The sequence below is a fragment of the Netta rufina genome (genome assembly GCF_964035555.1).
Source record: "Netta rufina genome assembly, chromosome: 17".
Taxonomy (NCBI): Eukaryota; Metazoa; Chordata; class Aves; order Anseriformes; family Anatidae; genus Netta; species Netta rufina.
The window spans coordinates 5,863,944-5,936,032 of NC_140141.1; the positions used below are offsets into that span (position 1 = coordinate 5,863,944).

The 72,089-nt window shown below is 41.6% G+C and overlaps 2 protein-coding genes across 3 annotated transcripts; both read right to left on the bottom strand.

Moving 5' to 3' along the window:
- Positions 1-7,506: 7,506 nt before the first annotated feature.
- Positions 7,507-32,825, bottom strand: PPM1F (protein phosphatase, Mg2+/Mn2+ dependent 1F; the record flags this gene model as incomplete). The annotated part of the gene is made up of 7 exons (XM_084297567.1): positions 7,507-16,180; positions 17,481-17,574; positions 18,529-18,672; positions 19,535-19,723; positions 20,349-20,548; positions 24,187-24,317; positions 32,650-32,825. 7 exons carry the CDS (start codon positions 32,823-32,825, stop codon positions 15,807-15,809), a joined length of 1,308 nt encoding a protein of 435 aa, XP_084153693.1. The 3' UTR covers positions 7,507-15,806.
- A 5,779-nt stretch (positions 32,826-38,604) lies between these two features.
- Positions 38,605-53,076, bottom strand: TOP3B (DNA topoisomerase III beta). Of its 2 annotated transcripts, XM_084296966.1 has the most exons (18): positions 52,941-53,076; positions 52,700-52,860; positions 51,900-52,031; positions 50,769-50,875; positions 49,314-49,388; positions 48,150-48,346; positions 47,549-47,705; positions 46,331-46,444; positions 45,326-45,416; positions 44,873-45,027; positions 44,534-44,639; positions 43,557-43,703; positions 42,620-42,793; positions 41,719-41,847; positions 41,325-41,474; positions 40,748-40,848; positions 40,291-40,492; positions 38,605-39,098 (listed from the first exon to the last, which is right to left on the bottom strand). In XM_084296966.1, the coding sequence occupies exons 2-18, from the start codon at positions 52,767-52,769 to the stop codon at positions 38,617-38,619; spliced, it is 2,589 nt and encodes an 862-aa protein (XP_084153092.1). In that variant the 5' UTR covers positions 52,770-52,860; positions 52,941-53,076; the 3' UTR covers positions 38,605-38,616. The 2 variants fall into 2 exon arrangements, with proteins under 2 accessions (XP_084153092.1, XP_084153091.1); XM_084296965.1 differs by having other exon boundaries at positions 52,700-53,076.
- Positions 53,077-72,089: the final 19,013 nt, after the last annotated feature.

Consider the following 72,089-nt stretch of genomic DNA (forward strand, 5'->3'; position numbering starts at 1 on the left):
TAAAAATTACATTAAAAGAATATTGCAGTTATAATGTCAAACACGAAAATATATGTCTGAACTAAGAATACCTGTTCCACCTTCCAGCAGCTACTTTTATTCAAAATATCAGCTCAGGCTCCCACACCATACTGCTATCAGCCACAAGAAAGCGCATCCTTACGTTGCTGTACTGAGTAGAACTAACCTGCAGAATTGTACGTGACTTGGCCTCCATCAGTTCACGTTGTGTTAACCCAAAAATGGGCCACAGACAGGAACTCAGCTTCTTGCATACATCTGATGGCAGGCAGAGATTCTTCGCAGGATGATTTTTTAGAAGTGCCATATATCAGCAGAACTGTGCTTAGGAAGCGCAAAGTAGTGGAAAGGAAAGAATACAGAAAAGTATTTTCTGCTTAGCATGTCCTCATTCTGCAGGGCTTAAGAGGGAGATGAGAGAATCAACAGAACAGCATTTGTACTTTCAGCTACTCTACCAGGGAGGGGAGAAGGGTGACTAAAAACCCTTTGCAGATACTAACTTTAAAAATAAAATAAAATCAGTGCAACAAAAAGTTAACTCTTCAAGCAAAAACTACCAGCAGATGCACAGACAAGCACTGACTTCAGTGGAGCTGCAAGGCTGAATTTGGCTTGAATTCTGTGAAGTACTTTCAAAGCAGGAGCATACTGCATACAAATGAGCATTAAATAATTCGCATCATTAAGAGAGCTCAGAGCAGCTTATCTGGACTTTGAAAAAAGCTAAAGCAAATGTACATTGTTTGAATACCATTAGGGACAGTCATTAACTAGCATTAAGACATCTACTGTATCGACACTTAGCGCTGTAATGAGACCCATCCTCCATTCCAGGTTATTTTCCTTATTGATTTGTAGATTTCTTATACTCAAGCTTTTGAGTACCACAGAGGTCAGCAACTCATGTAGGGATATCCATTAAAGAACTATACAATTGCTTCTAATTTATACTGGATCTTTTAATTTAGGTTTCCAGAAACACAATCCTGTTTGCGTGGTGTAGATACGGTAGGCGATTTAAACACCAAAGTTTATCAAAGAAGCAAACATGCTGTTTTACTCCAGGGTTTGGATGCCCAGGTCCCTGGTCTAACCATTGCACTTGATTGGCTCTAAGCACAGCTGCTGTAGGCCAGGGATAAACTATGGCCATATTCCACATCTCAAATGCTTGAAAACACACATCAGTAGTAGCAGGGACAGTACAGAAGGGGTCAGGTGGAGAAAGCAAGTTGTGCAAAGAACCAAAGGTACAATCCAGTTTAATATGGATGAAGGTATTCAACTGCCAGAGCTGCACGGATGGATGAGTGATGGAATACTGAGAGCTAAATCCGTGCAGCAAAGTGCACAGGGGGAGGCAGGGGCAGGCAGCAGCCTACAGGCAGTTGAAGGGGAGCTGGAAGGAATCTCTAATGAAGGCAGAAATCGTTCTGGGTGACTCAGAATATTGGTATTCACAAAGAGAATTGAGAACAGGCAAAAAATAAATAAAGCTGCAAGCAAAAAGGCCAAATCCCTCTCAATAGCCAGAACACTGATATAATCTGAGCAACCAAACAACAGGTCCTTGTGAAAACCTCTCCCCGGCTACTTCCTGCACACCAGCCCCTCTCAGCAGCCAGCAATGACTGCAAGCAGCTCACACTGCACAAGCCAGAGAGCTTTGCAGGCTGCTGTCACACTGACACCATTTTTCTTGCAAAATGCAACCCCGGTGGTCATTGTTCGACACCCCCAGCCCTTGGCTTCCCTGTGACATCTCAACTAGCGTGTTCAAACTTCACAATCTTCCCTTGAGTACTGAGCAGCTCAGCTCTGATTTCATTAGCTGCCAGCTTTTCTACATGTCACAGGCATACATCGGTCACTGACAGATTCCAAATCCCAGTACTTTTATTTATGAGTGGATTTATGCTAGCTGATTTCCAGATCCCGCTGCCATCAGCCTGAAACGTATGCAGGCAGCATTTAACTAAAATCTGTAGAACAGTTAGTTCTACAAGTTTTATTACAGTGAAGACTGAAAACCAGATTAGTTTCCATTTTTGATATGAATATAAATGTGATGGCTTTTTGTCTTTATTAAGATTTCATTAAAGAGTAGTCAAAGAAGTTACAGTTCTATGCATTGGAACTGAGATCAGTAAGACTGAAGAAGAGGAAAGACATCCTGACAGTGAGATCTATTAGTCAATGGAGCAGTCTCCCAAAGGAGACAATGGGAGGACAAGAAGTGCTTTAGCAGAGCCAGGATTAAGTGCTCCAAGTGGTGCAGCCAACTCCTAGAGGATTGCTGTGAGCCGCAGTGCCTTCAGCAAGGCAGGATGCCTGCCATTAGCCTGCTAATGCACATCCTGGCTTGGCCTATTACTATTTGGGAACAGCTCATTGACTTAAAATTTCATTAACAAGAAAATATTAGAAGACAGTTTTCCGAGGGTAAGGGCAGGCCTTTTCAACGCATCTTCCCATTACAAAAGGTGATTATTAGTAGGGGGAAGAAATGAACGGTTTGCATTAGTATTTCGATTACAATTTATTAATTAGCTTTTTCTTAAACTACTTAAAAGATACTAAATTGCTTGGATACCCTCCCTTTTTTACCCTGCAGAAGCTAGCCATTTCCTAATTTCTTTCTAACACTATCAAATAAATGATTAAATAAGTAACAGCCAGCAGTTACAAAGGGGTTTAACATTAAGAATACAGATCCATAATTCTTTTACTTTAGACAGCAGACAAAACCAAAACAAATTGAGATGCCACAATTAAGGCAAAAAAAACACAGCCTTTTAAACATTGTTGTGAGAAAGAACATAATGGGAAAATAAATTTAGATGAAAATATTTTTCACAGGTTTTAATGTCAGCTGAAAAATAAGAATGTGAAACACTTTCTCCAAAATACCCTAATAAATATGCACTGCAGTGCATAGCAGGAAGGTTGTCTCAATGGTTCAGCGGGTAACTTCCAAGCACCCTGTATTTAGGCTTTAAATGTAACCTTAATAGTGGATGTCCACATTGGATGTTTACGCAGTATTCTCGTCAATTACCAATACAGGCACACAGCTGTAGTTCTGCAGTAAAAGAAAGGTCTTTCCATGTATGATGTGACATTCTCTATATCTTGGAGGTGAAAATCCATTGAAGGATGGGACAGAAAGATGGAGGCAAGGATTTCTTTTTATTATTAAAAGCCGACTTACCAATGCCACAGCAGTATCTGACTACACTGTTGAACTTGACCTTTGCCGCAACTGCATGTTTCTTCAGAAACACATGCGACTTCACGTGACTGATACAATAAAAAAGGGAGAGTTTGCAGAGCCATTTCAGCATCTAATTCATTCTCCCATTTTAAGTCCTTCGATATCGGGGACTTCAGAGGAGCATTGCTAAAGCAGCTTTGCTCCCAGATATCTTTGCAGAGCCAATACCAAGGACACAGTACCTTTAAAGACCAATGACATTTGGCCAGTTAAGTCTGCCAGGGAAAACTCTTGACAGGCATCCAGGCTTCACCTCATGCCAATCATTCCAGCTGCTGGAACAGTTGTGTGGAATTAGCTGCATCAACAGAAAGCAATTGGGTGAAATATCTGATGTCAGTGGCCCAACTCGCATTACCTGCGCCTGTCTGTAACCCAACAATTAGATCCATCGTTAGCAGCTTGGCTTAATTATAACTTAGAACTTCTTCAAGCAAAGACTGCGCACAAGATTTTTAAATGACTATAATTAATTATACAGAAAACCTGAAGTGTCTTCTGTTCCATTGTTGGTTTTGGTGGTGTTTTTTTTTTTGTTTTGTTTTTGTTTTTTCCCTCCTTTTCCCACACTGACACCAGAATTTAATTCTGCAAAGGAGCTGTGCTCTAGACTAAAAGTGAGGTCTCTTGGGTACACTAATAAACACACACAGAGAAATATATTTTACATCTTATGTGAAGAGAAACAAGACTTCACATTTTTATTATTATTCTAAGAGGTGCTAAAAGGAACGTTACTTCTAACCTGTAACATCTTAGTCCCACTCGTTATGAATTACCACTCGCCTGCCTCCTACGTAAAAGGCTTCTTGCACTCGCTCCAGTATCCTGCTGTTGGCCGTTATCAGAGCTCTGTTGTTGGACAAGCTGCATCCCATCCTGAACCAACTAGCTGAAATTTAGCCAGTAAGAAAACAAAACACACTATTAGTGCCAGAATCATTGCAACTTCTTAAAAGATATGGGGTAGGAAAGAAGGTATTACCATGCAAATAAATTTTTCTGACTCAGCTTTCCAGTGGTTAACTGCAAGATAAAAATATTACAGGAATGACAGCACACAGAGGGCTCTTAGGAACAGCTTGTGGTAAAGGCAACATCGGGTATCTTTTCCTATCGCCCTCGTTTTGCTTTGGCCAAAGGAAGGAGGGAGCCCTCTAGGGGCAGAAACAAAGAGACCTGAAAGCATTCAGGCACCAGCGGAGCAGCCGGCTTTTTCCATAGCGAGTTCCTCCTGCCTTACCTTGAGGTAGGAGCAATTCCCTGTCACTTGCAAGGACTGAGAGACGTAGATCTACACAGAAAAGTCAGGTCGAGTAGGAGAAGGTCACAAGCTGGCTCCTGGAATGCTTACTTTACAGCCTAGAACATGACGTGGGAAAGCAAGTCTTTCTCTACTGTTTGTGCAATCTTTTTCAGAGAAGACAGAACATCACCAAACTGCAGACTCAAGTACTGTACTATAGCTACTCTGGCCCACCACAGCATAGCTAGAATTTTTCTTTTAGGCTATGCAAAGGACTTGTTTTTGCCTTATAATATGCCTCAAGCATATGGTGAACTCTTGCATAAAGTGAGCAGGTTTACATTTGTCAAGGCATGTTCAAAATATTTCCTTCCAAGAGCTACTTATATCTCAAGGCTTGATAACAGCTGCACCACTTAAACATTTAAATATTTTCTCATTCTAATGAGAACTTAAGATTCTTTCCAAACAGCTCAACATAACAACATAAGAATGTGGCAAATCCAAACTTCAAAACACTATTTTTTTTTTTTTTTTTTTAACTGGCATAAAAAAGTATTGGCATCTAACAAAAACATCAGGAATTAGCTATAGTGCAAAAGATAATAGATTTTGTAAGATATCCAAAACAGAAAAGTTCAAGAACAGCCTAACACATTGAAAAAACAGATTATATAAGGGATGTCCACCATAAGACATTGGTTGTATATATATAAAACTGCACTATCACTATGTTGAAAGAAGTGGTTAATACCTTCTACAGTCTCTACACAATTTACAAGTGACTTTCCGCATGGCAAATTCAAGCTTACACTTGATTTCTTAGAAAAAAAAATGATTAACATGAAAGCCTGTAATTTGTATCAGTGCTAGTTGAATAATGATCTTGATCTAGATGTAGAAATTGCTATGTCTGTCCCTCGCCAGTGAGTATAGACCTCTGAAATCCCCTGCATTCCTACAAGAAAACCCGTATTTCTTAAAGTTCTTCCAGTCTCCGATGAAGCACTGCTGCTCGCTGTTTCCCAGGTGTGTGGAAATGCCTGTCCCACACCAATCTGACAGACTTGAAGAATTGATTAACAACCCTCAGTAAAGTTTCCTAGAGAACCTGGAGGAAAACAGCAAACACTAGCTAAGGCCAACTGAGCAGCAGCTCTATGAGAATTAAATAGTCTTCATTTGTGTTGCAACAATCACTAATTCAGGCTGAAGCAGAAACATCTACCTCATCACCACTGTTACTTCATTACTTTCTACAGCCTGGGAAATGAGCGGCATCAGATTTTACTGCACGTTGTCTGCAAAGAAACATACATTAAAAGGAGGCAGTTAAACGGGACATGAAGATTTGTTATTGCTTGTCAAACGATTGAGGCAGATAATGCTTCTGTCATTAACTGTATGTTTGGACACACTGAACCTTATCAACAGCATCCAACTCCAGCCTCATGTAGTTTTAAATCAAAGTTTTATATTTGCTTCCATGGGCTAATTAACTGCTTCTTGCTCAAATCCACCAGCTTCAGAGAACTATGGATGACTGACATCACAGAGCAGAAGGTTGGCTGAGCCCCATTTTGGGCACATGGTATTGGAGATTTGCTAGACGAGGAAGAAAATATAAGTAAGATTGCACAGCCAAAAAGATTCAGCAATGTCTGGCTTTCACCTTCTACTAATCAAAAGGAGACAGAAAAGCCGATGTTGGACACCAGCAAGGAGAAACAACAGTCATGTTCACTTTTTTTCTCTTCAAATACCACCTAACTGCAGTTGGAACAAGCCTCAGATCTACAGGAAGTACCAAGTATGCCTACAACACACTGGAGTGATTTAGTTCAGCTCTGTGTTATCAGTAAAGAATAGCTGTAGCTGCCTTTGGATTGTGGATCTACCCGGATGATCGATTCCCATAGTTGCTTTGCATACCCATGAAAGAACAGCAGCAGTTAACTGTTGCTTATGTTCCCTGGTAAGCTAAGAAAATCACCTGTTACGAAACTGCTTCTAAAGCTAGTCAGGCAAATCTCCAACTTACACTTTCCTGAGAATTTACTACTTCTTTAGAAATTATTACAAGTGAATTTTCACCCCGGCATTCTTATTTAAAAAGTTAAATTAAAATTTAAAAAGCAACAACATTTAGAACCATGAAAAGGAAGGTATTTTCAGGAGATCTGAGATCTGGTCTGATGTTCAAATATCCTGATCCTTATTTTTTGTATTTCAAGAAATACCTTACCTGCTTCCCTCTGACACAGCATCCTGGTTTTACTAGACTTTTTTTTTTTTTCTTCTTCCCTAGGATAAACGCAACAGCATTTAGACAAGCTGCCTATCTCAGATTCTCAAGTCTGTTAGCCCTTGTGTTTTGTTAACTGTTATCTCTGTCGTGCTGTTTTTACAGCTTCCTTTCTTGAGCAAATGAATACCAGCACTTCAGAAACCACCACAGATCAGCTTAGCTTCCAAGTCCATCATTATATTTTGGAAGTTACCATCCTTCTCAAAACTTTCTCTATGCTCTGTAGTAAATTAACCCTATGTGCTTCCAGACCCTTTCTTTAACAAATACGCAAGTAAACAAGTTTTCACCACCTCTTCTGAAACAGGGATTTTCTGATCATTACCCCATAACTTACCCTGCATTATTATTGTTGGTAGCTGGTAAGAAGGATGAAAGAAAACTTAGCTCAGATCAATGAATTCAAGATACACAGGCTTTCTAACATGGCTTTAGCAACACCACCTTTTCAAGTAAGCATGCTCTGTAATCCCAAGGATTGTTTCCTTCTAGTGTTTCCACTGGTCTCTCCTCACAGAAAGACCCTATGGAAGAAAGGAGGATTTAGTGACATTTGTGAGTATGACAGGGAACCCCCTCAAAGGTAATGCAATGGATCCAGGTACTTGAAGGATTAAAATGATAAATACATTGAAGAAAAGAAACAAACAACACTTCAAATCACTATGCTTTATTAATACTTCGGAAACATCAGATCCTACAGTGAAGAATTCTTATCCCCACTTGTTTCCAATCACTGCTTTGAAACAATTTCTTGCAATATGCAAATAGATACATGAGGCACCGTGTGAATACAAAAGTGACAATACAAAAAAAATTAAACCTCATGCAATACATACATACATATATATATAATATGGTAATGTAGGATAATACACTCAAGCACTATTAGAATAATCCATATAAATGAACATACAATATGCATAGCATGTAATGATCAATGACAACAGGTTTCTGAGCTGTGAGCAGAACCAGTCAGTTTAAATAAGACGTTTAAGATACTAGAAACTGGTTAAGCCACAGCTTATAAAACCTGCTGTGTTGCAGCTTTTCTGCTCAGAGTCACAAGTGCAGATTAACATACAAAATAAATAAAGACTACAGTTCTACAACACTTGGCTAACAGCTCCTACTTCAAAGTCACTGGCCATTCTTACTTTCATTCAAGGTTCATTAGCCAACACAGTGGCAAGAAATGTGCCTAAAGCAACAGTTCTGCTCTTAGACTACTTTAATACTGATAAGGACACGTTTTTATGTCAGCAGGAGTAGTTACAGAAGTCTAACTTACCACTAAACAAGCAAAGGACTGAGGTTGTTATATAGAGCAGACACTGAAGAGGTACACTGGCTGAGAGGCTGGTTAGCCACGCGGTATGCTGCAGCCTGTCTGTTCAGTCAACTAGCGCAGGAAAGAGAGAGAAACGAAGCACTGAAGAAACTTAGAAAGCTTTCCCGCTCCCACCAAACAGTGCAAATGTTTGAAAGCACAGACAGTCTGCAGGAACAAGAAAATAGAGACAAGAATACTTCTCGAGTCCTGTATCCATGGTGAGAGCTACTCTTACCTGAAAAAAGCTCAAGTACTCCTATGTAATAGCATGCAAGTAACAGGATTTTCTTCTTACCCATCCAATAGTGGGCTACGCCAATAACAGAACAGTTGCTCTAGTCTCTTATCTTCCTAGCTGACCTGGTACTTTCTATGCTCTTGGTGTTGCAGGCATGCAAAGATCAGACTACTTCACTATGAACACAGATGAAATTAAAATTATACAGAGGCAACTAAGCTGACTTAACAGCCAACAGGGTTTACTGGTTAAGCAGTATTTTTTTTTTATTTTTTTTTGGGGGGGGGGGGGGGGGGTCAGGGGTAGCAGAAGGAGGCTGACAGTGTTAAAAGGCCATAAAAGGTAGCAGAAAGAAAATTGGGAAGAGAATGAGGAGGAGAGAGAGCAGGACTGACTTTAAGAAGAGTAAGTAAGAAATGCTATACTGGCAAAAAAAAGGTGTGAAGTTTTAACCCTCAACAAAACTAACATCTGGCTATTATTAAACATGACATTCCTTCAAATACACTGAAGAAAAAAAAAAGGACAGTAGTATTAATCATCCAGTATTAAGCAGAATGCCTTTTAACAAAGTTAAAAAGGGCAGCATGAAAAAGAGAAGCCACAGTATCTAATTATCCTGAGAAGGTCCCTCTAAGATCTCCCTAGTTTCCTAGCTATTATCTCTTTAGCCTTAGATACCCAAAAGGTATAATCTTTCCTTAGATAAAAGGATAAGTACTTCCTTCAGGGAGTGATCATCCAACCTTCCAGGTCCATCTGCCGAGGTGACAAACCCTTCATGTGCCAAAGGTACTGCCACACAAATGATAACAAACCAAGAAGTGATCAACTAGATTAGGGAAGACTGATGTTCTTGTGCATGGGTATCCAGAACCACTTCGTCATTTGTAAGTTCAGTACTTGATATATGAGTATCTCCCAGGAATTAGTAATCAGGTTAATAGTTTAGAGTATGATTACAGAATTTTCTCTCAACTAGAGTAGTCACAAAACCCACATAAATGTAACTTTCTAAGGAGCTGAATGTATCTTCTCTCTTCAGACTAAAAAGCACATATCAACAAGACATGAAACCCTGACTGAGAGGAGTTTGTTAACAAAACAGAGCAAACATTACAAAGCAGCCAAATTTATTTGCTTAAAACAGTGGTTTTAAGCTGACAGCATGCTGCCAACTCTTCTATGTTGCATTTTTTTTATTCAATTGTTTGCATTCCAAGAAGTTTGAAAACATTTCTTTCCCTATTGATTTTGTCCTCTCCTATTTGACAAAAGCTGCATCTCGCTAAATTTCTGTGCTGCCAACACAGCTGTCTTTTGTTTATTTTTGTGTGCACCAGCAGCAGCAAGCACAGCTTGGAAAACACATTAACTGGCAGCACTGAACAGCTTGCGGGGAGGGCTCATGCCTGCTCGGGCTCTGGCGGGTCACACCAAAATTAAGGTTTAAGCGATTCTCTCTTGAAAGGTTTTGGCTTCCTGTTCTATTTGGAGAGATAAGGTTATGACAAGAGCCTATCGGCTTATTTTAGGGTTTTTTAAGAAGTGTCTATGACAGATACGTGTGCAGATTCGCTCCCTCCATTTGATTACTTTTCAGCTGACATGACTGAAATCAATCAAAATAGCTTTATGCAAAGTAAAATCCATTAAACATATTAAAACCAAACAAAATGTATGCAGAAAGTGACAGGCTTAGTTCTTCAAGCTGTCACCACTACAAAACAAATGCTCAGCAGGGCTGGCTGTTTTACTGGCGGGGTTCAGGAAAGCAGGGAGGACCAGCCTCATGGCTTTGGTGCTGTCAGTTGTAAAGGTTACGACGGGCTTGGCAGAAAATCAATCCCTTTCCAGCACAACTATGGCCATGCTATCCATGTCTTTAGAGAGTACATGCAGCTTTGGGTAGATTAGGAAGTCTTGCACTCATTTTAAAACTTTTTTCTTCAACTGCAACCTTTCCTGAAAGGCGTTCCAGCCATCAGGAGCCATTCGCTCCTTAAAAAAGGGGAACAGAAAGAACATTACCTCCCAGTAGGATTTTGTCTGACAGCACAGGCCCAATTGTAAGAGGGACAGTAACAGACCTAAGTAGGGAAATTTAATTCAGGCTTAACTAGAGATAAATTACATATGAATCATCTGCAATCTGCTCTGTTGTGGCTAACATTCCCCCCACCTTCTCCCTAAAGCGTTTGCTTGCTACTTCAGTACTCTAAGAACAGAAATATACCTCGCCTGGTGCTATGCATTGTCTGCGTCCACGAGAACCCAAGTAATCACACAAAGAGTGGAGCTGCAATCTTAATTTAGGCGTTAAACACCTCAATTAACTGATTCTCTCCTTTACATATTGAGGGTATTTGCTGGCTCCTTAAAGCTATGGCTTTTTGTGCAACACCATTTAGAAACACATATGTTCCGCAGCCACTTGCTCTGGAACCACATTTTTGCTTGTTTTTAAAGGACTGCTAAAAGGGAAATTTCAACCCCAAACAGCTGCTTTAAGCTATCAACTGAGAATGGGCTCTCCAATGCAGACAGCCAACTTATCTCCCGAATTCAGAAAGCAAGAGAAGCACTTTTCCCAACATCCAACAAAAAAATGGAAATTTTAGTGGTTTTTCGTGACAGAAAGCTAATAGCACTGGAAACGCTTTTAAAAAGAGCGATATCTCATCTGACTTTGAATTCAGATAAGTGTCTATTAAATGCTATTAAAGTCATCACTGTGATTAACACTATTCAACTGCCAGCTCTGATGTAACTACTCTGTGTCCAATTACTCATCTCGTGAGAGCTTACCAGCAGCACCAACTCATTAACACACTTCATGGCATTTACTCATGGCAGCAGTTGCATAGTGACCAGTGACTGCGTATACCGAATGCTCCCTCTTAGCACTCCTTTACACGTAAAGACGTTTTAAAAAAAATCCATTTAGTAGCATTAACATCCAAGACAGTGCCGAGGGGTCAGAGTAAGTCACCTAGGATGCTTTTATTGTGATTTCTTCCCTGGCTGTTTGAAGACAGAGTTACTGCATCTGAGCGTTGCCTTTTTAATGGGTGTGTTTCTAATTCTTCCAAGCACTGGTATTTCACTCTAAAGAACTGACATTTGTAGCTCTATTTTCCAGCCCACTTCCTTTTTAAAATAGGCATTAATAATACTTAAATGCACTCCTGTCTCTCTCTTTCACTCCTCCATCACTTAGAGGGTGGATTTTGCTTAATCTCCCTCTGTTCTAAAATTTTTCCTGCCTTTCTATCCTCTGTATTAGGAAAAAGGAAAAAAAAAAATACACAACAAAAAACAAAAGTGATTTGTAAAATTGTAATCTCATCTATGTCATACCCAGAAGATGTTACTGTCTTAGGCATATTTCTTTGCAGGAGAGGGTGGAGCAGGGAAGGAAAGAAAGGTAGAAGTATGAATTACCCAGAACTACAAGGACTACATTGTATACCCACTAAGCAGCATGACTAAAGCTGGTTTTCAATCAAGCACAATGTGAGAATTTAAGAATGCTGTGTTTCAAAGATGCAGGCTCCTTTGAAAGGCAATTTTTCTGGTGCTGGGTTCTAATATGCAGCAGCAGACATCCAATTGAAGTCTAGTAAAATATGAAAATAATTTTTCATTGAACATTTGTCTTGAATCCTTCAGCTAACTTCTGCAGCTTCATAGATTTTGACTAGACTCAAACGTTGGTTTTGATGAAGGCTCATACCCAGTAGAAAGACAACAAGGAGACAGGCAAATTAGCCAATTGAACACTGTTGGACAAGTCATAATATACTGTAGATGATGCTAGGAAGGCCTGGAGAGATGACATCATTCTCTCACCACAACTACGTACTGTTGAAACCCAAGGGAGAGAAGGAAAACAACAGAAGAAAAAAAAAACACCCAACACCTGAAATCCAGAAAATTTTAAGAGGAATGATAAGAAAAGCTAACATAGCAGATTAGTACTTCAAATTAATAAACTAAAATACTAAATATAGCACCGTTCCATATATTTTGGAATATTTAGTTCAACTTCATAATCTTCTTCTAGAGCTCTTACCCGTCTCCTCCCCACCCATACTGGTGAGGCTTCTTTTAACCGTATTATGCATTATAGCTGCTAGCTACTAAAAGTGATAGTAACGTCACAAGTGAAACAAATACTGGAGTTTGCATGCCAACCCAAGGATGGTAAGACCATCCATTGTGATTTTCAATAACATTTTGAAAGCTCTCTTCCAAAATCTATAGTTGTGTCCTTTCTCATACTTCCCTTACTGATTTACAAGTCAAAACTTTGAAGTATTTTTGAGTTATAAAAAAATTTCCATAGTTTTTAATCAGACTGTCAAGAACAGATAAGGCATCTCCAAAAGCAATTCTCCCTCCCCAAATAGTATATTAAATCAAATTTTACTGCAGATGACATGGTGAGACTTACTTATTCCACTGATAAGATACAGACTGCTATTTTCAACCTGTTTACATCTCCTACAGATCTGACCAGTCTTTTTAAAGCTAGTAAGAAGTTGCTGAAAATTGGAGAAATATTTTCTATCCCTTCTGAAATCTGTATTAATTTCAAAAGGTTATTCCTGCTCACAAGGATCAAATAAATAATGTAATTGGTTATTCAGAAGGAAAACAACTTTTATGCTTTAGAGGAGAAATTCTGCATTCTGAGCTTAAGAATTAAGTTTATGATTACCACAGACAGCTTTGTAAAGGTGTATTTTACTTTTCTCCCATTTAAAAAAAATAATTCCAAATTTGATAAGACATTCTCACATGGCTGTAAGTCCACACTGAAAGACTGTTTCTTCTGTATTGCAAATCTGCCCAAAGAGATTAAAATAAAAGACCTATTACAAAGAATTAGGCTTGTTCAGTTCCTTCAGGAAACTTGGCAAATTTCAGAAACTAAGCTATACTGTGAACTTACTGACATTTCATTCCTCCCTTCATGAATACAATAGCTTCCCCCTCTCCTGATAAACCTCGGATAGCTGTGAAATCAAACAATTCTCTATGAATCTTACCATACTAACAATTGAGAACTCTATTTCCAAGACACCAAGAGGCACTAGTGGTCATCAGAATTTAGCATGATTCTGAATATCTGGGTTAGAAATCATAGCAATGGGAGATTAATCACGATTACGCAGGACTGAAGGCTTCCTTATCTGAAGTAGGTTCACTACAAAAATTAATACCTACCCTACCAGGCTACCCTCATAGAAAGCCTTCACCACGTATTTTAGGACAGCAAAATCTAGGATGGAGAAGGGGTTACAGCCTTCTCAGTGGAAAAGCAACTGTTGTTCAGCAAAACAGCAAAGTCATTGTCTGGGTTGCTATGCAATGAGATGGTAGCTCATGGAAGAAAGGCTGCGTTAAACTGTAAGATCACCCACAATAATCTGGCAAAAGGCTCAAGTCACCCGGGTAACTGCACTGCCCACACCAGCTGACGGTTCAGAAACAGCATGGACATAAGCACACTGCTGTTCTTGCCTTTGTTTAGACATCTCAACTCTTCTACCTCCCTAAGCAACACTACATTTCAACACATTTTGATCAACAGGGCTGACATATTGCAATGCCATGTGCTTCTAAATTAGGCATACAATCTTGCTGCCAGATGTAAAACATTTCTTGTTTAGATGCAGAAATTACTAACACATTTGCCATTGAGCCTTCAGATCTTGTTGAGTTCTGCTAGCCAGGCTAGCAAAGCAGGATAAAACACAGCCAGAGGATCTAGCATGTAATGGATCTAACAGTTGCAAAACAAAATACACATTCATTAAGACTCTTTCATCCTTACCTTAGATTCACATCTCCTTAGAAAGTTTAGATCCTGAAAATTTACAAAATATGGTCAAATCAACCATATATTAATCAAAAACTATTACTAAAATGTTCCTAGTTTGTGTTATTAAATTTTCTTGTGAAGGTTGGAAGTGTATTTCTTTTTAAATAAAGTTGTGATAATCAGACTGTTACTTTATGATCAACTAGCTAGGGCTTCTTGCATGTGGCAGGGGCAAATCACAGTAAGCATTGTGAGGCTTTCATTATAAGCCACGAAACTTGGCAACAATGAATGAGATTTTTTTTTTGAAACCTAGTTCCCACTAAAATCATTCACAAAAGTGAAAGAGTTAAGTGCATTACGCATTAATATTAATGAAATAGAAAAGTCACATTTTAAAAACACTACAAGCTGGCTCACCAGAGTATGACAAGAAGCCAGCAATCCTTGGGTGAAATATTTAAGGCACTTGAGGGTAGTCAGTTTTTAAAACCAGGTAATAAAGATACAGTCGCTTTAAACTTCTACTTTAAATAAAAACCACAACAAAATAAAGTAACACTGCAAAAAATTCCTCCAACCATAAAGTTCAGTAAACAAATAAACACTTAAAATTAAAATAAAATTCTCATTTGTTATAGTACACACACACAAAAAAAAAAAAAAAAAGGAGTGGCAGAAACAGAGCATATTTAACTGCTAGAGCATACATACTGTAAGGATCTCTCTCATATAGAACAGTCCTTTCTTTTCAGGTTGCCAGATAGCTAATAAAGTGTGTTTGTTAGAGAGAAATAATCCAGTGCAGTTAAATGTTGGATTTCCAGTTTACAAACCAGAGCATCCCCGAAAGCAGCTGATTTTCTATCATTCTTGCTTGGGATATTTCTGGTTAGCTTTCTTGCTCTTTCTCTGGAGCATTCAGTTTTATTTTCCCCTCTCCATACACACAAAATTAAATGTCTCTGAAGAGGCCACATCATTCTCTTAATATCATCTTTGGTACAGAACAGAAGTAACTTACACAGCACAATGGTGTGCTACTTCTGGTCACCCAGTTCTCTCACGCACCAAGCCCATTCCTACAGACCACACACACAGTAACAAGCTTTTCTTTGATAGTGACAGCTTCTCTCCTCCCAAATTCCATAGTAACATCACAATTAAATATAACATATAGCATTCTTCTTAAGCACTAATTTAAACTTTCACTCAAAATTCACAAATGGGTATTCTCACCCACTAGCTTATATATATGTTTCTTACCACCTCCAGGGCAGAGGGAAATGACCAGCAGCCCTGGGACACATTTTACAATTCTGCTCCCAGAGACAAAATAGCTGTACAAATCTCCATGTCTGCTCAGTGGTTTTTGAAGGGAGGGGAATAGAAGGAAAAGACAAATGGGAACTCAGGAAAAGGAGTCTTGGCTTTTTGTTAAATGTTTGTCCATTTGTCATTTCTTCCTGACACATTTTGCCTATTGTATTAGAGGCTTCTTCAGTGGAAAGCAGTTCCTTAACTGAACTTTTTTTTGAACGTTGTGGATTTTGTCACTGTGTGGCTGCTGCCTCACAGCTGAGGAAATTAAAAGGTGAGCCCTGAGCATCATCACCAGCCCCAAGGCTCTTAGTGTCTCTGAGACAGTCTGCCAAGATGTCCTGTGGATCCCTCAAGAACACCACTAAAACAGTGATGTTGTCACTGGATCCGTTTTCCTTTGCAGCAGCCACCAGTCTTTCTGCTGCTTTGAGACCCACTCCTTTGGTTTGCATTAAATGATCTAGGACCAAGTCTACAACCTCATACGGCTTGATAGCATCAAAGAATCCATCACAGGCTAGGAGCAAGTAATCTTCAGAACCAGTCAGCTCAAATGAATCTCCATCTGCATCACCAGAGATGTAGGGTTTCTGACACACATCACCTAAGACAAATGATCAAAGCAAAGACTTTATTACTTCAAATGTAAGTAGTTCTTCATCCACACCTGCTTTCACCATCCTAAAGGACAGATAGATCATATTCCAGAGATACCTGATGCAGGACCAGAGTAGTGAAAAGTTGTGTGTATATATGTGTGCGTGTGTGTGTGTGTGTATATATATATATATATATACGTGTATATATATATATATATATATACACGTATATATATATATATGTATATATATATATATATATATGTATATATACACACACACACATATATATATACACATATATAATAGTATATATATATGTACACACACACTAAATATATATAAATAAATATAAAATTTGTATACTGTGTGTATATACACACACACACACACACACACACACACAAAAGTTGAATAATAAGCTTGGAAGGGTTTCGTTTCCTTTGAAAACTCTTGGGGCCTAACTAAATCCAGTAATTTCTAGAGTTACTCTAATTCAAAATCTTCCTAATTTTGCAGGGAAATGAAGGAAATTCTTTCGAAGTTTACTGTCTTTGAAATATATTTGTGGAAGGAGATATTCAGGTCTTCATTTTACAAGCGCGCCTCTTGCACAGCCTTCAGAATGCTATGAAAATAAGGTATTTCTTAGCTAGCCAGAAATACAGCAAAACGCCACAAGAATCTGCTTGTTGTGCTTAGTTCATCAGTTTTGTAGACACTGTAATCAAATATGGATTGCTATTGATCCAAATAGTATTATACAAATTTATAATAGTTTGCTTCCAGTCATATATTACAGTTATCTACTGCACTTGTCCAAGGTCTGTTCTCTTTTTGCCTTATCCTTTGAGTAGCAAAGCAGCCTTGTTTAATAAGATTCTGGAATACTACAACTGAAGTGCCCTACCTTGATGGATATATGCTATTTGAAGGAGGATGTGGTAATCTGATTTAAGAGCTGCAGTCAGAAGATAAAGTGGACCAAAAAACACAACAGACATTTAGACACAAATATAAAGAAAGCTAGATGAACGTATTTTTTTAATACTTTCTCCACTTTTACACATGAAATTCTCCAAGTTTGTTAAGCTACTGGAGAACAACACAATGTCAGCGACATTCTAAGGAGCAAAAGCCTTATAAAATTTGAACTGTCAAGGCTCACATGCAAGACAGATGGTAACAGTGGTTTACTATTCAATTGATACTAAGCAAAGTGTTATTTATAGTCATACAGTCTCAGATGATGCATTTTGATCAAATTTAATCTGAACTGTACTAATTCTGATGGTTTAATCTTACCAATTGCTCTGGAGACAGCTAAGGTACCATTAACCCGCCAGCAGTCCATATAGGTTACACAGCCACCCAGAGCCTCGATACGTGCTCTCTCATCCTGAAAAACAGTAGAATACAAACGTTATAATGAGTCTACTTGTGGTTTACTGACCTTATTGTTAGTCATTCAAGTAAAAAAGACAGAACCCAAAACCAAGCACTGCCTTAGCTTCTGTATTTATAGCACGAATATAGCAAATAAACACATATCAGAATCTAGTTCAGAAACATGCACTTAATACGATTACTGGAAACAATCCACCTACTTCCCAAATGTGTCACAGCTTGTACAGAAAAAAATCATAAATATTAAGTTTCTGTCTCATCATGTTCTTTTCCATATGAAAGAGTACCCTTCCAGTCACTTCCTTCTATCCCATAAAGCTGGGTAAATATACACGTTTGGAATAAAAGACAAGACAGGTAGGCTATGTCACAATTAAATGTTGTGTTTGCATTGATACTACTTTTTCTACTTCAGTTACTACAAATATTCATGCTACGAAGGCAGATAGTCACACAATGCTATCTAAACTCACAGGATCCCCACCAAATTTTGTGTAATAAAATTCCTGGATATTTAAAATATATAGGAACTGCAATATACTTTAAGCTGGTTAGGCTAGCAGATTATCATTGGCTTTTGGATGGCAGTATAGAATATTATCGAAGTCTTCTGTGCTACTTATGTTAACATTTTAAATAGCTATTAATCTCAAAGTCTATTTATAACAGGCAGTTACACATTCACAAAAAAATCCTGTGAAAGTTTTCTAATTACTATAAATTTTGAAAAGACAGTCCGAGTAGGAACTGAAGTCAAGCCTGCCAGTACCATTAGCACTTTGTTGGAAGCAGCTTTTCAAAGCACACAGGTAGATGGAAAAAAAAAAGTCATTCTGTAAATCCTACTGCACTACACAGAAGTATGTAAAGCACAAAACATTTGAGCAGGCTCCATTCCAAAAGGTTTCAAGAGATATTCTGACAACACACACACAAAAAGACTTACTTCTCTCTCTGGTTTGTGAGGTTCCATTAACGTCACGGCATTTCCTTGCTGGACAAGCATTACTTGCGAGTCCCCTAGCCATGCTATGTGTAGCTTGTTCCCTACAATCAATGCAGATACACCTGTTGTACCACTCCGCAGCCTCTGCAGAATAAAGCAGATGTGTGAGGTGAATATTCAACAAGCTCTGCTTGTTGGCAAAATTACAAACTTAAGTTAATTAAACTGAAATGCAGTGCAGTAGACCTGTGATCATAACTCAGGTACGTGAAAAGGGTACAAGATATCAGACAGATCTGAAATAAACTATTTATTCTAGCATACAGATAGCTGATACCAACTCTGTTATGTTCTTCCCTTTCTGCTCTTAGTTCCCAGACTGATCAGTTACTGCTAAACAAAAGATAACAAGAGTTCACATTACAAGCACTGTTACAATACTGTTACAATTACTGTTACTATAAACCATCCTTCCATTGTACAGATTTGAAGAAAGAACATTCATCATACCAACTTGATTCAAAGCAGATGGATAATACTGAAGAACTGAAGTCTGTTATAGATAATTTTTGTAACTATGGAATACATTTTCATCTTGCTACCACTTGTGACATTAAAGATATGAAGAAAGAGGAAGATGGTGACCACAGTATCAGAAAACCAGAAACCTTTTCTCCAGGTAAGGAGTAGGACAACAGAACACCTAGAGACTAATTCTGGCAAAGAGGCAGCAGTGTTCTTTCAAATAATTGGTATGTCAGGATCACTTAAACCACATAACACTTCTTTTCAATCACTCATCTCAAACTTGCAAGCACTGCCATTTTGTTTTTCCTCAAAGAAAGAAATAATTTGATCAAAATAAAACCTTTTCACGTAGCATAATTTCATAAAGAAGTCAGCACTTCAAAGAAGCTATACTGCCAGAATTTTCTGGATAATACCATGTTGTCCAACAGTTCTTGCTGTTATTTAAATACAATGGAATTAATCTCTACCCACTCACCTCTCTTTTGGCTTTGGAAAGAAACATTTCATCTGTCTTCTGGAAAGAACATTTCAAGGCCTTTGAGGGATTCTTAACAATCTCTTCGTGTAGCCCAACATTTACATGTAAATGGGTTGCTGAATAATTAGCAGCATCCACTCCACCATGGCCATCAAATACCGCAAAGTAAGCGCGATCGATGTCATCCTTTTGTGGGGAGGGAGGGAGAAGAAGAAATACAAGCATTAAAAATAAAATAGTTCCTAAAGCAGTACCAGCAAGGGAGCAAAGGTTCTCTATTCTGGGCTTTCTTCCATATGATGTTGTATAGGTAAAGGCAATTTAAATCAGTTTACCCATGTGCTAAATGGATAAAATGGGTAATTTACAGGGGCATTATTTTCCTTATTGCTTGTCATTTAATATCCTTGAATATTTTGTAATTGAAACATCAGGTAGTTAGTTATGTAGTTCCACTGCTGTTGTTCTGTTCCCAGTCTGTCTTTTTTTTTTTTTTTTTTTTTTTTAGTTAAAACCTATCAGTTATCTGAGCCACAAGAACATTACAACTCTAGCAACATAGCAATAGGTAACTTCCCATCTCCCTACATCACTTATAACATGAAGCCCAATGTCCCAAGATCTTTCTTTTTCAGGGCATTAGTTAGCCCCTAGCAAAAGGATTCAGTAAGCACTTGCTCCAGGAGACATGATACGTACGTTGTGGCTACAAATTCTTACCATTTCCCAGATCATCCATCACTAGATCACTCTGTTTAGAGGAACGTTGAAAAGCTAACAAATTGACCTCCCCAGTTTTGTCCAGACTTACTGATAAACCAAAGAGCTGATTGAACTCTGGGAGCAAAACATGTCGGTCCTCCATTTTCCGTCGAATGTTACGGATGGCATGGATGGAAACAAGCAGGAACCGCTTCAGTGGTCTCAGTGGTGGCAACTGCTTCTGCCATTCAAAGCAGACATCCCGAAGCTTGTTAAAGAAGCAGCGTTGCAGTGACTCTCCATCCAGCACTGACAGCACAAAGACAAAACAGTAAGACGTGACTCATCATTTACCCCATCTTTCCTTCAAGTTTCTCTCCTTACAGCTGCATACCCTTATCCAGCACTCTGCCTCTACAAGCTCTGCAAGAATTAAAATAGGCTCCTGAGAATCATGTGGAAAAAAAGTGCCAATAATGGAGAACAGGGTACCACTAAGGACAAGAAAAGCTTCTTGTACTTACTGGTTGTCTTTCAAAAAGAGGCTCATCAAATAGGTAACTACATCAAACAACAATCATAACATGGATCCAAACATCAGTCTGGTGAGCTAGACATAAATGTGATTATTATGTAAGTAAAATGCACAAGGTATAGTGGTAGGAGTACATCCCTACAAAAAAAAAAAAAAAAAAAAAAAAAAAAGATCAAGTGGCAGAAATTCCAACTCAATAACAGATTGCTGTTCTCTTCGACACAAGAGTTGAAAAAATATTAGCCAGACTTTGGGTCAGGTTATGCCCTATTGAACCACTTCCACTGAAGCATCAAGGAAGTATGAGAATATATTTTATTGAGGTCAATAGCTCAACTCATAGTTGAACAGAACAGAATCAAATTTTAAGCTGTCATCTTTATCTTTTTAAACACACAGGACTTTAAAAGCTAGAAAAAGAGACAGAAGAACACCTCTGCAACTTTCCTGCTTTGTCATGACAGAGCAGAACCATAAAGACCTACTGAGCATAGTGTGAAAAGCTCCAGCCAGACACTCAAATCCTTTTCTGGATAGGTCCCAAAGATCAATTAATCCAAACTTATTGTTCATCAGACTGAATGATTTGGTTTTTGGCATTGTATCTGGCTTTGCAATATAGCATCTCTCAGAATAGATAATAATTTGAAGTTCTGTTATTTATGAACCCCACCTCAATGCTAAATCAACTAACTCCAAAAACATTGAAAAGATCATGTATACAGCAAAAATAATATACTGGCCACTAAAGCATGTCCTGAAGAACTGCAGTGCATAAACTATCTTTTCTATTTCTCTTTTATCCTTACTCCTACTAACACTGCTAGCATTAAAGCTTCCTCAGAATTTATTTTATAACTTTTAGCTCTGAAGAATTTCTTTTCCTCAGCAATGCTAGATGGCCATCTTCAGATGCATCTCTGAGACTGAAGAATTGAAAGCTTAGGTTTAAGCACAGATCTTTGATTAGCAGTCACTAAATGTTATCCAAATTACTTTTGATTTGCTCAATATACAAATATGAGCTGGCAAGATATAAAAACTTTTAAATATTAAGTTATCCCATAGACAAATATACTTCAATAGGACAGCACCCTAAACAGCCTTGTCTACAGCTATTAGTCAAGACATGTACAGGTATATACCAATGCTGACCAGGAGATTCAAATATATATTGCTGTTTAAGTACCAAGCTTGTGAAATTTGACATAGACTTTTGTACCTTAATGCCAGAAATTTTTCTGCAGTGCACCACATCAAACAGTAGTATTCGTATAGGTACACATACATACCTTACTTGTATATAGTCATTTCTCTTTCATTCCAAGAACGCTTTTTGCCAGAGTTATTATTGCAATGTAGGAAGAGAGCCCATAGTGTGCTGTAGCACAAGGAACATCTTTCTTCCTAGCTGTACAAATGCACACCAGCTCACGTGTGCAATAACGTGTAACTGCTACAGTTCACATCAAATATAATTACAGGGGAGTCAATAACGGGGCTCAACAGAGCGCAAGATGCTCTGATGACCAGTGGCCAGCTGCTCTGTGAAATATTTGTGCTGAAAAACTACAGAATTATCACACATGGGTTACAATATGTCATTTTGTATTTTCCTATATAGGTTGTGTAGTACCAAATAAAGACACACTACCGAAGCACATAGTCACAATACAATAAGATGCAACCCCCCCCAATGAAGGAAAACAGAAAAGAAGATAGTTTTGTATCACTTTTGACAAGGGAAGATCTTACTGTGCCTTACGGTTGTTCCTGCAACCACAATACAGAACCCCTGTTTATGGAAGATCAATACTTCAATGTCCTTCAGTTTCCCCTGCCTGAAGTCATGCTCTAGCACTGCTGCCCATACCTTTTTATTTTCTAACAATTGCAACAATCTAGTTGCACAAAGCTCTTTTGTCCATTCATCTCAGGCAGCATCCTCTCCAGGTTAGCTTAGGACTGAAGTTGGGGCAGTCGCTCACAGACCAACACATAGTACAGAGCGCAGATACCAGTGAGACTAACCTCAAAGTGATTACAAAAGGCACCCAGGAGAATCTCTGAAGGCTTGCAGAACATACAAGCGGGTGGCAGTCAGGCATGCTGAGGGTCCAGCCCCACTGGGGGGCAGCAGAGGGTGTGATCCCCTGCCCCCGGCCCAACCCCACTCCCCCTGGGAATCTCAGGAGGAAGAGAGACAGTGTATGTTGTTTAGACCCCAGCGAAGTTGATACGAAGCCAGCTCTTCTCATGCACAGTGCTAGAAACTCGCTAAATCTCTCCAGACACAGAAAGGCTACAACATTAGGCAAGGGAAGAAATATTCAGGGTGCAGCAAGATTTAATTGTGTTTTCCCGCCCCGTTTCAGGTTTGTAAATGCCTAATGAAGTAGGCTTCTCAAAAGTGTTGTGTCCTGGCCACTGCCACAGCTCTGCTTGGAGATGCATCTGCCATGGCACACTGAACTGCCTTTGAAGTCATCCCAGAGCAATGGAAGGATGAGGATTTCCCCTTACAGGATAGACTTGTTGTCAAAGACATCTCTCTTCTCCATTTTTTAATCTTCAACTGCATCCTGCTCCATTTATATTCTTGTCATTAGGATTGAAGGTTTAGTGAAGCCTAATGTTAAGTACTTCAGCATGTAAGTGCAATATGACCATCTGTTAGAGGGCTCAAACCCAGTACTCTATCACCACGGTCTGTTCTCTCCCTGATTCAGTCAGATAGGAGAAAACGCAAGTGCCACGTAAAAGATACATGATTCAAATTCTTCATAATCCCATCCTCATGGGAGAGGGCAGGGAGAAAAGAGGGAATAATTGATAAAACACAGAGACTTGATAAACTTGCCAAGAAAAAGACCTTTAGTTTTAAGATATTCAGTTTCTGGAGGGCCCAAAATCTAGTTTCCAAGAACACACAAAAGCAACATGGAGTACATGGATGAATTTAAGGTGTTACTATGGCTGCATAATAGCAATTGCGATGATGCCAGCATCAATGTATATGTATACCTAGCTAAAGTCAGTCTACCAAAGGAGACGGGGCACTTAGAAAATACTAGAGGTTATCAACTTCAGTTGCAAGTTGCAGTAGTTCATTGAGAAAAAGGAAAGTTCTTAACTAGTTCAGTTCAGGAAGCACTGTGGACATACTCAGTCATTAATTATTTTGGGGAAGATAAACACTCTTCCCTTTCCAGAAAGCCAACCCACACATTCAGTCCGTGGCTCCTGACACCACGTTTGCACAGCTACCTTTTATTCCACAGGAGCAAATACAGTTCTATTCACTACTGTTTGCAACATAGCCTAACCAAATATTCTGGGAAACATTTCAAAACACTGAAGTCTTCCAAAAGACAGCCTCCGGGAAAACCACAGAGGGAAAAAGTATACTTACAGGTGAACCTTTCCTCATCTCCTTCTTCCTCCGTTTCCACACTTTGCTTCTTAAATTCAGTCAAGTCTGTTCGAAGAACTTCATCAACTGCAGCATGGATCAATGATGCTGCAAGAAGTGGTGAAAAACCTCTGCTGGTAAGAAAAGGAAGGGAAAGACAAAATACCATTAGTTTAAATTGAGCTACAACCTCACTGTTTATGACTGCTGACCTCAGCTCAGAATTAGAAAGCATTAAACACAATCGATAGTTCCAACTTTATTAGTAAACTCGTAGAAGAAACCATATGTGTGATGTTTATTCATACAAATGTTCAGTGCGATCTTCGGTTAGACAAGTGCTTTCTCAAGAATGCAGAGAAGTGCATGAATCATGTTTTCAAACTGTTGCCTCCCACTTCAGCCACAGATGGTATGTTCAGCTCTCCGATGGAAATGGCTACCTCCAATTCCAGTCTCTGAATGCAACGTTTTCTTTCTATCCACTACAGAACACAGCTCACTTGCAGCCAAAATGTCTCACCACAGTCAGCATAGAGATCTCTGCACTGTGGCACACACGCATCTCCAAAATGTTACTTAGGACTGCAATTCCCTTCCCTCTACAAGAGAAGTCACGCTCAGTACTAACCCACAAACCTGTCACGCTCAGTTTCTCCTGACTGGAAGTTCTCCAAAGAAATTGCCTGGGAAGAAAGCACAAAGGGTTGGCACCGGGGACTAGGCCTGATATTCAACTGAAGCTTTCAGGTGAGCTTCTAGAAGACAGTAACACTACACAACCTACAAACTCTCCTTTTTACTCAGTGTTTTACACAAGCTATCTGCCTTATCGAAACACGCTTGTTACAGTGCTTCTATATCTGTGAAAAAATAAGCTCCGTCCAACTTTAAAATGGGACTACTAGAAAATGAGTCTTTTATATTCACTATATGCCCATGGCAGGCACTAACAATTACAGTATGCAACACACATTCCAGACATTTTCTATGAGCACAATGAAGAATAAGCGTGGACATCCACAAAAAGAATTTTATCTGTTGTTCATGGAGTGTTTGATGCCCACAAAGCCCTGAATTATGCAACCAAAGCAAATAACACATTAAGGCACCTGCAGCGAGTCAAGGACAAGCTGTTTTGCAGGGAAACATTTAAAAATTCCTGCATAAAACTGGCAGGCTAGAGAGTAAGAAATGGTGGAAGCAAATGGTCTCTGAAGAGGCTGAACAAAGATAACTGGTTCTGCGTGCACAGAAGAGAGGAGGGGAAGACTGTGAGCTGCTAGATCCCAGTGACAACAATCTGAAATGCATTTTACCATTGTGCTTCTGAAAGAGAGGCCTTGTCATATCCTCAGAGCCACGTACGAGTACCTCCTGTGGCAGCAAACAAAGAGCATTGTGTTAGTCAGCAGGCTGCGAACAGAAGCGTGTTTTATGCTCCGCATTCGGCAGTGGTGATGGCCTTCTCTAATGAGTCATTTCAGTACTTCAAAAAGATGGCAACGTGTTTCTGCTCCTTTCAGTGCTAGCTGCAGTCATATCATCACAGGAAACCAGCAATTGGCATTATTTGACTTTTTTTTTCTTTAAAGACTAATGCATTTAGCAGTCAGTTCCCTTCCTACTTAAAAGTAACAATGCAATACCATCACCATGACACCAACAGACAATCTTTTAAAAGGTCAGGCAAGAAATACATCTGAAATGGAGATGGCTAACAGTCCTCCTTCCTGTTTTCCCTAGGATAGGTGGAAAAGAAACAAACATGAGAATACAAGCCACACAAATGCAATCAGATGCACTGATGATGCTCCTGTAAGTCAGAAACATTAGTTAAAGCAGGTTCTAGCTCCAGAAGTATTAAGAGGAGCAGCTATGCATTTAAGTGCATAGAAAACCACAGCTTCAGCCACCTACAAGCCTCTTCTGCTCCATGGGAGAAGAAATTCAAATCCAGCCTTGGTTTCCAGTTCGGCACCAGAACTGATTGCCACTTCGTAGCCTTCTGCTTTACAAAGCCCCAGTTTGCTGAACTAGGTCCCTAGAAGGAACCTTAAACGAGAGGCATCGTGCTAAATGCCATAATTCACAAATCCCACATAAACCACTACTCACAGGAAGCTGGTAACTAGGAACAGGTTTACAAGTTATTAGGTCACATCCTTCAACTGTGTCCAGTTGCCACCCAGTTCCTAAGAAGGAAATCCAAGATTCCTCAGTACTGATATGCTTCATTCAGCTTTGCTTCCTATGCATTTCCTCCCTATCCTCCTTTAAAGTTTTACAAATGCGACCAAGGAAGGACAATGCCTGCTTACTGGGACTTTGTTAGGCAGCCAGCAAGAGCAGTGGGCAGCTGGTTCTGACACACTGACATGAGGGAAAATAGAAGTTTAAAAAACATGACCCTAAGCCCAAGAAGCCCAAAACTCCCTGCTGATGGGCTGAGCCAAGCCTAACTTAATTTTCATGAATCAGAAGAAATACTGTAACTGCTTCCTAAGTGGGAAAACACCCATGTTGGGAGGAAGAAGGAAGCTGGCGGGGTGTGTTACATGGAGAGGAAGCTACCTTCTGCAGGAGTCCCAGAAGAAACATGTCAGCCCCACTTCTATGACACATGCAACGCTAACTACTTAGCCTCAGCCCACACAGGCTAGCAGTAAACAGCCTCAGAGTTTCTTTGCCACAGGCTATTTCTTTGTTAACAAAAAGGGTGTGTTTTGACCACAGAAAAAATTTAAAAGAAAAATAATACATGTTGGAACAGTGGAGATGAGGCACTGTAGCTTCAACACCAGCTAAGTCAAAACACCAGTGGCTGGGGCAGAGAGTTCATATCCTCCAGCTACTCCATGGTAAAGTATAAGCCTTGTTTTAAAGACCTGAGTACAGATAAAAGCACTAAGTTGAAGAGTAAAGCCACGCTTCTGCTAATAAGTAACACAGATTTATATGCCATCCTCCTCCTGCTAATAAATAACACAGATTTATAAGCCATCCTCCTCCTTGAAAGATTCTGCACAACTGGACACATACTGTACTGTTAGAAAGAACTATGTAAAGGTTTGCAAAGCTTCTCTTGATATCCATACCTTGCAGCCAAAATAAAGTTACACACGGAAGCAGAAAGCAATTATGACATTTTGCATAGCCTCAACTTGGCATGAGTTACAGAAGTGAACTTACTTTTCTCCTTGTTCACTTGGTTCCTCTCCTGCAACACAACTTAGTTCTCTATTTTATAACACATGAAAAGAGCAACTGTCACTGACCCATACATATTGTCCTTCGGAAATAAAAGACAATGCACACAGGTTTCTTCAGGAGCCAGAAACCCTGGTAAGATCACTTTATTTGGGTCTTCAAATACCCCAGAACACCTGCGGTGAGCGTTGCCACCGGCTCCATTCTGTCCCATCAATACAAGTGATATACAAGTGAGCCTGTTCAGCAGTCTGCAGGACACAGCTGCATTTTCAAGGGGTCAGGCCCCTCTGCCTCACCCAGAGCCTCAGCTATGGCTGCGCTTCTTTCAAAGGCTTGAAAACACAACAGGCTTTCTGTTGTGCTGTGCCAACAGCTTGCGGCAGCTTTGAGGAAGCAGGGAGTACTGCAACAGGCGGCAGACTCCAAACAGCTGCTCTTCGGCACTTCCAGCAGAGGAGCAAGCTCTGTGTAACCTGGTGGAGGGTGGTACAAAGCCCCACGAGAACCTTCCAAACACCCGATGTTTACACAAAGCCTGCTGCATTATTTACTTTTCTTGGAAGGAAAATAATTCACGCTCCCTAACACACGCTCTTCCACGGCAAAGCCAGGAAGTCTCTGTGTGTACAAGGACAAGCACAGGAGATTGCCGACTGTGCTGCCTACGTTGGATGATCACTTGCCACCTCTCAAAGAAAAAAAAAAGTTGCATGACATTCTTTCAAGATATTAAAGTGCTGCCACAGCACCACTGTACAATTTTCTCTCTCTTTCAGAGTATGTATTATATATAATCTATATACACACAGACAGAAAGAAGTATGCAAGTACAGGCTGTGCAACCAAGAGATGCTGTATCTGCTAGCAAACGCTTCTAGCTTAAGTCAGCCGTAGCAAGAGCACAGGGAAGATTTATTTTTGCTCTTATTTGCTACACAGGGTCTGTAACAGCAGAAGAGCAGATACACTACAGCTTTGCCACTAAAGCAAAAGCTCATCACTGTGTAGTCAGTATGTGTTTGCAGAACATTGCAGCCACATCAGCAAAGCCATTTTAATGCAGGTTTGCAGATGCTAGCAGTTCTCTATCAAGTCTCTCACGATGCTGAAATAATACCAGGTCACAAGTTTCCTAATAAACAAAAGCTGCTTGTATTCACTGTTTTCTCCCCCATCTGCTATTTTTGTTTCTCTCCCCCAGATTATGTATCAGGATATATACATATACATATGTATAAAAATCTTGTCTCCTGTCAAGGAGAGAACATCTGAAATCCCAAAATGAATGGGAAGTCATTTCTTGCATTAATGACACCAGGTCTTTAGTAGATGAACACTGATGGAACTAAAACAAAACCAAACAAATATAATACAAATGCATGAACAATGAGCAAAACATCCAAGTTAAAGGGAAACACGATTTCACGTTTTCAAGCAGAGCCAAATAAATTAAGTACCCACAAGTCACCAAAAAGTTTCATCATCATCATAGATTTAATCTTTTTTTTTCCTTCAGCGTTTACTCAAGTTCTTTTCTCTATTGCATTGCAGGCTTCCCCATACACATGCTTTCTTTTTGAAGGCAAGGTCTTCTAAAAACCCATTTACTGGGCACTAAATCAACAGTTTGTCCAGCCTCTATATACTGCTGGAGGCAGGTCAGGACTGCCAAAAATGTTATTAAGCATACACACATCCAGCGAGAGCTCCACATCTTTTCTGGCAGGATGACATACAGCTTGACAGGAGCTTCTGAAGCAGCAGTGGGCAAACCAGCTGCAAGAGAAATCACGCTGGTTTTGACCATCACCCAAAATTACCAGAGCCAATTTGTTAATCATTGACTAAATTAACTAGGAAACTGCAAAAGTGCTACATTCTTCTTGTACATTAACTTTATCAAGGCTTCCAATTCTAACATGATTAATCATAAGCTGCTGAGAACTCTGGCAGGAATGGCCTTCTCTTTCAGGAAGGCTGATGCACGTACCCTTCCACTACCAAGCACAACTGGTTCCACAAAAAGCAGAAAGTTTGTTTGAAGGCACGGGCAGATGAAACTCACTTTCCTGAAATGAACAGACCGCTGACACTGTAAACACGTTCCTAGCAAAGAGAATTATTGGTGCATTACAGTAACATACACTAAGTGGTAAAAATTAGGAGTAAGGAAGAAAGTTTTAGGTGATTCTTTAAAAGCAGAGGCCATGGTAGCTGGGTTATTAGCTTCCAGAGAGAATGGCACTAAACAGGGTTTTTAGAAGAGATTGGGTAAACCAGAGGCAACATAAGTCCCCTCCCAATCCCACTCCATGCGAACATCACATAAAAAAGCATCTTAATTGCAGAATTAACTATTCTAAAGGCAAGGAATTGCTGAAAATAAAGACACCAGGGCAACATCCTGGGTGCAAGCATTACAGTGTAAAACACAAAGACACAAAACAGGATGCTGAGGTAACTAAGAGATGAAACATTCGTTTGGGAGGGGTCACAACAGGAAGCCAGAGCTCACAACTGTTATTGTAGTAAAGTCTCCTCAAACAGGAAACCTGCTGGAATTTCACATTGTTCTTTGGCTATGTGACAGGATGGCCTTACAGGTTTCAGCTCCTTTCAAGGCAAAGAAGAAACTTGTGTATTGGAGCTCTGACTTCACCTTGTGTTCTGTTTCAGACAAAGTAAAATTTCAGGTTAATTTCTAAAGTTTTGGAAATAACTAATGGACTTCTCACTCACATTGATCTATTTTCAGATTGTCGTAAAACACAGCTCTTATCCAAAAGTGTGTTAATTAAAATTCTGCAAAGCAAGATTACTTAAACCTGCCCCAATTCTTCAGTGTTTTATGCAAGTATTTAATTCTGTACAAGGCAGGCAGTTCCATAGATTTAAATTAATTATTTAAAGTAGAAGCATCTGCAAAGCTTTGGTGTATTCGCAATTTAACCCAAGCCCTGAGGAAGCAAAAGTGGCTGTCTTAGAGTGCTAGCTACATTTGCAGAAGGTAGTTAAAATAACTCATTTTAGATTTGTAAAGACATCCCAGGGGTTAGCTGGACACATCCAACTCCTTCCACACAAGTGACGTGTGTAGCCTCGGAGGAATAACAGCATTCAAAATCTTGTCATTGGACACAGATGTTATTCCCTACCCTGTTGTCTTCCCAAACACAATCCTGATCGACGGCGGAGGAAGAATGTTTCTCCTTGTAAAGACACAAAGGTTTGCACCTCCAAGCAACTAGAACATGAGCTAACCCTCACCACATGCTGTCTCAGGAGCTAAGGATATTGCCAGACCGTTATTAGCCCAGGCTGCTCAAGGCACACTCCACAGATCTGTGTGGGTGTGAATGAAGTATCTGACAATGCTGAAATAAGAACTGTGCACCAAACTCAGCTCCCAGTAATGCTTTGATCTATAGACAAGTCCTTCATCATCACAAATCATCACATAAAACACGCTCTGCAATGCTGGAGTGTTACAGAACTCAAACTGAGCAAACTCAGAACAAGCTTCAATGCATGCAGTCAGCAAGGTACACCTAACAGCACCTGCAGGGTGAGAGACCTGGGGATATTAACACTGAAATATTTGAGCATGAATATTTTTCACTGAGCTGCCACCTGTGTGTTAGGGATATCACCGTGATAGCCTGCAACAGCACATCCCTGGATCTATGCTACAGTGACCTCTTTGGAACTTGCTTCCTAATCTGGCATCACCTGTGCATTTTTAGCTACTTTTACACAAACATTTAAATGCCTCCTAAGACATCCAAGGCTTTTTTTTTTTTTTTTTTTTTTTTTTTAATTTTAGCAATCTTCTTTCTCCTATTTGTTTGTATTTCCTCACCTATCTTTTGTCAAAGATTTGGGGGAGTCAGATTAAATGCAAAGTTTATTTAGCCTTAAGCTGCATTTGAGATGACATTTGGCAATTTCTCACAGTCACAGACTTCAGTTTTCAGTTTTGGTCCTTAGTTACATGAATTACAAGAAGGCCTGCACTTCCAAATTCCTACATTCCTGTCCTGGCCTTGGTCTCTACCAGGCTCTTCCTCCACGTGCAAGAACTTAGCCAAGCCAGGGTGACACTGCAGGCTTCCTGCAATTGTAAGGCAAGCTCTGTCTGCACCAGGAGTCCAGAACTGAGCTGCAAGGCTGCTGGGATGCCTACACTTGACACTTCATGCACGCTGTACTATGGCCAAGCACACAGCTGCACAAATGCCTGATTCTGTTTCGCCTACTGGCAGCCAAGAAAATATGTAAGAACACTAACCTGACGTACTGTTGTTTTCCAAGCCCAGTTTGTGAAAAGAAGTATAAAATAGATTTTTGCATTTTTACTCTGGGTTGCTTTCTTTTGCTGCCTTCCCCTTTGTTTATGTGTATTTTTCCAGCTTTGGAGCTCAGAAGCCCCACAAAGCAGGCAGTCTAATCAGAACTGGCTGCAGGGCAGGTATGTGAAAAATGCAGTTTCTGACAGGGCAGGCCCCTTTCTGGGTAAACACCAGAAGTGACAGGTGAGATGAAAGCATCGCAAAAGCAACGTTAACTTGTTAATGTGCGTGCTAGAGAACAATGCAGTACTAGAGGTAAGTACCTCATAAATGCCATTTTTTAAATCGCTGCAGTTTGAAGAATCTATCCTGTACCTGCACAGCCTCATGCCTTCCTCCAAGATAACCTGAGAGAGCAGTACCTTGCTCCACGTGGCAGGTGGGCTGCCATGGGTCCGTTCAAGCCTGGCATCACCCTTGTTTAAAGCACTCACCCAGACCCTCTCCAGCTCCAGGGCGCTCAGAAGTGGAGCACGCAGGGTGCGTGTGCAGGCTCCTTCAGGAACACCACCGCTGCGCTTCGTCTGGGAGCAGTTCAGTGAGGGCACAACTCAGTAGCACATGGATCACAACCTAAAAGCGCACTTTTTAACGCATTTCTCACCTGTAGGTCTAGGCACAGCGTATAACTAAGCAGTGCACGCCATGGAATTGATGCTACGCCTGGAGCATCGATACACAGAAAGCGATTTGATTTTTTTAAGGCAATTCAAGAACCTGAAGATCACCGGCACCTCCAACAGCACCACCTCCTCCTCAGCGCCCACAGAGCCACCCGCGGGCAGCCGGCGATGTTGGACGAGCCTCGCCTCACCTCACCTCACGCCGCTCCCCCAACGAGCGGCCCCCGCAGCCCCCTCAGCCCGCCCCCCGCTCTCCCCCTCAGCCCCGGGGCCCTCACCTGCCGCCCAGGAGGCTCCTCGCCGGCTCGGCCAGCGCCCCCGGCACCTCGGCCCGGCTCAGGGCGCCGCTCCCCGCCGCTCCCCACGGCGGCGGCTCCCCCGGGCCCAGCGGAGCGGGGAAGTCCCGCAGGAAGGCGCCGAGGGGAGCCGCGGCCGCCTCCGCTCCCAGCGCCATGGCGGCGCCGCGCTGAGGGGCGGCGGGAGGGGGGGGGGAGGGGGAAAGGGCGCCCTGACGGCTCCTTTAAGCGGGGAGGGGGCGGGGGGAGGAGGAGGGGAGGGGCCACGCGGGCACGTGGCCGGACGGGGCGGGGGCGCGGGGAGGGGGGCGCTAGGACCCAGCGGGGCTGTGAGGCGGGAGCGGCCGTTACGGCACCTGAGGCACAGCTCACAGCGTCAGGAAGCCCCGGGGGGCTGCCTTCGCCTCACGCTGGAGTGTCCCAAGCACACAGTGACAGAGAGCCCCCAGTCCTAACCCCGCAAACGCGATAAAGTGCCAAAAACCCCAAGGAAGTCAGTCAAGAACACCGCCTTACCTCTGCCTACAGCTGCTGGGGCTTTGGGGTATTTACAGTGCACGAGCTGAAACAGAACTGTAGGTTACTTCGTCTACTGACTGACTTTTAATACCACAACACATACGGGGGCTTTTCACAACTTTCATTTGTGTTAAACACGTCCAAAGTGTTTTATCAAGTCATTAACCCAGATACTCGTTTGGGGAAAAAAAAAAAAAAAAAAAAAAAAACTTTTTGCGAAATTGGCTGGATAGCCGGGCCCAAAGAGTCGTGGTGAATGGAGCCAAGTCCAGTTGGAGGCCAGTCACTAGTGGCGTCCCCCAGGGCTCGGTGCTGGGGCCAGTCCTCTTTAATATCTTCATCGATGATCTGGACGAGGGCATCGAGTGCACCCTCAGTAAGTTCGCAGATGACACCAAGTTAGGTGCGTGTGTCGATCTGCTCGAGGGTAGGAAAGCTCTGCAGGAGGATCTGGATAGGCTGCACCAATGGGCTGAGGTCAACTGCATGAAGTTCAACAAGGCCAAGTGCCGGGTCCTGCACCTGGGGCGCAATAACCCCAAGCAGAGCTACAGACTGGGAGAGGAATGGTTGGAGAGCTGCCAGGCAGAGAAGGACCTGGGAGTGATGGTGGATAGTCAGCTGAATATGAGCCAGCAGTGTGCTCAGGTGGCCAAGAAGGCCAACGGCATCCTGGCTTGTATCAGGAACAGCGTGACCAGCAGGGCGAGGGAGGTGATCATCCCCCTGTACTCAGCTCTGGTGAGGCCGCACCTCGAGTACTGTGTTCAGTTTTGGGCCCCTCGCTACAAGAAGGACATCGAGGTGCTTGAGCGGGTGCAGAGAAGGGCGACGAAGCTGGTGAGGGGCCTGGAGAACAAGTCCTACGAGGAGCGGCTGAGGGAGCTGGGCTTGTTCAGCCTGGAGAAGAGGAGGCTCAGGGGTGACCTTATCGCTCTTTTTAGGTACCTCAAGGGAGGCTGTAGCGAGGTGGGGGTTGGCCTGTTCTCCCATGTGCCTGGTGACAGGACGAGAGGGAATGGGCTTAAGTTGAGCCAGGGGAGTTTTAGGTTAGATGTTAGGAAGAACTTCTTCACTGAAAGGGTTGTGAGGCACTGGAACAGGCTGCCCAGGGAAGTGGTGGAGTCACCATCCCTGGAAGTCTTCAAAAGACGTTTAGATGTAGAGCTTAGGGATATGGTTTAGTGGAGGGCTGTTAGCGTTAGGTTGGAGGTTGGACTCGATGACCTTGAGGTCTCTTCCAACCTAGAAATTCTGTGATTCTGTGATTCTGTGAAACACTTCAGAACTCCCTCTGTGCCCTGCATCCACATCTAACACTATTCATATCCCATCGCCTCCTCCATACTCAAACACCTTGACATGCACAGGTGACAAACCTTCCAAACAGGAGCAGTTTCCAGCAGGTACAGTGAGGAACGGCTTATTGTGCTTCCAAATTCAGAGTGGTGGGACTTCCCACCTGGTATTAAAACAGCTTCAGTGGTCACTGGCTATAGCAGCACACTTTCACAGGAGGAAGGAATAAAGCAGAAGTGCTGCTTCACACTCAGTGAAATACTGCTGCAAGCATTTGCACTACCTTGGTTTCTTGTTCTCTCCTTCTCCAACATCTCTATTTCAGAGCATTGACTCATGTTCTTTCTTCCCCATTCTACTGAAAAAGCTAGCAAGCAATGTACCTCTTTTTTTTTGTTTGTTTTTAATCACCAGAGAGCTCTGAAAAGAAAGCAGCAGAACAGTTACTGCTTTTAAAACTTTCCTATTTTTAATAATGGGACACTGCAGAGGGGATCCTATAAAAAACTATCAACTTTGAAAAAGAGAGTCATTACTACTTTTTTTTTTTTTTTTTTTTTTTTTTAGAGTGAGCTTTTACTCCAGTGCTTGAAAGGTCAGTTTTGTGAAGGATCTGAGTGTTTTGAACTCCTGCTGAAACTGGTAAGTGTTTAGCACTCATGCCAAGTTGAAGCATCTGGCAGTAAGTTAACTGTGTTCAGCAACAGAGACTGCTGAGGTTTTTAGAGATTCCTAAGTCATTACTGTCAAGGAGATTCTTATCCCACCCCTTCCCTTCGTATTCCCATGCTAAACTACAGTGGCCTGTATCCTATTAACAGTTCCGGGAAAGCAGGCAAAGCTCTGCTGAAGGTAAGAGCAGCCTTCCTCAAAAGCAGTTGGCAGGACGGGCATCTAAACATTGCTCTTCCCTTTGCTTCCTGTGTGAATCAAGATAATTTTTTCCCAGATGGGTTGATGTCCTGATGCCCAGAACCAGACTAGATTTGGATGACAAAAATCACTGAGGAATTTGACACAACCTGAACACAACAAAATGTTCCCAACTGGGTCCCTGCTGAAAGCCACAGCAGGTTTTACCAAATTTATATTGTTTGAACATCAGCCCCAGTGGATTTGGCAGAAGAAAATCTATCAGAGTTCAAAGCAACTTCCAACTTCATTCCTCACAAAATTCATTCACGAGCATGAGCCTTGCTCAAGATTTATCCCACATGCAATTATCTTTGGAAAAACAAAAAGTACATACTGTGCAGCCGTACAGTGGCTTCACATAGGGAAGACCAAAAACTACTTTCAAAGACTGCTGGGAAACCAGCCAAGAGGGAAAGCTGCAGCATCCTTATGACCACTCCTTACTGGCAGTTCCAATAACAAAAAATGTTTTTAAAAGTTGAATGATTTAGATGAGTAACCATAGGTATGGGATGAAGTCACCCCTTCAGTATTACTAGCCCCAAGATGGCCACTGATCACTTTCAGACATGTTTTTTTGTCCACACCGCATCTTTTCCCTGTTTCTATCAGAGATCTGACTTTTTTTCCCCCCCTTCCTTTCCATATAACCATCTGACCAAACTCTGTATTTTGATGCTTGCTATATTCCTGAGCACCATCTGTCCATTTTTTGGCATCAACTTTCCAGGGAGACCAACTGCTACTTCTCTCACACCACGGTGACAAAAGCAAGAGTCCTAGAATGTGCTACTGCCATCTCAGGGGTGGACAAGCATGCAACAATATAGCACAGATCAACTCATTTTTGTTTCATCACCTATGTGAGACAAAATAATCTCTTCTCTTTAAAACTGACTAACAGTACTTCATGAAGTAACTTACCTAAATTGTAAAAGCTTTCTCCTGAGCTTTTTCCATGGAATGTAAACCAAAATTAGAAGAGATTTATTTCATAAGCTGTAACTCCTATTTCTTCAGTAAGAATCGCAGACGCGATCCATTCAGTGTTCACCTTACTGTTAGCAACATCTCCAGCAACTTCAACATTTTTAAGAAAATTCTTGCTCTCTCACACCTCATAAAGCAATCCCAGGAATGTGCCTCTAAAGTTTTAAACAAAAACTGGAAGCACTTGTCATCTCCACCTTCTTTCCACTCCACTCTGAAGACAATCATCATCGCCAGCCTGTGTGCCAGGTCACAGCACTGAGAGCCCGCTGGGGCACATCCTGCAGTGCCTTCATTCCTCAGGCACAGGCAGAAAGATCTTCGCCATCTGTGGTAGATAAAAGGGAGCTACTCAAACCTGCCAGAACACTTAAAAAGCTCGTTCCAAGCAATACAGAAAGTTCCCAGCACTTAATGTCTGCTGGGGCTAATTCAGCAAAGAGATTTTACAAGGAAATGTTTGTCTGAAAATGGCCAAAATAAAAACATAATAAATAAATACATTTTTTTTAAATAATAATAATTAAAAAAAAAAAAAAAAAAAAAAAACGTTTCCCACACAGGTCAAAAGCCACATGGAATGACTAATGACAGGTTTCCTACACTTTCAGGGCCACTCAACGTATTGCACAAATCCCAGCCGCTGGCATACGCAGCAGCAGAAGCTAGCTGAACACACAGGTATTTTAAAGCAGTATCCTAGTGCATCCAAGCAAACTACAGGAGGTAAGAAAGGGCTTGAACAACAGAATCAATACAATCCCCTCTGAAAATTACTACAGTTTATGCTAAGCTTTATGGCTGAAAATGTTACAGCAAGATTAACTTCAAGAGAATAAACTACTCAATCTAAGCTAAGGGAGATACGAAGAGTTTGTTTTTACCAGAAAGCTGACTTAGTATTTGTGATAAAAACACACAAAAATTACAGGGGAAAAAAAAAAATCTACTTAAATCTGTCTTTTAAGTAATACTATTAAAATATAGGTCATGTTTGAGCTGTAACTATATAAATATTTGATCAAAGGAACAGGGGGCTGCAGTGTTTTGTGTTTTCTCTTGTTCAATAACTGCACACAGTGCCAATTAGAACAGTAGGGTTGGACAATACCTTTTGCAGGGACTCATCTTTCCACTCTGTTTCGAGTTAATCACGTGTCACGTTGCTCTGCGTATTCTGCGTTCAAATGCAGCAGCCTTTGCAGCAAGTAAAACCGATGGTGTCCTCTCATCCGACCACAACAAGCACTGAAAATGTTTTGGGGATACAGATGATACAAACTGTACCTGATCAGATGGACTGGCTATGTGCACATGGAAGGAAAGGAGAGAGTATTACATACTTGCACAAAATTAGGTTTTGTAGCGTGGCACCCAGTGGTTAGATACAGCTCCATATAATGAACCACAAGGACGCTCCTCTTAATGATAAAACTCGCCAACACTAAAATGACAATATGGGGTGCAGACATTACAAACTGTATTAGATCAGGTATGATCAGCTACATGAACAGAGGAAAAGAAGAGCATGAGAGCTCTATCTGTCCTCCAGCAGTGGGAGGAGGTCTCACTTCACTGTGACTCACTGACCTAAAGATACCTGGCTGCATGGACCGTTATTTGGGAATCACTACTCAAGACAGATATTCCCCTTCATGTTTGGGATTTCCAATTTGTATGTATACTGGCATTATTCTCACATATTATTATACACAGCAGAGAGGCAGATTTGTAGTGCTCTTATTATTGCAGATAATTAAAAATCTGAGGCTACTAATCATTTACTAGAAGATGAGAAGTCAGATAAAACAAAACAAAGCCCATTCCACATCTAAAAGAAGTAGCAGCGTTACACCGATCTTAATCAGCTATTATACTCCTGGCATTCGTTTTGCTGACAAAGGCTTTGGAAATGACAGAAGAGGAAAATTTCATTTCCTTTCTATTAGCCACAAGTAACAGTATAGGTAGACTTTTTCAGTCTCCTTCCTGTTTGTGAAGTCCACTTGGACAATTGAATTACAATTAAAAGCTTAAAGGCTTAGTCACTAACTGATCATCCTGAAGGTTTGTTTGCTGATTAAACCATGATTAAATCTCGGACTGTTATACCCCTTTAACTTTTCTAAGGGCAGGAAAGTGATAAAGATCAGAAATACTTAAAATGAACTTAAAGAGAAACAAATTTTTATAAGAAGTTTATTTTTTTTTTGTATTGTGCAGTAGTTATACAAAGTAAGCGGCCAGAGCTGCCATTTTGTCCTTGGGTTTCTTTGGATTGGGTCTTCCTCCAGGCCTCCGGCCTTTACCTCTTCCTCGACCTTGCCTTCTTCCTTGTCCCCCACGGTGCATGGGGTGCCTCATGGCTGCATGTTTCAGCTCCACCAGGTCTTGAAACACAGGGTCACAGAATACGCAGCCGGAATGCTGGGTCTCATCACCAGGTAGAGGAGATTTGGCTTTATTAAAATCTACGTCCACAAGGGCTGCATCACACAAGTCACAGGTCTCTGGTGACACTCGGACTTTGTGGGCATTCTCAAAGAAGTGCACGATCACGTTGCATTTGTTGCAGGCCATCTTCCACTTGGGACCTGATGTCGAGTCTAGCACCAGAACCCCATTCTCACATTCAACGCACTGCCCAATTCCAAGCATGCTAAGAGAATGCTGGCATGTGGGGTGGGTGCATTCATTACAGCCCATTCCTGGTGGAAGAAGAGTAAAACTATACCACAAGGAACCCTCTACAGCACCACTACATAGTTTGCAGGAAGAGAAACACAGAACTGAAAGACAGTTTAGTATATTACAGGTTTTCTAAACCACTGCACAGAGGAACATATCCCCTAAAGGCAATCTGCCTTTTTCAGATACTCAGCATAATCCCTTCCTCTATTTTCTTTTTTATTAATGGCTTTCAGAATTCCCAGACAATGCCAATGTACAGTACATGAAGCTTGGATATATTAATGATTAAAAAAAAACAACTTGTTTTCAGTGAAATGTACGGATCCTAGCTATTTCATTTAATACTTGCACTGTACGCTAGCAGCATAAGACATTTTTAATTAAAAGATGGTAATAAAAAGATGCCAAAAAGCTCCTGATATGCAGTCAGAGCTTCCAAGCACTACCTAAAATAAGTTTTGATCTGCCATTTATTATACCAACTGCTACTTTTTCCCTTTAGTGTGCTACAAGTTGTCAAAGGACATTATCTGTGCATCAAAATACAATTCCCCTACTCTCAGGGCTGGCTTTAAACTATATCCCATCCATATATGGTGCATTAGAAAAGTCACCTTCACGCAAATAAGTTAATTTCTTATTTGGCTTCATAAAACCTGTTGTGGTCCATTCAGCATTCCGAGTTATTTCTCTAAAAATTTTAAGACGTGGCTATGTGACTAACAGTAAAGTGTTTCTCTAGCCACTCCACATAAGCCATTTTAAAAAAAAAGGTCACTTCAAAAATAGCCAATCTTGTGGTATTTGAATTCATGCACAAAACACAGCTATTTCAGTGAAAACAGCTTTCACTAAATTCTAGGGCTACTGAAATAACAAGAACAGTTTAAAACTTACTAGCCTCTCTCTTCTGTCTTACAGTGAATGTAATAAGAATAGTCTCTCTTGTATTCAATAACATACATGGGAAACTTTTGCAAAGACGACTAACATCTTTGCCAGTGGTGATTAAAGCAAAAAGTAATCGTGTTCAGAACTAACACATTTTGTTCAGCTATTTTGATACGAATTTTAGGTATCTAATATAATTTGAGTAGCCCTTTATACTAGGCAACCCTCATTAAAAACTATTTTAAAAGTACAGTCCATAACACTGTACCTAATGTATTTCAAGTGAAGTTGATGCCTGCATGTTCACAAAATTCCTACCTTTTTTCATGTCCCTGAAAGGAGGATGGTTGTAACAGTATGGACAGAGAGGGTAGCTCTTTCCTCTGGATCCAGAAGACCACAGCACCAGCTCAAAGTCATCCAGGGGGCAACGCAACTCTTTGTAGAGTTTAATTGTACCATTCTGTGGGAGACTGTAGGTGTCGTCACAGTGAGAGCAGTGCAGACGACTTGGTTTGGCCTGGAAAGAGAAAATAAATCTCCAGAACATCTGTGTTGTCAGTAGGGTTCAAAACTCACAGGAAATCCAACTGCGACCACTTTCTGGTTTGTAACCCATGGAAAAGCTCCATCAGGCTTCTTGTCTTTCCACCCCTCCCCAAGAAATCCATTCTTGACAACCACATTTGAATCCAAATTCAGTAACGGAAAGAGGGTTTCAACTCAACGTCGGCCAGCAAGTAAAGTTTAAAATACAAGTGTGACATGAACTTACCTGAATATACTTCATGAAACGATGGCATTTGCCACAGCGGGAAAGAGGTTTACCCGTAGCAGCTAAGGGTGAAAAAGACACTTCCATCAGCTCATCCATACCTGCAGAAGAGATGATTACATTTATGTTAGAATTCTAATTCCTAGGAGGAAACCTTGCACAAAATCATCTACAGGACCCGTGAAGATGTAATGGGAATAGTCAACAGCTTATTTCAACTAGTTATTGTGAATAGCTTATTCACAATGCTCTTCTCTCTTTAAGATGACTTTTTATTTAAAGAGTTTTTCAATAGGCACACATGAACACACTGGGGTAAGTACTTCAGCTAGTCTGCAGCTTTTCAGAACTCAACACTACACAGTCACAAATAAGTTTGAAATGGAATTTTAGAGACTTGATTGAGTTTATTTCCCTTTGGAGAGAGAATTCATATGACTGGAAACTCTCAGTCATAGCATGATTTTCAGTGAGCCTAAACCCCTGAAAAAGCAACCTAATACTTAGGTAATTTCTAATAGTGTCTTTACAACAATTAAGTAGTTGCATAGAATTTTACATGTAAAACAAGTTTTACCTGCAATAGAATCCACAAAATAGTGAAATTTCCTTTTGAAGATGTCAAGGGTGTGCTCCAGGACCTGATGGTAATTTGCTTTACCCAGAGCTATTAAGTTAAGTTGCTTTTCCACAGCACTGCGAATTGTAGGAAGAACTAATTCTGCATCTAACAGAAAACCAGAGATGTCAGCAACGAAGCAGTAATGAAATATCAGAAACAGTAGAAAATTGCCTCATACATAAACTGATATAAACAAGTTTTAATTATTATAGCTTGTGGAATTAGTAATACTTTCCTAGATGCATCATTTCAGACACAAACATTACTTATACAGTGACAACAGCCTTTGACGTACTGAAGGAGCCAAAAGGTAAGAGGATGGATTTTGGGTGAAGAGTATTTGACTGACCTATTTTGTAATAACCATGAACCAGAACAATTCCAAGATTTGTAGGCTTTAGTCTCCGACCACTCTCTACCGTGACATAGTTTCGCTGGCAAATGTTGTTGATGTGGACTGGAATACTTGCATCAGTTCCTGCCACACAAAGGAAGACAATACATCCATCAAAGCTTTCACCAAATTAATTATTTCTGACTTCTCTGGTTTTATGTCATATTATAACATTTCTTAGCTTAAAATGCATATACCTTTTTATTGCTACCCTGTTTCCAATGGGTAATTATCTAGTAACGCCTATGTTCCTTTGCAGTTATGAAAAGTCTGAAATGTGTATTTTGACCTAAATCCTTTCATCTCTTCCAAGGAATTAGAGATGGGAAGATAGCTATTCTCACAATCACTTGTTCTGGAAAAATACAGGGAAGTTAGAGACTATGTTGTTTTTGACTGAACTTGTTCATGAAAATGTATTGAATGAAGCAAGTCAGATCGAAAAAGAAAATTAATATTGTGATAAATTGTATAAGACACAGAAAGGCTACTGGAGACAGCAGAGCTGAAGCATGCTGTTCTGACAGGTAATCATTCCTAAGAATAGTACATGTATTCTTCCACACAACACCAGATGTTTCTAACAAAGAAGCAACAATGATGGATTATGAAAGAATGTTGCTTTAGCCAGAAACTAGGCATAAGAATAACAAGGGGAAAGGAATATTGGGAATAGAGAGTCCACTGTCCACTAAGAGATGCTATTGTGGTTCAAAAGGAAAAGGATCACTACTGAACCTATTCAAATGAATACTGAAAGGTCACTGCTGACAGAGATAGCTCAGAGAAATGATTCAGACCCTTTGCTCTCTTGATAGATGCATTACAGGATAACGTAATTTAAGTGAGTTCATACCAATGCCATGCTTTTCCATCAGAGTGATAAGTTCTGCTTCTGTCAGGTAATCAGGAGGGCTGGTTTGCTTTTCCAGCAATTTTATTTCACCAATTGGAAAAAGATCTCCTTTCTCACAGTGCGGAAGGCTCTCTTCTAATGGGATGCTGTGCCAAGGCATAATTTCTGTGAACCCTGGAGGTAAACAAAGTAATGAGAGATTATCTTCACAGCTTTCAAAAGGTCAAGATATATGCTTCTAATTTTAACATGGGCTGCACTATACAGATCAAGGTTTGCCATACATACAGACTGATGCCATACCACGCAGACAATATTTGAAATACTATATCAAGAGACAAGATCTCCCACAACACTGCATCAAATCTGTTTTGTGGGTGACTTGTGTCAGGGATGATGTATGGAGAGTAAAAAAAAAAAAAAATAATAAAATAAAAAATCTTTCCTTGAATGAAAGCATAGTTCCAGAAGTCTTACCAAATGGCTGGGAAGAGCTTGTTAAGAAAATGCAAAAAGTAAGTTGTATTAACGTAAAAGACTATTGGGCTTGCTTGCCATGAAAATCTCAGTGGTGGGGTACTACACTCTTCTTACTGAGTGGTAACCGATTTTCTTACACTAATGGGAAAAAAAAAAATCCATCTTTGTATAAACTACACCACTAAAGACACTTGCTGTCTAAAAAAAAGACTGTCTTTACACTGGCAAGTGTAGCATTAACTCTTGAGACTACTACATGAAAAATAGGACTTTTTCTAGTGTAATTCAAGTACGGAAACGAAGACAAAGGTTTGGTCCTTGTGACTTTAATGGCTGCAAAAATAAAAAGTCTTCAAAATTCTATTTGACCCCAAAACTTCACTTTTATATCCATTCAATGTATATATGGGAAAAATAATAATCTATAGCTAGCTACTTACTTCCTGGCTAGTCTTACCTGGTGAAGTTACCAGTTTTCCAATACAGGTAAACCGTTCAGGGCCGATACTGAAAGAAATGGTCGTTTGTAGGTACTTGCAATCAGCGCTCACGGTGGCAATAAAATGCCTAGTTATGTACTCATATAGTCGCCATCCATCTCCACCTGAAGATAAACAAAATCTTAGTCCCACAAATCAGGTCCTGCAGCTCTACATAAAATTTGCACTAAATTTTTCACCAGATTTCCACGTCTATCACAGGAAAAACTGGTACATTAAAATAAAATTCAAAAGTCCATCAAAATCATGTAGTAGAGACGTTATACTGCTACGAACAGGAACTAATTCTTACTCTTGTGCTTTCAATATACCATCTAGCTGTGGCCACTTAATACATGGCCATTTAATAACCTTTACAGTTAGAAAAACTAAGTATGTTAAAAGTTTGAATATCAGAGATCATTTCACTGATTCCTGAAAATCAGAATTTACCAGTGTTCTACAACAATCTTCGTTATTCCTAATGAACAGCACAATCCATTTACTGTATTTTCTTATAAGTTTTAAATTATCTTTTGAGGGATTACAGCATAAAGTCAAATCTTACATTCTAATGTAAGTAACACAAACCATAGAGACCCATTTAAAATACAGTTAAAGTCTGATTTACAGACACATACAATCAAGTTTCAGTATTTAGGAGCTACTACTATGGGGCAAATTTCTCTAAAGGGAAGTTTGAAATACAGTGTTAAGTTGGCTACTCCTTGTTCTTAACAGTTTTAGGGTGCTACGGATCAATTAGTGAAGAGCAGACGAGCTCTGATCTTCACTGTTATCCGAAATTAAAGTTAAGAAAGTCTGCTCTCTCACCCGTTCCTGAAATTCAGATAATTATATTTTATGTTAAAACTCAGGGATTTTCAACCCAGCCCCTATAACCCAAAGAACCAGTTTCCTTGTAGTGTTCTAGTGCTACTCAATTTGTCTATACCCAATTCTGCTTCTGTTGCAGCTTTCATTGGAGTGATGGGAGGATGGTCCCCTGCATCATGGCCTTTCCTTGGACGATTAATGCCTTCTGATAGCAATGCTTTTACCTGGTGAAGGACAAGAGAGAAAATAGACTGAAGTGGATAACAGGTCTCTATTATCAGGTTAAGAAACTTTTCAGATCAAATTCATAACAATACTATGTCCATAAGTAGAAGCAATTACAGACATTAACTGTTTGCAAAAAACTACAGACCAAGACATACCAGGTAAGACATATCTGAAACACAGACTAGAGAACAATCTGTTGAACAGTACAGGTTTTGCTTCATGTACTCACAGTTTCTGCCCAGTAGGGATTATTGGCTTGTTGTCTCAAACATCCTTTCAAGTCAAAGTTTTCTGGATAATGGGTAGTTTCTGTTCGAGGGTAGCTAATGTAACCCTGCATATAAAGACGCTCTGCTATTTGCATGGCATGCTGTGGACCCATTCCTGAGAAGGGGTATGAGAGAAGGAAATCACAATCACAGTGATACGTACATGATTTTGTTTGCTGTGTCTAGAAGTATTCATTATCGAAGCATTTAAATAAATCAGTTCAGCCTTTCTGTAAGACTTGTCACCTTGATCTTACCCAGCACTTCGCTTTTGACATGCTTTCTAAATTTGTTCCCCAAAATGATACATTATAGGGAAAGGACACTATCAAAATATGTATATGCTTATTTCTGCTGAGAAGCCAAGGTATTTTGCTTTAAATCAGTGTGAAAATCTGAACTTGTACACATACCTAAAGCAGCACTGGCCACTCGTAGCATTTCTACCGTGTTCAGAGCCAGTGGTCTCTGCTTCACCTTCTCTTTTTTACTCACAGATTCTACCTAGAAAATAGTATTTTTCCAGTAAAAGTTTTGAAGTTTGGTAACTGATAAATATATCACTTCCATTATGACTAAAACCACATGGTGTACCTAACATTACCTGTTGCTCTCATATCATATGTTTTTTTTCTTAGAGCAGTAACCACCAATATCCATGTATTTTTACTTTAGGAAATCTGACTATAGACAGTTTTACCAAATTCTAAAGTTATAGTCCTGAGGTTCCTTTGTGCTATATGATTAGACCTGCAAGTGGAAACGCAGCAAGGTAGCTTATTGCTATCTTACTTCTCATTTAACTAAGCAGCACATATGTCGGTGCTGCAAGGATTTAATGCTTAATCCAAGTAATGGTCCTAACTATAAGGATCCAGATTTTTAAAAGCATTATGCAGTCTTTGAACCCTGATGGCTGTAAACACTTAAATCCAAACATACTGCCAAACAAGTATTGAACAGAACAGAATTACAAGTTAATTGGCTATAAAGACTGTACCATACACATGATTAAAAATTTAACTGCAGGAATATTGCCATATAAGTAATTAAATTCTGATTTATACAGTGTCTCATGGGAAATAAGAGGTCTGCTCGGAGAGTTCTGAACTGTATTTCTCAGCAGGTTTAGTAATGAAGACTTTCTATCACGAATGATGATCATTTCCGAAGTCAATATTAAGAATGGGCTTTCTGTTGAGATGACCACACTAGCATAATATGAACTACAATCAAGAACCTCTTGCCTTTTATTCTCTTCTATACAAAGTTGAATGGAATAAATAATAATAAAAAAGAAGATACAGATGATATTCTACACCCCTCTTTAACAAAAAACAACATGCAGCAGATGAGATATTACACAGTATTTCATTAATGCGAAACATGCTCTGTCAACACTTCATACGTATTCATACCTTTGCTTCTTTTGCCATCTTCGTTATATTCAGGAACATTTGAGCAATCTCACGATCAAACACCCTCACTCTATCCCAATCCAAAGTCAGAGAACTTTCTTTCTCAGGATTCACCTAATGGACAAAAAAAAAAATTAATTGCCACCAACACCATTACTGAAAGTGTGAGAATGCAAAATTCCAACAACAATCCAGCAAGCAAACCCTAATAATACTCGTTCTGCAACACAAGTGCTCCAAACATGCAGTTATACTCTTTTTCCCAGGGACTTCTGAGAAAGACAGAGTATGTCGAGTTCAGGGGCCACGAGAGTGACTAGAATTATTCTTGCAGTTAACTGAAATACCATATTTATTTTAGTGCTAGGAATAGCAAGGGTTGAAGCAGGCTGAAATTTAAAGCTTATCATTTTGATCTAGCTAAACTAATTTTTTGTATTAAAAGTAAAATGTAACTAGGTCATGTTTCAAGTCCCACATACAAAAATAAATATGAACCAGACAATATGAGCGCAAGAAACTCTGAAAACAGGCAACAAATACTTCCTGGTATGACACACATGAATGAGATGCATCAGAGAACAGATGAGAGTAGATGCTAGATTTCTTCTTCTATTATTATTTATTTTAAAATCTAAAAATGGCAACTTTTTACCATCTATCTTTTATTTGTTTAAACAATCCTTGTCATCACAAGCAGTAAAATCATGTTAGTTTGCTCTCAGAGCTTGGACAGCAGCAAGGCTATAAAACTGCCATAAGCTGCCAAAGTATTCAGAGGACTCAATTGCCAATTAACACAATGAGCATTTTATTTGCTTTAAAATTCCAATACTCAGCAATGCCAATGTTTGCTGGCAGCCTAATTAATTCTTGGATTCAAATTAACACCACAGTCAGTCCAAGGACCCCAGGGAACAAAGGCAAACCGTTTCAAGTAGTCTTTCTGGCTGAGTCTAAGCTTAGCTGGTTAACGCTGAAGAATTCTTATAAGCAGCACACAATAACCACTTTAATACAAAAAACTGACATCCTGGAATCTGTTCTAGAGAGAGTGGTGACACACATGTGAACTGAATGAAAGCACACAAGTAAATTGTAGGCATTGTGAATTCTTGTCAGCAACTACAAATTTATGAATGGACAAAATGGAAATAAGCACATTTCTTTGTATACGAGGAACACATATTTTTACCAAACAAGTATTGTAAAGCTTACTTTAGCTTGCAGCACCCAGTAAGTCTCAGGCTTAAATGACTGGATTTTGTCATGCCTTTCAACACAGAATCCAAGTGTTGGCGTCTGACATGGCCCAAAGGAGATGAGAGAGCTGTCTAAATTTCCATATTTCCCCTGAAAATACTTAGTCTGAAATCTAAGAAAAAAAATACAGGAACAAGTACATTAATATGCTCATTCCCATGAAAAGCAAAAAATTTCACAAACTTTATAGACATAAATGAATAATCTATTAAGTCATTCACGTATTTGTCAAAAAAAAAAAAAAAGAGCAATCTCAGAAACATCAAGTCTTAAAGCTAAAGAAGTCATAAATACTTTGCCTCACAGAATCTTGTTTATTCAGAAAGAAATGTGGGAGCAAGTCATGAAGGAAGAGTATATAACAGCTGCTGATGTACTTTATCTTAGCTCAGTTAAAGCCGTAACGCTTTCTATAAATTTCTTTTTATTTGTCCATGCATAAAATTGTTTGGTTTGGTGCTCAGCAGAATTAGCCACTACAGCTTTAAGGCATATTTTGTGGACAGAGCAGTATTGCTGAACCTTTCACAAAACCGTCTGTAATCTGTGCTGTCACCTTGTAAATGCACAGCCAATTCTAAGGTCCAGCTCCTGGCGGGCATCCACTGACAGAGCTTCATTGCGATTGGGTTCTCCCAAATGATTCATGGCATTGCAGATGTCTGTGTCAGTAATGGAACTGAATTTAGCTCTATAAATCGTCCTTTCGGTGCTACGAGGTTTGTTCATAACAGGAAGAACGGCATCAAGAACCTAATGAAGATCAGAAGCATATTTTGTAAGTAATTGAAAGCTAAGGGCTGAAGTCATTTTTTCTCTTTAGAGGAGGAAAAAAAAAGAAAAAACACTCCCCACAAAATGTTTGCTGACACGTAATTTTCTTCATTCAGAAGATGTCATGGCAATACATTAACTGATAAGAACAGCATTTGTCATGCTCTCAGAAGTGTATTAAGAATGGGCAAAATTGAAGGATTTATTTATTAAACAGCAACTGCCGGAAGTGAAGCACTATTCTTAGCTAAGGGCGAATAAATCCACCAGTGCAGCTGCAGCATCTTTTGGTGAGCATGTATCTGTTTCTATCCCAGTTTACTTCTATGTATTACCAGGGCACAGTTATGAAATAGTGGTATTTAAAGAACTTAAATACTTGATAAAATGAAGTCATTTTTAAAAAAATAAAAAAATTTAAAAAAAGACAAAAAATAGCTTTCATGTAGACTTCTGGGAATAGGATATTTAAAAAATAATCTTTGTGCAAAATTTTAGTTCTATACCTATTGTGGGCAGAGTCCAAACTCTTGCTGCTGTAAGCAGCCACTAAGCTGCTTAAACTCTTGCTGCTTAAAAGCAGCTTCTTAGCTCAAAAGTGTCTAATCACCTAATGAATCAAGGATGATAGAAATTAAGTTTTATACAGATAGCAAAATAACTACTCCAGCTTTGAAACAGTCTGATTCTCAAAGCACTGGAATGTTTGAACTTTTAAGAGACCTTCTTATTCATCTCAGATGAGCAACATCTATGAAATTGTTTATACTTTTTAACTGACAACTTAAAAACATTTATTTCCACCAAGGCCCTCCATGCCTTTAAATCTTTATTCAACTTAGTTTAAATAGTACTGTATATCAGTACATCAGAATAACATAATGGTAGTACTGTATGCCACAAATGAATATATTACAGCATTATGAATCTTAGAACGAAATCTTACTTCAAAACAGATGTTTTCTCCTTCCTTATCACAGTCCAACCACAAGACAATGCAATCACAGCCTCTCCCCTCCACCTGTGAGAGAAATTAGCACAGTTCTTCAGCAACTCAAAAAAAAATCTCACTAACTGTATAGCTTTTATTTCTATTTCATAGGTAAATCATTTGGTGCAAAAAGGGTTGGAAGAATATATTAGAAGCGACAAGAAGTCTGCTGTACTTAAACAGTGGTTGAAGAAAGAAGCAAGCTGTGGTTCATGGGACCAGAAGTCTGCCTACGAGATACTTTTCTGCAGGATATGAACCTGACCCAGTCTGTGCACGCAACTTTGGGCACAGTTCTTTCCTCTTTCTGCATCTTAATTCCCAAATCATTTTTAAAAAATAATTTATATACATAAAACATCAAGAACCACTTTCCTAGCTCGTAAAGATACCATGAAGTCTACATTTACCTTACAGAAATCAGTTTTATACCACAAATACCTGCTTTCCAGAAACAGTATTATTTTGAAAAGGCATCCAAATGACCACTTTCCTCTCAGTACATGTGAGAAGTGACCAATAATCAGAGACATTTTAAAGCATTTACAAGCTAGGCATTGCATGTGCTGCTATGAGCCAAACATGTATCCAACACTCCAATTTTGAGAAGCAAGATATTGACCAACAAAAAAAATAAAAAAGCAAAGGCATGTGTCAGTTCAACAAGGCAAAGATTTCAGAAGGCATACAAACCAATGTTTTTTTTTTTTAAAAAAAAAAAAAAGAAAAAAAAATCTTTAACAAAAAGCCGCTCTCTGCAGGGAAGAAAGCTCTCATTTAGGAATGTACTCATTTATCTTTTACTCTAGAGCAACTCTAGAATATTGTATAACATGCTGCCAAACGCTGCCCACTATAATGAAGTAGGAAAATATATATAAATCTAACATTCAACAGCCTACAATGTGATGAACAGTGCCTTCTGATGGCTTGTTTATCTCAGAGGGAAGGTATGTAGCAAATATTTTGAAGTACAGGGAATCCTTTGCCATTACCCTCCAATAGAAGACCATCTATGGTGAAAACAGTCTCAATTTCTTATATTAGAGTGAAGATAACTGATCCACTCTAAGAGCTTGTAAAGGGTTATATTTCTGGTTCTTAAACAGTGCTAGCTAAACCGTAAGATTTTTATTTTTTATAAATAAAGGCAGGCTAATTCAGAGCAAAATACCGTTACACCGTTTTTTGAAAATTAGTAGTATTTTTTATTGCTTTCCAGGACCACAGAATAATTTCATTTGTTCCACTTTTCTTGGAACGATAAAAATAGATCTCACCACTTTGTGTTCAACAGAGGAAGAATAAGGACAACATTACCCTTGAAGAGAATATGCTCCAGAGGAAATAAACCAAAAGAATGACAAAACTGAAAGATGCATCTCAAATACATCTCATAAGAAAGCATACCTGTAAAAACTTCACCATGGTCAGTTTGGGATTAGCTTCTTTCTTTTCTGTGGGAGCTTTACTGAAAAGTTCTGCTGGATCCACCTTGTCCCAACTGTTGTATTTTCCTGAAAAGCAGAAGTGCATTAAGTTGAGCTGTAAACATATATTTAAAAAAGCAAAACAAAACATTATTTCATAAAATGCTTGGCTTTCAAAATTTGTCTTGGAAAGCCTTCTACCCTAATATATCGTGCTTTACTGGTTATCTAGGGACACCTTAACTTTTTGTGTGAATAGCAGCTCTCATTTTGAGACATGATAGACAAAAGAAAAAACACTATACACCTTTCAGTAATTTTAACATGAGCTATTGAAAAGCCTCTTTGTACAGTTAACCCGGTCATGACAAGGGGGGAACTATTTTTCCTTGTTTTCACAGCACACATAAAAGGAGCACACTGCAGACTGTTTTACTGCTCATTACTTATGGCCAGTTATTATGTCTCAGCCCTGTTATGCTGTGGAGCTTCCTGTGTCATCACTTTCTCATATCGTTGCATTTGTTCATTTCCGTTTCCTAGAAGTACTTGTTGGTGATAACAGTTAGCAATTACATGATACTGTACCTCTTTAAAGCACTGCGTAAATAACTCAGAACTTAGTTCTCAAAATTGTGAGGTAGTTAGGATCAGAGAAAAAAAGAGTACTCACATGATTAATTCAACACTTCAATGCAAGTTAGTGACAGGATTCCTTGCACATGATCCGTACCACATTCACACTCTATTTTGTTCTAGCTCACTATGGTGCTTTAGAGATTATGCCTTTGGACTCTGTATTCCTGAATTACCTTTCATCCAAAGTAGCAAAATATTTTTAATGCTTAATAAACTGACTTTATCCGCCTTCTTTTTCCACTAATATAATTCAAGTACTGAAAACATAAGTTGCATGCCTACAGTCATGCAAGAAGTCAGCCAGAAGACTAGAAACAAGCTAAGAACTACTGCACATAAACAATCTTGTCACCCTCCTTTCCTCTTTAGTTTTCTTTAACGTTCTTCCTGAAGAAAACAGTGATCGTGGAAATAGTTAAGTCCTTGACAATTTTACAAATCATATCACTTAGAACATTTTGTGAACAAATACCTATGAAATCCAAAGTCATGACGTGACCACACACAGATGTCATCTTGAAATGGGCGCTCTGTCCTATAAATGATCCGGTGTACTCATGCACAGAGCATGCACCATTCAGTCCTTTGCGAGAGGACATGTTTCCTGTAAGAATAAGATCATAAATAGCAATGGGATTTAAAACAAACAAAAATCACCCAATGAAATAACCATTATTTCTTGTTATTTTTTTTCCCTATTTTCTAGGTCTGACAGCTAGGGTCTTCCTGGTCACAAAATTCTACTCTCCGATCAAGTTTTTTTCCAGTCAATTATCACTTTAGAACTTTTTCTAACAGACTTCGTTTTCCACCAAAACTATTCAGAATCTCCTTTACTTTTTCCCTCCCACCAGGAGTTTCTTAAGTAAATACAACCCATTTTCTGGGTCAGTACAGATAACAATTAACTCATTCTGTGCTCCACACGATTTATAAAACATTTGCCATAGCTTCAAAAATCCCTGAAAAGCAACTAGGTGCTTGGTTGGCACTTTCCAGAAAGCACGTGCACCACAATACGCTACAGCTACAAAGATTCCAGTTATAAAATTGAACAGTCATTAGCACACCAAAATAAAAAGAATAAAACGAAGAGAATGGAGCACCACACAGTTATTGCCAGAGCTGCAACCTGTGCTAAGGCACTGCTCACAGGTGAGCGCTGCCCCAGAGACAACCAAGCAGCCGACCTGGGTGCATCTAAACCTCACTTCACCTCCCGTGAAGCCTGGCAGAAGAGAAGGCCCGAAGCCAATTTATTTTCTCTCCTACCCCTGGAGAGGATCTTGGCGATGGACTGAGCCAGCGAGGGCTTCTCGGCGACCATCAGCACGGTCCTCATCTTCGGCCAGCGAGCCCCGCACCGCTCGGCGGCTCCGTGCAGCCTCCTGCAGCCACAGCACGCAGCTCACGGGGCACAACCCGCTGTTGGCCTGGAGGGGAGAAAACACAGGGCGGGCGCGCTGCAAAACCAGGTCGAGCAGCACATAACCGCGATTACACTCAAACACACCTCGCAGCTCCGCGGGGCTCCGGCACCCGGGCCGGGAAATGGCGGCGGGGGGCGCTGAGGGCTCGGGGGCCGCTGAGGCGCTGCGAGGGGCGCCCCGCACCTGGGCGGGAGGCAGCGGCCCCCCTTGCGCTGCCGGGGCACGGCTCCGGAAGGAAAGGGGAAGGAAAAGAAAAAGAAAAGGATGGGAGGGGAGGGGAAGGGAAGGAAGGGAAGGGAAGGGGCCGCCCCCCGCGGCAGCGACTCCTGGCGGAGCGGGGGAGCAGCGGGGCCCGGCGGCCCCAGCCCGCGCGTCCCGCCCTGTGTGAAGGGAAGCGGCTCACCTGCGGGCAGGCTGGCGGGCGGTCAGTAGATGTGCACGTTACCAGTGGAAGAAAAGTCGAGACAAACTCGGGGCTCTTTGTTCTTTAGCATGACTGAAGTTAGGACCTGTTAAAACAAATGCGTTCCTCTGTTTCGGTGCCTGGTTCTCTTTGACATCTGGGGAGCAGCTGGAATAATCAGGAGGCGAGTTGGAAGCGAGTCTTCAGATATGTCAGATACATATTTTTTAATTTCCTCTACTAAAAGCCCTGTACAAAATCCAACGCCTCTTTCTTCTTTAACACGCAACACACGTGCAAACTCGGGCCTGTGCTTACCTGCGAGGGGCAGCCAGGGCTCTCCTGAGCAGGGCTGAGGGACTGGGTGCTGGGGGCCCCTGCACTCTGCTTTCCTTCTACACACACATGTAGCTGGTTTAAGGGGACACACCAAGACCAACCCAGCCAAAGGAGTCCCTGCTGACCAGGCAATACACAACTCTCCTTGGCCCATGTGCTGTTTTAACAGACACCTCCGTACCAGTCTCCTCCCGCTCCCCAGAAGTGAACACTGCAGCTCCACAGTCTCCCACCTGCGCACACTCGATGTGAACACTCCCCGTCTGCCCCATGCCAGCTGGGTCCCCACAAAAACAGGCAGGCATTGGTTCCTGCGACATCTCTGTAAGGGCTATTTGCCGCAGCTTTGGAGTCAAAGAGTGCTACCATGCTTTTTGAGCAGTTTTGTCACCAGACTCGCACCAAACGGTGCATCCCGTGCCAGCCTGGGTGCTTTGCAAGGTGCGAGCAGTCTGGCCTCCTTCTATGGATGCTGAGGAGACACATGCTGCCAAACCGGACGTGTGTGCAACACACAGCTGGCCTGCACACCAAATGTGGGGAATTAACACATTATTGCTCATTTAGGGTCAAACCACAGATCAGCATAGGTATGGGACTTCTGGTGCTGCCCTGGGTGCTCGCCCTCATGGCCTCTTCTTCTCCCTCTCCACTTCTCATGCTGAGGACGCTTTCACCATGGCAGCAGGAGGCCTGTGTGCCGGGCTGCCCCATCGCTGTCTCCAGGGTCAGTGCTGAGCAGACCCAGATCACAGAATCACAGAATGGTTGAGGATGGAAGGGGCCTCCAGACATCATCTGGTCCAACCCCCCTTGCTCAAGCAGGGTCACCTACAGCGTGTTACTCTGACGATGGGTAGAGGCGATGGGCATGAACTGAAAGGCGAGAGCTTCCTCCTGACCACCAGCAGCACGTCTGTGCCATGCAAGTGCCAGAGCCCTGGCACAGACCACCCAGGGAGGCTGTGGCATCTCCTTCCTCCAAAATCTCCCAGAGCTGCGCGTGCACAGCGCTGGGCACTCTGCTCTGGGTGCCCCTGCTGGAGCAGCGGTTGGACCAGACGGCCTCAGAGGTCCCCGCCACCCTCAGCCCTTCTGTGCCATTAGCTGCTATTTTATTTTAATTTATTTTATTTTATTTTATTTTAAACACAGTCCGTCGGCGGGCAGAGCGGCCTGCCGGCGCCAGCCAGGCCCCGCAGCCCCGGCAGCTCCCCGCTAGGGAGCAGTGGCGGCGCGGGCAGGCGGCGCCCGGCGGGGCCCGCGGGCGGGACGGAGGCGGCGGCTGCGCCAGGCCGGGGCCGCGCGGGGCCTGGCCCCGGGCCCGCACCTTAGCTGGGCCCCGGCCCCTCTCCTCGGGCCCTGCTTTGCCCCGCTCCCCGCTCCCCGGGCCCGGCTCTCCCCAGGTCTGCCCGCTACTCCTTCAGGTTCCCCTCTGGAAGCGCAGAAGGCCACATACGCTGCTCTGCAGATGCGTGGATGGGGGCAAAATTAAATGTATTCATATTAAATAAAGCCGGGAGACTCTTCTGTGGTTTTCTCAGAGAAAAATAAGTTTTGTTTCTAGGTTTAAAGTAGCAGTTAGATTATTTTTTTTTTATGCTGACTTGACCAAGGATGCTACAGCACTGGGAAAGCATCTGCACACTGGTGCTGCTGGCGGTAGAGCCCCAAGTTTTTAAACACCCCGGTTATTTCAGGGTATGGGTATTTAAGCAGCTAAAGCAGGGATGTTCAACAGATCTGTATTTGTAAGAACAAGGTAGGAAAACCTACAGAAACACAAATGATCGTGCAGGGAGCGTGATCATTCCTATTCCGCTTCCTTGGGTTCATTCTTGACCCTAGAGTAACTTTTTCCTGTTTGTTTCCAAACACACTTGAAAGGATAGCCATGAAATTAATAAGTATTGACAGGGGGGTCAGGCAGGCAGAAACACATCTGGAAGGATGCCACAGACATTAGAAATGATGAAAATGCAGGTCAAATTATTAAAATAGTTTTTCTTCTCTTCTGAAACTGAGCAAGAACTATGAGGCCACAAAAATGTGCCTGAAATCATGACTACAAATCTGGGCTCCAGATACTTCAGTGCTGGGAAGCAGGAGATGGAGTCAATCGCATACAGAGAAATAACAGCACTCAATATTTTGTGCTGGAGTTCAAGTCATGCTTGTGCTCCTTATGAGACATTATATATATATATATATATTTGAATAATAGAAGGGACAAAAGAGTGTGAATGCTGACTGAAATGAGATACTATTAGTTGCTGGTGTTGGGGACACACATGACATACTATAGGATCTTGGCTTCATTTTCCCCTTAGGTAGCAACCCTTTAATCAAAGAGAAATGGCAAAGTTACAGATAACCAAAGCTCTATATCAGAAAATATCCAGGCTTCAGTCCCATATATATCCAATGTATATCTGCCAATGAATGCAGTACTGATTAGGGACAAAGGCTCACCTACTAAAATGATGGGGAAAAAACACCAGAGTAAAGAGACTGTGGAGCTAAAAGTGCCCATTTATCACTTGCAGCACTTCTGCTCACTTTACGGCTTTCTTAAAATTGATGAAGGGATGCAGAAGGGATCAGTGTGTATAGGAATTGATCCACAGGGACAGAACAAGAGAATCCAAACACACATACTGTGTTCTAGTTTGGTCTTGTACCAGCCACTGTATAACCCAGCCCAGTTTTGGCATGGACAATAATCCACAGTCCAGCTCCTCTCCAAATGCAGCCTGCAATAGCAGAACAAAACAGCAGAAAAAATAAATAAATAAAAAATAAAAGGCAACATGATGCTGACCATCTAAAACCTGTGCCCCCACACACATGTAATTGCACTGCAGGCCTGAGGGTATGGCTGGGGGAGAACAGACCCCAGCTGCTTTCATGGGGTTACTTGCAAATTAACAGCAACCCACCCATGGCCACACAAGGCACCAGTCTCCAAGCAAGTAGCTGAGATCTGGGTAGTGCAGCCCATGTGGGAGCCTATCTGAGCAGAAAGATCTGCATAAGTTGCAATCTCACCACTTTGGTGTAGACATGCCCTAAGATCACCAACCATCAGCAGACTCAGCATGCTTCAACATCCGTGGAAAGCTTGTCCTCCCGGGAGAAGCAGGGAAGTCACTGCCACAGGGACGCTGATGCACAAGTTTTCTGAGAGCTGAGCTAGCACCCCAACTCCTGCACGCTTTTCCCAGCTGTGGTTGAACTTCACCTGAGAGACCTGGCTTTGCTCTTGCTCTGCTCTGCGTCCAGCTTCTCATTTTCCACCCTGAGGACCTGCTACTGCTGCCCACACTCCCTGAACCTGCCTCAAGCAGTGCTGGCACCAAAACCAAGCTAATAAATTCCCAAATGAACTAGATCACCTGGAGGCACTCATGCAGTCTCTACTTCATGTCCCCCAGCTATACGTACACTACTGTCCCATCTATAATACTGCAACAAGGAGACATGCAAGCTGGCCTGTCAGAAACCCAACAATGTTCTGGCAGAACAGACTGAGGTGTGCCCTGGCCATGTCTGCATTGGGTATTGGCTATAAGTGACTATATTTGCAGTTTTTAAATTCTTGTTCAAACGATACATAGATAACAAAAGAGCATGGGTAAAAAATGCTAAAATTGATACCTGGATGTGAGGAAATATGTATTTTGTAGTTTAGAACCATACAGGCATGTTTAGACAGCCTTGTAAAGTTTACTGTATAGCTAATTACTCATGTCTGCTTTCCAAGTGTCTGAGCTGTGTAAATTAGGGGTGAGGTAAATTCTTTGCTGTCACTTTGCAGAAATCTCATCTGGCTGTTGAATCAGTTTTTACTGGGTTTGGAAATTGGGATTTCTGCTCTGAGTTGGGCTTAACCCTCACTGCCGAGAGCTCTGCCAGCTGATCCCTTGTGGAGCCAGCCAAAAGCTCATCTTTGCCTGAATTTCACATCTCACTCAAACCAGGATGGGGCAGAATTCAGGACCTTGAAAACTTAATTGCATTTTTATGTTTTATCCTTTCTTATAGTTTTTCTCTATTCCACATTTCTAAAGTTAAGATTACCTAAAGAACCATAGCTGGGCTGCTCTTTGCTCAGGGACAACCTCCCATCTCCCCTCAAGTCTAGGACCTAGCTGAGATTGAAGCAGCTGTGAAAAGCTGAAGAATGAGTCTTGGAAAAAAAATGAAGACACCTTATAACCAGAAAGTTCTCAGAACTTAGTTCAGAATTACTGTGTTCTTAAAATTACACCTAGATGAGAGCCTCCTCCTTCCTCTGCCTGTGTCCATCGCCTACCCTAATAACAAATTTTTGCCTTTGAGTTGTGGGGTTGCTATTTCACTGCTTGTGGCCCTGGCCTTTGAGCCGTGAGTCAATTTTGTTATATATTTGGAGCTAACACCCACGTTTGTGCCGAAGTCCACATTTGCCTTGCATCTCTGCTATTTGGAAGTTGTTTTGGCTCTGGACCCAGGCCACAGCTCCCTTGCCACAAGCTCCAGCGAGCGTCCTGCCAGCCCAGGCACATGCAGAGGCCAGGGAAAGGAGCCCCACATCTCAGCCAACTCGCTTGCTCTGGGCATTATAAGACCCTTTCCCTCTCTCCTACAGGAGACCAGCACTTCCCTCACTCTCTACAATTACAGGTGAAAAAGCAAACAAAAAGATGCAATGGGGTAGAAACGTGGTAGAGAGGAAGTCTGACTGTGTTAGCTACCAACTCACTTGCTTTGCAGCTCCGAACAGCCCATTGGAGCCTACATTGGCACAAACTGGCTTCAAAGTCCTACCAGATACAACCTCGTGAGCAGAGTACACCCTTCCTGATGGGTTAGCCGTGATACACACTGAGAGCCCTGAGAACGAGACCCCAGACTGCTTTCTTCTGTCAAAGCTTGAGTTCATGCCTGCACAGCTTCCCCACCTGCCATGGGCTCTCCGCAGGCTTTTGCCTGCTCCCTGTGCAGCTTCACCATTCTCGTGTCTTTTCTCCCCACTTCACATCTGCGGCACAGTGGGGGATCTAAATGGGGAGATTTAGAATCTCCCACAGAAACCTCTCAGGGTTGGATTTACAGAACTGCTGCATTGTGGCTCTCACTTGCAGCAGAGTTAGCATCTTTGTGAAACAGGTCCCATTAAGACCATTACTACAACAATGAAAATCTCTTACTTGGGTTTTATTCTCCAGCTGCAACTACCTAACCCCACCTGGATAGTAAGAGCCATACAACTTCCATTCAGAGTACCTTCAATGAGTTTGTTAGCCCAGAAATAACATCAATCAGCGATTGTTTTTGAGGTAGGGAAGTAACTTGACAGATTCTTTCAAAGGAGAATTAGGTTCCTAATTATCTGTGACCTTGCGTGTTTCAGAATCATTACAGCCATTACAGGACATCACTTGTCTTTACTTTGACTGTTCCTGCTTCCTTTGCATTCCTCGACATTTTCCTATTGATTTTCAAAGAAACTGATGGGGTCACGCTGTGGCCCTCAGCGGAGGAGATGAATCCTCAGTACCTCCAGCAGCTCATAATCAGAGCGTGGAATGAAAAGCCATATATTGCACCATTGCTTAAACTCTGAGCCCTGTGCTGCTGGCTGAGAGATTGAGACAGAAGCAATGTCCGTGCTGCATCGGGGTGGGCTTGCCAGTTAGGGCAATAGCCTGAAAAATGGGCTGGGACCCTGCTGGGATAATTCAGCCTTCCTGGGACCCTCCTGACTGTGCTGCAGATAAACCAAGGTCCTGGAAAGCGACAGTCGGGCACAGAGCCTGTATTTGCTGGATTTCCCAATTTCTCATTGCAGGCACTTGGCGGGAGTATAGCTGCAGCTCTTACAGGGAAACCCGAACAAAGCGGAGAGCTTTACATGGTGACGGGGTGGTGCGACTGTTCCTGTCTGAGTATTTTGAAATCGCATTCCTCTTTGCAATTTGATAGCTCTGGAGGTATTTTAATGCACAGCCTGCTGCCATCATTGTATCACCTGAAGTTGATGGGAGAGAGGCTGGATGAGCCAGTGGCAACATGGTATTTTAGACATATATTAACTATGAGCTGGAGCTGAAATCAAAGAACAGCCAGCTGTCGAGAACATTTCCATGGGAGGTGCCTGAGGTCATTTTTCCATCGTTTTCAAAATAACTCTTCACATCTCCGCAGAATTGCCTGGAAGACACTGCCAAGGACACTTACACTCCATTTTGAGCCTCCATGGGTGGAGTGATGGAAAGGGTTAACCGGGCAAGAGGATCGTGAATCCTGGAGACATTTTCAGATACCTGGGGTACCTTCGGCTCCACAGTGTTGACCTCTGACTCTCGAAGTTTATCAGCACGTTCACTAATCAGGGGTGTTTAATGGAACAGCCACACAGATTCCTGGCATTCTTGAAACGTTATGACCCTGTCAGTTGTATGAAGACTAAAAGTCTCTCGCTTTTGAACTCGCTAGAGTTTGCACTGTCTTAGAAGCCTTTGATAAATACTTGCTGGATTTCTTACCTAGCTGCTCTAATCTGCCCAAGGTCATCATTCCAGGAAAAGAAAAAAAAAAAAAAAAAGGTTTTATTCTGTGGGCATTCATCACTTAAATGGATCAAATCAATGTTTTCTCAAATTGTGGAGTGGAAAAAAGCATTGTGTGCCTTGTTTATGAAAGCCAACAGATAAAAGATTTATTTTCATGTTGCATGTGGGTTTTTTTTGTGTGTTCAATGCCAGTCTCTAAAGACCCGTAAAAAACAAATGTCAAATAAATTTTTCCACAAAAAAAAAAAAAAAAAAAAAAAAAAACTAACATTACTTAATTATCTCACACAAGTACCCAAAGGTTTTATCAACAGAGTCCACGTGGGTGTTCTTCCTTCACAGTTCACACTGGAGAGCTTCAGCACAAAGGTCTGGATTCAGTTACAATCAGGGATCCAAGCCTGTCTGGAGGAATGTATGATCCAAACCTTGCTCAGAATTTAAATGGACCTAAATTCAAATGGGTCAAATTGCCCACAAGTGAGGTGCCCAAGTCACTTTCAAAAATTAAACTAGTATTTGGCAGTATTTTTAATTCATTAATTTATTTTTATTTACTTCAAGTCCAACATACAAATATAGGACATCCACCTTCAAGTAAAAGTGCTTCAATTTTGATCAAGAAATATTTTTGTCAAATTTCTTGTGAATAAGTTCCACAGAGAGAAAGCCTTGCTGGCACAGATCGTGTGGGGAACCAAGCTTAACTCACCAGGGTAAGAAAGCCTTGTAATCAGAGTATGGCACAGCAGGCAAAGAAAAGAGGCTGGAAATATTGGGAGTTAACAGGTGACTTGATATGGATGGCTGTCTCTGCTACAAAGCTTTTAAAAGCAAACAGCTCACATAATTTATGAATGGTTTCATAGGAAGGCTCACATTTATCCTAAAAGGCCATGCCTCAGCATAGCAGACCTCCCAGGAGACTTTTCGGGTGACTCTTCCTTTATCAACTTCATTTTATTACTCCTAGTTCTATTCTTCTGCCATTTCTCCTAAAACAGCCTTGATATTTTTAAACCTTTCACCTACTGGCAGATTATCATTAGATTACATTGTTCGGCTGAGCTCCATACCTCTGTTTCAAGATGGACAACAGTAAGGGCTGACCCTTCACGGGGCAGGGGAGAAGTGTCCAAAAAGAACTGAGGAGGGCAGATCCTGCACACGGAGGGAGCCAAGATGCTGCTGCTAAGCTGAGCACTGAGCAAAGCCACGTCTTTTGTGGGTGAATCTAATGCTCACCTATCACATCACATGCATCGTCCTCCACCTCTAGCTTTTACCCAACGCTGCAAGGAGCCAAAGAATGGAGACACAGTGAACAAGGCACTTCCCCAGTGCTCAACGCCACCAGCACCCAGGCAGTGCAGCAGATACCTTGTGTCCTGCTGAGCCTCACAGAGGGGGGCTCAAGCCCAGGAAGAATTTTGTAGTGATCCTTGGAACATCTTGCTCTCCTCGTTACCTCTCCTGACCTAGAAAGAGGTGGGATCTTTGTATCTAGGTCAGATCTTAATCTTTTTTCCCCCTTTACTACAGAATCACTCCCTCCTGTTTCCTCTCAGCTCTTTTTAGGGTTTGCCCTTCAACTGCTAGTCAAATGCTTGTCTGTCATTCTTTCCTCCTGCCCTCTTCAGCCCTGGGAGAATCCTCTGTACTGAACAGGATGGCACTTTTCTTCATTTTTGCTCACTTTTCTTCTCCCCTCCCTTCTGCTCTGCCCCCACATCTGACGGATGTAATACAACGAGATATTTAAAACCACAGAAACTGTTGCACAAGTGCCCACGCAAACCAGATTCTTTATTGCTCCTTGCTTACCTACTGGCAGAGCAGAAGTCAGCTGAGGACCCACTGGTGTAAAAGTGGGATAAAACTCCCTTTACCAGTGAGACTTATCTGTCCCCGGCCTCACGTTCCTCTGGTCCATGAGGCCACACAGCAGATACAACCACTCTGTCTGCAATCCAGCAACCACATCATCCAGCACACAAGGCCACGGAGGAGGATCAGGCAGGTCATTCAGTGCCCTTCCCTTACAGCCTGAGGGACACGGTGCCTTTCCCTCCATACCGCTCTGATGCTGGGCATACCTCTGCTGCCAGACCATTGATCCTGCTCGGAACTGCATCACCCTGAGCACGTTTACAGCTGCCCTTTCTGGGTGACTCAGTCCTGAGCTTACTGTACCTCTGTGCTCCAGGTCCTTGAATCTCGCTGTCACCTTCAGACTCAATACGCCCGAAGACACAGTGTCTCCCTTGAAAGCGATTCAAGGGCAAAACAAACCATCAAAAAAACAACCAAACATCAAGGCCTGTAGTCACAAACACATCCCGTGAAGTCCTGAGCCTTGCTGTGTGCTCTAAAAGCTGCAAACACCATCAAAATGCAACAGAAGTTGCAGAAAGGAAGGCCTATGCAGGGGCTGCCCTGCTGGCAGCTCGGTTGTATGTCAAATCCCAGGGCTGGCTAGCAGATACATTTCATGTGGTGTCCCTCCTTAAGAGAGCTTCACACTCGGTCCTCAAATACCTAGTTTTTACCTTGCAATCACTCCAAAGATACCCCTGAGACAAATAATTCACACAGTCACCAGCTCTAGCTCCTCTATGTGAGGATGTTCTTCCTCTCCGACAGGGAGCCGAGTGCACAGAACCAAGCAGGTAGCTCTGGTCTAAGATCCAGCATAACTACTTGGCCGCAGTCTACAAGTCCAGTCCTCGTTGACATTTTTGTCTACACCTTCTATGGCTCCAATCCAGGTCAGCTTCACCATTAGCATCTTACAGAAGGAACCACAGAAGTCATTTTGATCTAGAGTTTGCACTCACGGCTGTTGCCTGAACCAACACCAAAAGCCAGCCCACAGCTGCACTGGGGCTCACCCCACATGCACAGCCCTTTGCAAACCACCTTGCAGACCTGAATTTCCCTGGAGCAAGTGGCAGTTGGATGAGGAGACCATTGCTAACACAACCCTGGCACGCACTGCACAAGGCTTTGAGTAGAACAAAATGTCATCACTGATTTAACAAGTACCAAAATAAACTCAGAAATTACCACAATAGAGGGAATTGCAGAGCAATGGCACCACAAGAGAAAAGCAGAAAAATACCACGAAAGCCTCGAAAGGCAGCAGCAGCCAGGCCAAGCACAGTGCTCGTCCCAACCCCGCTTTCCTTGCAGAGGCAAGAAAGCAAGCCAGGGCTGAGCCTGCAGCTCCTCACCCATCCTAGGTGCCAACAAAGATGTTGATTTAACCAACTAGCTACAAGTAAAGCTTTTGAAAGGAATATCAAATAAACCATGGAAGCCCCATGTGTAAGAGCAGGCAGCGTGGCAGTGCAACTCTGCAAAGGCCAGCTGAGACCTGTGCTAACCCAGCCAGGATCTGGCACTTGAGAAATACCAGTGGGACAAGTCTGGGAGGCGACTGCTGACTCGTACAAGAACTGCTACTATGATCTCCCTCTTCTACCTATTCCTGTCAGGCAGGAAGGGCTGGACCAGCAGTCCCAGCTGCTCTGTTCCTCCTTTTCTTCTCCCATCGAGCCTGTGGACTCTGATCTGCAGCAGGGCCAGGCTGTGGGCACTCGCCCGCTTCCAGTCGCCAGCATTCGGCTGAGAGGCAGCTCTCCTGGTTTGCCCTCATTTCTCCTCTCCACAGCCTCCCCCTGCCTTTTAGAGATTATTGCTGTCTGAGAGCTGAGCATCTTCTGTGTTATTAAGAGCAGCTGAGTTAGTTTAAAGCAGCAGAGCATTGCCAAGCTGACCTGGCTCACCTAATTCAGGCTGTGCCATGAAGGGAACAACAACTGCAAAGGGAAGGACAGCCGGGAGCTCAGCCCTGGGGAAGGCTGGAAGAGAAACTGGAAGGGGGGTGCAGCTACAGGTACAACAGTTAATAGAGCCCTGGCTGTCAGACGCCAACTCTTCAGTCAGCAGAGACAAGTAGATCCCACACTTTGACCATGTACTTTTTTATTTGCTGTTGCAGCTACTTTGGTTGCACACAGGGATGTGTCCAGTTGGAGGGTCAGCTTGGACATCAGCCCATCTCTCAAGGACCCAGCTCTCAAGGACAGAGCAGGAAACGAGTAGGACAGCAGCTCCTACCTGGCACCTATCCCCACCCCATCCCTCTCAGCTCTTCCTCTAAGAGTGAGTCCTGCTCCCTGATAGAGTCTGGGCATTGCATGCTCAGTAACGCTGGGCAAGTACTGGGTTTTATTCCTTCACATCTGTTCTTTCCTCCCCTATTCTTCCTTTTAGGGAAGGGGCAAGAAAGTAAACTCTAGAAAGCGTTTGAAACCCGCCAGCCCCTTGGAGGCTGGAACATTTTCCACTCACAGGAATGTTACTGGTTTAAGGCTATATGGCAAATTGCTCATTTAAAGCGAAGCTCGTGAAACGTTAATGTGTCCATATCCCTGCTAAGGCTGCAGGATACTTTGGCTGCTGGTGAAAGTTTAATCGTCCAAGCTAAAGTGAACAATTTAGCTGAACAGTTGGTTTCATGCTTCACTTACTGAACCGCTCTGAGCCGCGAGGCTCCCCGTTAGCTGTGCTGGACACTGCTTGCTCTCCACGCGTGCCACTTGTGCCTGCTGCTCAGATTCCTGTGTGCGCTGTTAAATCGGCACTGCGAGGGACTAAGGTGGACAAGCCGACAGCTGGGAACTTCAGTCACTGCCCCAACAGCTGGCACTCACGGGAAGCGCCACGATCTCTGCGGGTTGCCAGCAGAGGCAGCTCTGCCGAGGGCTGGCTGGAGGCTCCGTCACTCGCACAGCTCTCCCGTTTTTGCTCCTTAGATGAGAAGTTATTTTTGGCTCTGTTTTGCTATATTAAATATTAGCTCTAGGCTTTCCCCTATGTGCTGCATAATCCTGTTCTGTATGGGTTTTTATATATTGTTCTTTTGACATTATCACTATTGCGTATTAATAAATTAAACTTTCAATTCACGCTACTCTTATGGGCCAACGTATATTGCTAGGGGGTGAAAAGAAGGGATTATACTGGCTTAAGGTGTTCTGCTCTCGTATCGCATTACAGCAGATACGTAAGAAGGATCAGGGAGTTTTCTTGGCTCCGAATCATTATATTAATAGAAGAATTGCAGGGTCATAATTTTTATTACACTCTTTTAATAAGCTATTGATGTAGACACTTTTTACACCTATGGGGAATATATAATTATGCTGGAATTGTAACATTGGATGTTCTTAGTGGAATATCACAAGGTATTAGGAGGAGAACAAGACTTCACGTTACATTGAATGAAGTATTAGCAAGCCTAGGGGGGAAGCAAAGGTTTGAGATAGAAGAAGGAATAAAAATGTCTGAATGTCACAGTGTCTGGGCTTTGCAAGTTAGCAATTAGCATAGCAGTCAGGGAGCTGGTGCCATAGGCTGACCTCCTTAACAGGAGCACATGCAGGTAGGTGCCTGATATGATGCTGCATACAGTCAACAGGATCCAGTAAGAAGAATGCACCGGAGGACAGCCCCCTGGTAGCATGTAGCTTATGCAGGGGCTTCGAGGCATATGTTGCATCTCTGCCTTATGAAATGCAGGGCTGAGTTGTACAAAGGTGAGGTGTGGAGAAAAGCAGTGTCAGATGCAAGTGCCCCACCAGCCTGCTCCGAAACAAGGGAAAGGCTAGAGGCAACTGATTTTCTTTGAGATGGAGCCTGATGAGGTAAAAGAGATTAAGCACTACAAAAATCCCTAAGAAAAAGCAGAATTATAGGATTGAAAGCTGGAGTCAGAGAGGCAGAAAGCTCGCTCCGAGGCGGGCAGCTGCTCTGCGTTAACTCCGGCACACGTCCAGCCACACTGCAAGTGCAGCCCTGGCCAAGCCACCTCCACTTCTGCACTAAAAAAACAGCAGCTAAAGCCATGTGCTTCCCCCAGAAAACCCATGCCGTGTCTGACTATTGCAGGGCATCTGCTATAGCAGGCACCTCATTCTGAGCACATCTGGCAGCTCTTACAGCCAGCCTTACTGCCAGTTTGTTTCTTGCTCCAGCAGCCAACACCGCAAGCCCTGCATCTGCACTGTCAAACATTCTGTCCATGGCTTAAAGACTGTCCCCAGATTGGATGTTCCTGTAGCCTCAGAATCATACAACATCTGAGATATTTACAGTTTCATAAGGGGCCTTTAGGTGGACAAATTCAACTCGCATTTCCTATGCCTATTATTATGATTATTTTGTATCCTGCAGGACTCCAGATGTGACAGGCTCTTTACAAATGTTAAAGTAAGTTGGTTCCTCACTCTGAAAATCTCAGAGAAGAACAAAAACCTGTTGCCTTAACTGCTTTGTTGTTGTTTAGCACTTGGCACCAGCCACCAGCTGAGATACAAACAAGTTCTGCAGAGACCTTTGCATTTGAGTCCCAAACAGTGACTCCTGGGTTATGATTCCTGCTTGAAGCCCTGTCAAATGTATCTTAATTTGTTAACGGTTTTGCTCCATTAGGCTGACTTTGCTAAAAGGCTATAAAAAGTAATAGTCCATTTGTGAGTTTACTACTATTAGCTACAAGTGTTAATTCATGCGCAAAAAACTGTACAGCTATATACATCCAGCCAGTAATGAAGTAGGGGAGATTACAGAGTGGGTGAGGAAATTATTCCCACTGTAGATTTGGTGCGTATTCATCTGTAAACAGCCACCCCTCCTGCTTCAAGAAAAAAAAAAGAAAGTAATAACTTCTTGGTTTTAATCACACTCTGTCAGTTCTAATTGCTTCACAAACAACATCACGGGGTGGGTAATTGGCTCCTCAGTTTCTCCATCCTAATGGTGTGACTACTCAGGAGAGGGAAACATCCTCATCCAGTCCAAAAGCTAAAATACACCAGTAACAAGCGCATGGAAAACGAGCCTTCTAATTTCTGTGCGAGTCATGAGGTACCTCTGCAAGGCAACACTCGCATGCTAATGCTTAATTAGCGAGTGAGAACAGGGATTCCCCCCAGTGAGCCAGCCGATGAGCCTGCAGACACAAAACTCTTGCATTTGGAAAAGTGCAGGCTGGAGCCCATCACCTACCTGCACAGCGGTGTGAAGGGAGATAAGCCCTTTGCCACCTTTCCCTGTCCTGTTTGCCAGTGCTTTTCCTTTTCCCAGGACACGCAGAGAGGAAAGTGAAGCCTGGCAGGCGCTGGGCCCTGCTCTGCTCTGCATGTGCTCTGTGCCTCAGTGCTGGGCAGAGCCAGCACCAAGGCGACCAAAGTGCTTTTGGAGAAAACTTGCAGGAGCATCAGATCTTCCAGCTAAACCCCTGGCAAGCTGGCATCACCAAGCACTTCTCCTCTCAAGTGATCCCCTAACTGAGCCCTAACTATTGAGGATAATTTTTATTTTCACTAGCTAGAACAAAATTCCTCAAAACTAAAAGCCAGCAGATACCAATAAAACACGGTATTCCCTAGTCTTGAAGATAAAAGAATTGTAGTCTTCCAAGAAGAGTTTCTAATCATGTTGTGTTTCAGGAGGCCACAGAATGAGGAAAGTCTGATAGCACAGCGTCCCATTGCCACAGCTCACTAATTACTCAAACACATTGCAAAACAGCATCAAGGAAAGGCCCCAGCCCAGCAAAGCACTCGCTCCGTGTGCATGCAGCTTCACTTGTACCTAAGCCAAGTGACTTGGGACTCTTGAGAAGAATTTTCTGGCTTTCTACATCAGCTCTGTAGCACTAAGAAATTTTTGCCTGTCTTTAGCAAAATAAACATGGCTGTGAAGATAAGATGAATAGGAAAACAAAAGAACTTATCATAGCTAAACCGAGCCTCAAGTGAGACCACATGGAATGAGACAACAGGGAAGCTGAGAAAAGAAAAATATTAGAAAAATGCGGGTTGTATTTAATGAAACAAGATCGTGAAAGTCAGTGCAAAGCCATAGTGGAGGAAGGGGAACTACTCAGAGAAATTAGATGTTTTCTCAAGAGCTACATGTGCGGGATATCCACTTATGAATAAAAGACTCCAGTAGAAACTGTGCACAGAGACCTGGGATCAATGCTGATCAACATTGCAGACTTGCTCAGAGTAAGAAGCTACAGAAACAAGTACGGTTTGATTATTTTGAGCCATTAACCAAGTGATATTTCTCTCTCTAAAGCCTTCCTATGGAGCAGTTGGGTTTCCTAAGAGATATGAGAGAGGAGTAGGGAAGGAGCATTGCGCTCTGTCAGTCTGTGTAAAGCTCCTTGGCATTTTCATCAGGGCCAGGGAGACTGAATTTGCTCACTTGTCCTTATTCCAGGCCAGGTAGGCACATTCTGCCTGCTCAAGGCAACACTGCAATGTCTGTGCTGCCTGCGGTGCCTGAATGCTCGAGGAACAATGCTACAGAGTGTTAGGTCGCTCCTGCTCTCTCCTAGGCAGATGGGTGAGCTCAGGGTGGGCGATATAATCAATTGAAAACATGAAAATGTTTGCAAAGCAGTACCAGTTCCTGTAGGATACCAAGTACCAAAAACCTGCCAGAATTTGTTATCCTGTGTTAAAAATTTATAAAGTTTCTAATTGATTTATACTGATTAAATGGCAAGTCACCGTAGAAAGGTCTCTGGAAGAAGATAAAACAGGTTGTGACCAAGGGCCAAAAAATAAAAATAAAATAAAATAAAATAAAATAAAATAAAATAAAATAAAATAAAATAAAATAAAATAAAATAAAATAAAATAAAATAAAATAAAATGCATGCAAGAATCTTGTGCTATATCACACAGAGCAGAGAAAGCTCAGGAGAACTTAACATCACTTTGACTGCCCCATGTGTAGAAGTAGGAGACACTAAATCCAATATTAGCATTTATCTGGAGAAATTTCTAAGCCCCAAGGAAGTTCTCACTACCCCCTATGAGAATGGTGAAAACAGGATACGTTTTGTGATTTGTTGATCAGCAGCAGCATGTGGCCACCCATTGCCTGCCACAACAGCCTGTGTTATGGTCAGAGGCACACAAACACTCTGGCACCTTCCACCATATCAAGTCTGCCCTGGTTAAGACAGGTCTGGGAATATTCCAGAACATATGCTTAGCTCCTGGGGAAGAAAATAAAATGACAACTAAATTAAAACAAACAAACAAACAAACAAACAAACAAACAAACAAAAAGAACATCACCACTGTTTGCTTGGTCCAAACTTCTTGCTCACTCTTGTTTGAATGAGTTTTAAGAGGGTAACTTTTAATGATGTTTTCATTGAGTTCCGCCTTGTTTGCATTACGTCACACAAAAATGCACTACAGGAAGGTTCTTCATCATGCCATTATGCTATTAGCGATAGTGGGAGAAATTGCTATATTTGAGTATCAACAGAAATAGCTTCATTGCCTTTCAGAAGAAATGGGAGAGGAAAGAGAAAAAGGGACAATCAGCTGATATGTCAAACATCCATATACAAATGATGATTCAGAGAGGGGTTATAATGGTACCAAGGCTAATGAGACACTACAGATAAAATAAGAGACACAAAATTGAGTTCACTTTACAATCTGAGTGTATTATAGAGCTAATCAAGAGGAAGGAGGAAAACAAATCATTTCTTGGAGAAGTGGAGATGGGGAAAAATACAGTCAGATGACTCAGTGCTTCTGGGTCATTGCGGTTTCAACTGTCCATCAACCTGCCTGGAGAAGTTTGAAGAGCACTTTTAGGAATGTTTTTAGAAATACTTTCTTGACTGATAAAGCAAAATGAGGACAAGGAAGTGGGATATGTTTCTAGATCTGACATTTACAGCTAGGGAAGAAGCAGAGCAGAAGAGGGAATCTTGACAATGGCTAATTAGAGAAATAGGTATGCTTGCTACAGGGAAGTATGCATTCATTATATCACCTGATATTGCTCCATTGATCAAACTTTTATAAAAGTGTTTTGCATATACTAGTGTTTTACATATACTAGTCTTTTAATAACAACTCTTTTGGGTTTAAGTTTTAGATTTGCATCTCTTTCATTGCTTTCCCTGTACAAGAGGGAACATAATGCTTTCACATGCTCCCTGCTAGCCAAACCTATGAACAAGGCAAACATCCAGCAGTTAGTAGTTTGACAGATTTGAGAAACACGCAACCAGGATTCACATCTGGACACTGGAAATAAAAGGGAGACAGACTCAAGGTGCAAACTCGCTACCTCTGGGAACAGAGAGTACAGTGAAAACCTGATGTTTCTCATTGCCTGCCTGGGTCCTGAGCTTTCCTGAAAAATCACCCTTGATTTGGAGCACTGAGTTAGAAATGTTTCATGCTCTGCTTTCCAAATTTCACAGAAGCAAAGAGACCATTTTACGACTTGTCTAATGAAGTATCTGATGCATTCTGTTTACACTGGATATCAGCACTGCTGGGAGACTCTGGGTTTAGGTTCTTCAGACAAAACTTTTTGCAAGCTTATGTAACCAGAACCGGTTCATCTTTGATCCAGTTTAAGAGAAATTCACTCGTCTATGCCCATCACCAGCCTTTTGTAGATGATGCACTAGATTAGCCCATATATCTTGTCATAATATATTCTAAGTGATATGTGATGACGGCAAATCTGTTATCCATTAAAAAGGTGCTGAAGACCAGCTTGTCGGAAGACTTTTTTTCCAGTTTTGCTCCTCATTAGTTTTTGAAGCCTGGAAGTTATAGAACAAAGTTCATGTTAAAGGCTACCACTAATATTATCATGCTGCTTTAATGCTGAAGTAATCAAATATGTGAAAACTATATTCCCAATTCCTAGCACCACATTTTTATTCTAAACATTAGAAGAGCACACACATCCCGGAGAGAAAAATGTTTGCAGCTGACTCATATTTATCTGAAAAGTGTGATTTCCTCAAAAGCAGCTTGATGCAGCTTCCTGCCTGCATGTCTCACACTGCTGGGGCTCTCATTCAATACTTGCATGCTCTGCAAGTGGACACTAAAGGGTGTAAATTCATTAACCTCTATTGATGATATGCTCCCTTCATACGCATATGCTGTTATAAAAAGTGAAGTCAGAATAAGACTCCAGGCTTTATTTAGCAGTATAATTATTTTTTCATGACCATGGAAAGGTACTTCATTTGTTCCCCCCCCCCCCCCCCTCCAATAACAATGCAGAGAGGTAGAATTAGTTTTATTCTCTAAACAAATTCTAGTGGCTATGACTGTTTTTCAAGGAATTGATTTAGCTTTAGGCATCAGGCACTTCCCTCTGATTGAACTGAACCCAATGCTTTTCACCACAACCTTAGGAACTAAATTTTATAGTTTTCCTCTTATATCAACCAGCAAAACATCTCAGACATATCCACTCCATCCTTACTCAAGGAATTCAAGATAGATGAGAAAATATTTTGCACATCCATCATTTGGAAGCAAATGCCTCTATGCCAAAATTTTCCAATCATCTTCACATGTTGCTTCGATACCTTAATACACTTCAAAAGTCTATTATAGACTTTTGTAGGAACTATTTGGAGAGGTTTCAATACCATATATCAGAATCTGTGATGACTTGGAACTATTTTATAAATCAGAGAGTTTGGCAAAGACATGAGCATATCTCAGTGTGATCTTGTTCTGACTGATGCGACAAGAGAAACTTCACATTGGAGCACAACGTGGAAACAGACGCTTGTGGAATTCAGGGGTCTCCAGCAAAGCCACAGTCCTGGGCTGTGCAGGGGGCAGAACAGAGAACACTGCACATCTGGTAGAGGACACAATGAAACTCAACTTGTAGGGCTCCGAGTGGTCACTTCCAAGTATTTGGAAGTGTTTTTCAAGTAAGACATGCAGAGTTCACAGATTTTGTTTGATGCAAGTAACATTTCCTAATAATAATAATAATAATAATAATAATAATAATAATAATTCTAGAAAGTATATTATGAAACACTCAATAATCAG

What these genes read in the sequence shown, in the direction of transcription:
- TOP3B (XM_084296966.1), bottom strand. Translation starts at nt 52,769, where the DNA reads ATGAGGACCGTGCTGATGGTCGCCGAGAAGCCCTCGCTGGCTCAGTCC. An exon ending in CGCCAAGATCCTCTCCAGGG is followed by an intron (nt 52,032 to 52,699) that starts GTAGGAGAGAAA and finishes TTATTCTTACAG; the next exon opens with GAAACATGTCCTCTCGCAAA. An exon ending in CCATGGTGAAGTTTTTACAG is followed by an intron (nt 49,389 to 50,768) that starts GTATGCTTTCTT and finishes TTTCTCTCACAG; the next exon opens with GTGGAGGGGAGAGGCTGTGA.